A 68,960-nucleotide genomic window follows, 5' to 3' on the forward strand; every position below is an offset into this window, starting at 1 on the left:
TACCTTATAATAGACAAATATGCAAATTGACCGCACCTTCGCTACGCCCAAGCCACGCCCACCAACCAAGCCACGCCCACCAACCACGCCCACCAGGAAACCGTTGCAGGGACATTGGGGTGTGGCAGAGCCCAAGGCTGGGAAAGCCTCGGGGCGAAGGCTTTCCCAGCCTTGGGCACCAGCGGGGAGCCTGCACCGATCACAGGAAACCACTGGGGTTTGGCTCCTGCCATCAGTAGCAGGGACGCTGGGTGCAGCGAGCCCAAGGCCAGGAAAGCCTGGGGCGGAGGCTTTCCGGGCCTTGGGCACCAGCGGGGAGCCTGCACCGATCGCAGGAAACCACTGGGGGTCGGCTCCTTCGATCCTTAGCAGGGATGTTGGGTGCAGCCGAGCCCAAGGCCACTGCCCGGGGCCAAGCCCCGACCCTGAAAAAGGCAGAAGGCGGTGGCCACAGCCAAGGCCTGGGTCCCCGGTGCAGGCAGAAAACTGGTGCAGGCAGCCAGGTGAATGAAGGTCTATTGCACGAATCTTCGTGCAAACGGGCTACTAGTTACTAAATAAAGACACAATGACAAAGCACAGGAAACAAACACTCCCGATATGTGTTGAGATCCACCCTGGATCCTGAACTCGGCTTGGGCTGTAGAGAGGCTTCTCTGGCATTTTTGTTTATCCCCAAAGCGCTGGCCTTTGTTTTCTCTCTTATCTCCAGGGATGCTTTCCGCCTCTCGAGATGCAGTCATCAATCAACATTTGCTCTCCAGATACTGCCCTGTGCCAGGCACCACAGGATGCGCTTTATCAGCCTCTTAATTTAGTTTACGTTTCAGGTAGAAGCCAGACAAGAAAGGCTCCCCCTATCCATCAATTCCTGCTTCTGCTTCTTTTTGGAAAAACAACTCTCAATTCGAAAAAAAATGTATCTGAGGATCATTTTCTTGGAGGTGGAAGGATACTGAGAAATGAGCTGGCCCGCGGAAAATGGTCATGATGACAAAAGGGGACAATTTGTACAAGAAGACATCAATTTCAGATGTAGACGATATATTCGGAATAAAAAGGGAAGCATTGTGGTAATTTTTATTTTCTCAGTCTTCTGGAGCTTGCAAAATTTCTATAGTGAATATAGAAAATATACACTTAAACCAGGAAACAAAATTTAGAAAAAAAACAAGAAATGCTCTTTCTTAAGTTGGATGGCAGGCACACATAGGTGTGCATTTTGTTACTTTTTATCATTTATTTATAGGTGGTATATATGTTTTGTATAAAGTATTTTAACACTATTTTTTTTCAGTCGTAGGACCTCTTGTTTAATAAAATTTAATCTGGAAGCAGTCTTAATTGAAGCAGGGGTTCCCTGAAGGCTAGCCTCATTTATAATGTCCTCTTGACTCTTTTTTTAAAAAAAATATTTTATTGATTTTTTACAGAGAGGAAGAGAGAGGGATAGAGATTTAGAAACATTGATGAGAGAGAAACATCGATCAGCTGCCTCTTGCACACCCCCTACTGGGGATGTGCCCACAACCAAGGTACATGCCCTTGACCGGAATCGAACCTGGGACCCTTGAGTCCGCAGGCCGACGCTCTATCCACTGAGCCAAACCGGTTTTGGCATCCTCCTCTTGACTCTTGCTACTACTGTTGGCATAAACTCTATTTTGTCTGATATGAGTATAGCTACCCCCGATTTCTTTTGGTTTCCCCTTGCATGGAATATCTTTTTCCATCCTTTACTTTGAGCCTATGTGTGTCCTGAAAGAATTTCTTGTAGGCAGCATGTAGTTGGGTCTTGTATTTTTATCCAGCAGCCAGTCTGTTCCTTATGATTGGAGAATTCAATCCATTTACATTTAGAGTAAGTATTGCTATGTAAGGACTTAAAAATGCCATCTTATTAATTGCTTCCTGGCTGTTTTCTATTTTTCATCCCCCCCTCTCTCTTTCTGCTTATCTTTGTGAATATGCTGTCATTCCCCTCTCTTTATCTTTTGTGAACATACTATAGTGTTTTTGCCTTGTGGTTACCATGGGGCTTTTATAAAACATCTTATAGACAAAGCAGTCCATTTTAAGCTGATAGCAACTCAACTCTGGTCACATACAAAAGCTTTACCCTTTTGCTTCACCCTTTTTATGGATTTGATGTCACATTTTACCTGCTATATTGTGTATTTGTTAAAAAACAGTAGTTATAGTTATTTTTAATACTCCTTTCTTTTAACATTTATACTATAGGTAATGGTTAACTCACCATCATATTGAAGAATTAGGGTTTTCTAAACCTAACTATATATTTACATTTACCAGTATATTATATATTTTGCATATTTTCATGCTGTTAATTAGCATATTTTCATTTCAGCTTGAAGTATTCCTTTCAGCTGAAAGTGGTGTTGAACTGCCTCAGCTTTTTTTTTTTTTTTTGGTCTGATAATATCTTTATTTCTCTCTCATTTCTGAAAGATAACTTTGCCAGATAGAGTAGTCTTGGTTAGCAATTTTTTTTCTTTAAACATGTTGAATATACTATCCTACTTTCTCCTGATCTGTAGAGTTTCTGCTGAAGAATCCACTGATAACTTAATGGGCGTTCCTTTGTAGTTTACACTATTTCCTCCCCTCTCCCTGCTTTTAGAGTTCTCACTCTGTCTTCAAATTTTGACAGTTTTATTATAGTTTGTCTTGGAGAAGGTCATTTCACATTGAGATAATGATGATCTATTAGCTTCTGGAAATTGAATGTACAAGTCTCTCTCCCCAGGTTTGGGAAGTTCTCAGCTATTATTTCTTTCAATAAACGTTGCCCTCTTCTCCCTCTCTTCTCCTTCTGCAATTGCAATTATTCTGATATTTGTACTTCAGATGGTGTCCTATAGATCATGTTGGCTTTCTTTGCTCCCCCCCCCTTCTTTTTTATTTGATCTCCTCTGACCAGATTATGTTAAAGTTCCTATCCTCTAGCTCACTGATTCTATCTTCTGTTTGGTCTATTCTGCTACTGGTGCTCTTTATAACATTAAAAAAATTATTCACTTAATTCTTCAGTCCCATAATTTCTATCTGGTTTCTTTTTATGATTTCTATTTCTTTATTAAATTTCTCATCTTGTTCATGTATAGTTTACCTGATTTTGTTAAATTGTCTTTTTGTGTGTTTTTTTGTTTGAGTCCTCAAAACATTTATTTTGAATTCTTTATCAGGTAGATTGCAGAGTTTTATGTCTTTGAGTTTATTTACCAGAAGATTATTAATAGTTTTGTGTGTGTGTGTGTGTGTGTGTGTGAGATATCCTGGTTCTTTGATTCTTCATGTTCCTGGCATATTGCATTTTGTTTTTGCATTTGAAGTAGAAGTCACCTCTTCCAATATTTATTAATTGGCTTAGGTAGGAGATATTTTTCATTGGTTTTATCTATATCTGGAACTTTCTCCAATTTTGTATGAATATATCTGCTTTTTGCTCCCTCTCTTGGCAGAATTCTTAAGCTTGTATATTTTCTCTCTACCTTACAATTTACTATGCTGGCTGTTGGGAACCTCTTTTGTTTTCCAGAAGGTGGTGCTATAGCTCAAGTCTGTGGTTTTCCTTTCCACAGAGCCTGGCCTGTTTCCTGAGCACACTCCTTCCCTGTCTACCAGACTGTATATTGCCACCACACTCAACAGGTGCACAAGGATTTGGCTGCAGAGTTGGGGGAGGTGTAGGCTCAGCATGGGCCATTGCGGGTGGCCAGATTGGAGGATCCTTGGATGAAGTTATCCTGTGAGCTCATGAGTGAGTTTCTTGCTGGAGTTTTGAATGCAGTTTCTTTAATGCCCTTTGATATTCTTATCGGCCTTGTTCCAGTTGTGGAGGTCTGCCTCAATATTCTGGTGGCTGCAGAAGGAAACCAGGTTTCTCCAGCAGTGTCCCCCAGAGCTGGTGAAGCTGGACACTCACTCACTACTCTCTCTTTTCTCCTCAAAAGAGGTTGCAACCGGCTAGTTCAGCCCTACTCTGTGCTACCTTGGGCGAATGGTAGTACTAGCTAAGTTTCATTTACCCTCTGCCGTGTATCTAAACAGTTCCAATGATCTCTTAGTCTAGTCTCGCCTGTAGATTTAGGGGAACAACACACTCTTTAACTTGCAACCTCTTAACCAATGACCACAGGAAGCCTTGAGCTGCCTTTGTGCCTGCATCTCCCCATTGTTTACACCCCTCAGTTTTCTGGGACACTCACTCTCATGCATGTATGAGCTCACATCGAAACGTCTGTGGAATCTAGGAACTGAAACTGCAGGCAGGTTAGCAGGAAGTGTGCAATGCTGGGCAGTTTCTAAGAGTTATTGCTCGTGTGGTTCTTCATGACTGACTCCTAGTTAGAAGCTTGTATTCATCTTGCTGACCAGTGGACTGTGCATGTGAACATAAGTGGGAATGTGTGAAAGCTCTTTGTATTCGAATGTGAGCATTTTATGTGTTCTGCTATGGGGTTCACCAACTGGAAAAGCAGGATCTGCAGGGGCTGCTCACACATGTGCCCAGAGATATCTGGAACTGCGGTGGCTCAGATGTTTTCCCCGGGAGAGCCTGTGGGCCTAAACCTTTGCCTGGGGTTTAGTTTTTGGCCACATTGGGCTTGTGAGGAGCTGCAGGAGTCCGCCAGAAACCAGAATGTGGGAATGTGCCACATTGCAGCATTGCTGGCTTCCTCTTCTGCTGGGCTCCTCTGGGGAGAAATCAAGTCGTGGGGGTGGGGAAAGAGGCCAGTGTCCAGGTTCCAAGTTGTCCAGGGATATCCTGATGGAAGCAGAGGTGGAGGAAGGAGTAGCAACACTTTCCAGTACAAACCTCCACAAGGTGGGTCCAGGTGGGGTCCAGGCTGGAACATCAGGGGATGGAGGGACCAGGCCAAATGACCCCTGTAATCCTGACACAGAACATGTCCTAAGTGTGGGACAAGGCTGTGGGGCCTGAGGAGCTGAAGTGGCCTTTGGAAATTAAGATTTCCAGTGACACCCAGCGGTCGTGGCTCAGTGGTTGAGCATCGATCTATGAACCAGGAGGTCACGGTTCAATTCCCGGTCAGGATACATGCTTGGGTTGCTGGCTCGATCCCCAGCGTGGGGCCTGCAGGAGGCAGCCGATCAATGATTCTCTTTCATCATTGATGTTTCTAGCTCTCTCTTCCCTCTCCCTTCCTCTCTGAAATCAATAAAAAAATATATGTATATTTTAAAAAATCTCTAGCGACATCCTCCTGCTGCACCCGAAGGCCAACCTTCCCTTCTTTCTCATTTGCCATTGTTGGCTGCTCCCTTTGGAAAACTTCGCCATATCGTGTCCCTTGGTTCTTTTGTTTTTCTGAAATTAACTTCTTGTTTTTCTTCATTGACTCCTCTTCCTCAGCCAACTCCTTAAATGTCAGGTCCTCCAACATTCCTGTCTTCTTCTTGGTCTGCAGTACAGATTCTCTGAGCAGTACATACACTTAAGTTGGAGAACATTCCTTTCACCACTGTTTCATCCATTCTACTGGTCTTACTAAGCCCCCCCTTGTCAAACTCTCCAATTAGTGTGTCGACCTTCCACCTCTCTCTTGGACCTTGACCTGGAGATCTTTTCATGACCATTCCTGAAGCTCCTCCAACTCATTTCCTTCCCAGCCTGTTCCCCCCCGGCTTCCCTCACTCAGTTCATGGTGTCCCTAGCCCCAAAGCTAGATGTTCTAGATTATTTTTGGCTCCTTATTCTTCACCTCCAAGGGATAAAAAAATCTTGCCAATTCTACCTTTATTTCGTAGCTCTCACATTTTCCTTGTTTTGCCAATTCTCATAGCCACTCTCAAGATGTGGAATTTTCTTACTAGACCCCCCTCTTTCCAGTTCATCCCACATACCCCTGCAGAAGCCGCTTTCCAAACCTCATTTTAAGAGAGGAGAAGGGGGTGGCGTAGGTAAATGCCTGAACTCACCACCTCCCACAACCACATCAAAATTACAACTAACATACAGAACAACCATCATTCAGAACTGCCTGAAAGCTGGCTGAATGGGAGGGAGATCACCTCTGCGGAGGTCGCCCAGGGGGAGCAAAGGGTCCCAGTCCCATACCAGACCCCAGCCCAGGCTCCCAGAGCTGGGAAGAAAAGTCCCCTAGCTGTAAAAACTAGCGGGGATTGGGGCTCAGGGACAGGGAGGCTGCTAGAGACCCAGGTGGTCCTTAGAAAGGACTGGCGCACATCCTCAATTTACAAAGATCCCACTTCCTCTGAGCTCCAGCGCCAGGGCGAGGCTCTGGGGAACCCAGACACATACCGGAAGGAACTGGATTGTCTGGCATCGGGGCAAGAACTCCGGGCGGCTTTCTCCCAAATGGAGGTGCTTGCAGGGGTCATTGTTCCTGTGCTGGGACCGCCCTGGTCCCAGGGCTGACTGGCAGCCACCTCTGTTTGCTCTGCCCTGGTGATTCCCTGAGACCCCGCCCCATCCAATTTATAGCCCCATCTGATTGGAAGCCTCACCCAACCTGTTTGCAGCAGCTTTTGCATATAAATAGCCTGTCCTTGCTCCGGCTTCAGACTGCTAAAATCTCTAAACAAGCTGCAGCTGGGCCAGCGTGCCCCAAGCCTATCAGTAAAAGGCCCAAGACCCCACACTAGCACGAGCCTGCCTTGCTTCCCAGCTGGGCCTCGTCTGGGCACCTCCAAGCCCAATACAAATGCTCCTGCAGGGTGGCCCCAGGCAGTGGCTGACTGCACCTCCCTGGAGGCCCTAGAGCCAGTGCACCCCGTGGACAGCTTCAGACCATAGCAGATTACAACTCTACACATCCTTGAGTGACACACTCAACAGGCAGACTCAGTGAGCACCAAAGCTTCACTGAAGCAAGTCCTGCTCCATAGGAGTGTTTCCTACATACAAGAAATCTAATGAACAAAATAAACTGGTGAATAAAATAGAATCAGAAGCATGGAAGCATGGTTCAGACTGATGAATCTCAGAGGGAAGTGGGGAGGGGTATATGGGAAGAGATTAACCAATGATCTTACCTATGCACACAGACAGTAGGGTGGTGAAATCCTGGGGCGGGTTGGGAACGGGGTGGAAGGGAGCAATAAGGGGGAGAAGAGGGGAGCATCTGTAATACTCTCAACAGTAAAGATAAAAAAGTAAAGTTTACATGTTAAAGTTTAACTAGTTTTTTCCACTATTATTGCCTGTATACCACATCTTCCTCAAATGTAAATTCTTTGGGTTGATTCTCAGTTGGGTGGAGTACTATGAGTAATTTTAGTTAATTCTCACTGGAGGATGTTTTTCCCCCACTGATTTTTAGAGACAATGGAAGCAGGATGGGGGTGGGGGTGGGGGGAGAGATAGAGAGAGAAACATCTATGTGAGAGAGACATCGATTCATTGCCTCCTGCATGCGCCCCGTACGTATGTATGTGCTCTTGACTGGAAATTGAACCTGTGACTGTTTGGTGTGTGGACTGGTGCTCTAACCATTGAACACAATGGCAAGGGCTATGAGTCATTTTTAAGAAAAGACAGTATACATGGAGGGTGTACCTTTGGAGTAGTTGCATTTTTAAAATGTCTCTTTTTCTCTATGAGATATAACATTCTTGGGCATTGATTCTTTTCTTTCAAAATACCATAGACATTACTCCATTGCGTATATGTGTCTACTTAATTGCATATAGTATATAAGGTACACACATGTATGCATTTAATTGTAAAATATATCATTCCTAGAGAAGGCAGCATATAACACACATGTATAGTTTGCTGAACAATTCTGAAGCCGTGTTTATATAACTACCAATGAGGTCAAGAAATAGAATGCTGTCAGTACCCACGTGCTTTGTTGTTGGGTCGAGGGCTCAACCTATGTACCATCTTTCACCAGATATGGTGAAAGAGGGAAGGTAAGAAGCCATGCCTTAGAGCAGAAGTTAGAAATGACAGATGAATGGGCAGAGAGTTATAAAAGAGAGTGAAGTTTAAGGCCATAAATATCGATCTCTGAGGAAATAGAGGGAAAAGTAGAAGCTGCTGACGGGGCTCATCACTGGATTATATTTTCAGGCACCTGTGTCCTAGAGAAAGATGCACTTCCGATCTGTAAGCTGGACTGGAGGGAATGTACAACTGGCCGAGAGACCAGATGAGAAGCTATTTTCATGTTCACGACTATTCCAAAGACATTTAGCATTTGCCGAGCAGTTACTAGGTTCCAGGCTCTGTGCCAAGCACTTGACTTGTGTTCATTCATGTACTCCTATGAGATAAGAATGATTACTATTATTCTATTTTATAGCTGAAGAAACTGAGGATGAGCACGATTTAGCAACATGCCCAAGGGCACATGATTAATAAAGGATGGAGATGGGATTTGAGTCTGTGCTCAAATCTATGTTCTTAACCAACACCCTTATACTGAACTAGAGGCCCGGTGCACGAATTTGTGCACCAGTGGGGTCCCTCAGCCTGGCCTGCGGGATCGAGCTGAAACCGGCTCTCTGACATCGCCCGAGGGGTCCAGGATTGTGAGAGGCTGCAGGCCAGGCCGAGGGACCAGGGACCGGGTGCAGGATCAGGGCCAGGGAGAGATTCGGGAAGCTGGCCAGCCAGGGAGGGACCTCGGGAGGGCTCCAGGGCGTGTCTGACCCACCTCACTCAGTCCCAATCGGCCGGACACCAACAGCAAGCTAACCTACAGGTTGGAGCATCTGCCCCCTGGTGGCCAGTGCACGTCATAGCGAGCGGTTGAGCGGCCTTAGCATATCATTAGCATATTACGCTTTGATTGGTTGAATGGTTGACTGGACACTTAGCATATTAAGCTTTTATTATATAGGATTAGACTAATAGTGTACAACCAGGAGGAGTGGCCCCTTGGGAAGAAGGAAAATTGGGTCTGGAGCCCAGGAAGGAGGTTAGGTTTGCGGAAGAGGTATGAGGTCATCTGCTTGGAGGTGGTCTCTAAATGGATGTTTTATGACGCAGAAGTAGGCAGCCAGAGAGAAGGGGTAGCTGACTAGGCCAAGGAAGAGTCCCAGACAGGAAGAGAGAGTCAGGGGGACACAGGATCTCCTCTGTGGGAGGTTTCACATAATTGGGATTGACTTTCATGAAGGCGCAGGGTGTGGCCCAAACATTATACTGCCACTAAGCAGGGGAAAAAGTGAGCAGATTTTCCTTGTTGCGCTTAGTCCATTCTCCGGCGTGTCTCTTGCCCCTCCTCCCGTTTTTCTAAGTAAGGCTTCAAATTAGGAAGTAGCTTAGAGATTGAAAAGGAAGCAGATGACACAGAGACACATAGGACACTTGAAGGAGGAGAGGGTGGATGAGCCACGCTCGGTTGCAAACATCTGGATTCCAGCTGGGACTTGGAATTGCAGGGGACACCATCCAGGGATATAGGACCATGTGGCTGCCTCCAGCTCTGCTTCTTCTCTGCCTCCCAGGTGAGCGGGGCTGGGGGTTGGGGAGCCTGCTATTACAGGAGGCAGGACAGGAGGTAGAAGGTGTGCCCTGGGTTCAAGCCAGAAGCAAAGCAAAAGCAGAAATGGGAAGGACACATCCATCCATTCACCTGAATATTCTGCTATGCATTTAAACATTCATCCACAGACCCTACATATACTTATTGAGTACCAACTGAGTGCCAGGACTGTAATTAAGAACACTTTCTGCACTCAGGGGCGCATGGTTGAATGAGGAAGTCAAGTAGTTCCAAAACAACGTGGAACTCGTTATAGAAGAGACCCCTAACTCTCCTGTTGGAAGGACACTAGTCTTTGCCAAGGCCTCACAGGACGTTGGTCTTAAAGGATGAGTGGAAAGGGGACTAGGTTACGTCAAATGTGGCGCTAGAGAGATCGTGGAAGGTTCAGAAATTGGCAGTGGTTCTGTTTTGTCGGAGTCCAGTTGAAAGGAGTTGGAAAGATTTGCTAGAAAGGCTTAATGAGGGGTCTAAAATGCCATTTTCAGCATTTACCTTAAATTTTCTTTCAGAGTCAAGGTGTGATGTAAGCAAGTAAATGAAATTGTCCATCTCAGGCTGGACTTTCAGAAGAGCAACTCTTAGAAAAGACATTGCAAATGCCTGAGGGCACATTTCCCCCCCTCTGTGGGAAGTAAGTTTAGGATAAAAATGAGAGGGTAGTTTTCATGTTTGTAGAATAATTTTATGGTTGGGTTTCCTTACGAAGCATAGAACCTGCCCAACACAATGACAGACTCTTTCAGAAACTGGGTGGGAAGGCAGAGATTTCAAAGAAGAAACCAGCTGGGTGACACTGACCTTGTGTAGTTTCCTAATAAGTGGAATGAATGAGTGGACTGGCTGACCTTTGAGGTGTCCTGAGGCCCTCATAATCCAAGTCTTAGACGTAGAACAACATTTCAAAGAGATGTATTTCCGTACACCTGGGAGGTGCTCGAAATGTCTGAAAAGATGATAGACAATGATGATCATGGATAGACATTTTGTGAATCACCATCGTGGACAGGATGGGCACGCAGAGCAGTGTTGGCTGGAGCCAGCTTGCACGGGCTCATGAGAGTCGATGATGAACGTGTTTTCCCAACTTCACATTCAGTGACAGCATGTGGTTAGCTTGAAATCAGTCATAGTGAGAGTATTTACACCAGGGAAATGGGCAAATGCTTCAAATCAGGCCTTCTTTCCCTCCCTACCATCCCTGCAGAGAGCTGGTTATCAGCTTTGTCACTGCTTGTTTTAATCTACTTGCTTCAATGAGATAAAATTACCCAAGTGCCCTAGCCTGGGTGCAGTGAAATGGATGACGGAAAGCACGTCCCACCCCTTCGCGCGCAGCTGGCTGACCTCCGCAGCCCCACAGGCTCACCTTTCCCTCCAGGGCCCTTTGCAGCTGGGGCTCAAATGAAAACTTCCAAGTCACTTGGACAGACTTACATGTCCAGTCTCCTTTCTCATCCCCGCTCCTGTCTTTCCAGGCCCTGGGGACCCTGATTTTGGGTGACCAGCTCACGCCCCAAACCTGTGTCAGGAAGCCTAATAGGGCCCCCTGGGGACCCGCCCCTTCTCAGCGACCAGGGCTGTGACAGACAGAGTGTGTTGATCCTCCCTAGAGAGTCCCGGGGAGCCAGAGACTTAGTTTTCCTCCCTCGAGGACACACGGAGAGCGGAGTAAACAGACGTGGACTCTTAAAGGCAGGTCCGAGTTGCAGGAAGCCCAGCTTGCAGAGGCCTCACTCCAAAGGGAAGTTTGGGTAATGACCAAATCTCCCCCCTCCCCCTGCCCCCCAGCAGAGGCTGTAGGCTATGCACAGGGCAGGACAGCCAGCTCTCTCTGCTCCCACCTCCAGCTGTGGTGCGACTCTGCCTGTCCCCAAGGGACAGCGTCCCATGTGGTTACTCCATGTCTCTGGGCATCCAGAGAACAGGTTTCTCCTCCTGTTGACTGCCGTCCCCAGACCCTCTGGCTTTGGTCTAAGCTCAGGTGTCCTCCCAGGTCGCCATTCCTGAGCCCAGGACCGTCCACACCTCCCTGGCACCTTCCCCCTGGGGCTTTCGGGCTGCTGCTGCTGTTACTGGGGCCATCGGGATGGAGTCCTGGGATGTGGTTTGTGTTTTTCAGGCTGCTTGTCCCTGGTGGGCCCCAGATCTGTGACCGGCACCACGGGGGACTCCCTGACCATACGGTGTCAGTATGAGGAGGGTTACAAGGGGTATAATAAATACTGGTGCCGAGGACAGTATGACACCGACTGTGACAAGATTGTGGAGACCCACGGAACAGAGAGAGAAGAGAGAAAGGGCCGTGTGTCCATCAGAGACGACGCTGATGACCTCACCCTCACAGTGACCATGAAGAGCCTCCACGCGGCCGACGCCGGATCCTACTGGTGTAAAATTCAGACAGTGTGGATCCTGGACGAGTGGTCACGTGACCCCTCGTTCCAGGTTCAGGTGTCTGTTTCCCCAGGTAAGAGCTCCCCTTGCTCCAACCGTAGACCTCATGGGATATCAGACTCACTCTCTCGATCTCTTTCCTCCTCACCTGCAAACTTCCGCGCAGCCTAATCCATTCTTCCCTCTTTCTCTTTGAGGTTGAGGGTAAAGTTTTCTCCTCCAGTTCAAGAGCAATAATCCTGTGGCTGGCTTCTCACCCCATGGCTCATTGCCTCCCATCCCCGTGGGCCAAATCCCCTCTTTGCTCACCCGTAGCCTTTCTCCATCCAGTATCCACACCCTCCCCTATCCTCAGCCTCTTCCTCATCACTGCTCTTCGCCTCGGCCTATCACATGTGCATGTCAGATGGTAATCCTGCGGCCTCCTCCACCTGCCACTGTTTCTCCTTTCTGCTGGCCTGGAAGGTGGATGAGGTACGCTCCCTCCTCGGTGCACCAGCTGTACCTGGTGGGGTCCCACCCCAGTGTCCACACTTTCCATTAATGTGAGTCAATTAATCTGTTTAGGTGTCTCTGCCTCTCTGTAAGGGCAGGGATGGTGCCACATCCATCAGCAAGTCCCCAACAGCAATGACCTCAAAGGCTGTGGTTGGGTAAACCTGAGCCTGTATTGGGTGCTCTGTGAAGGGCTGAGCCCCAGATGACTGCTTTTTAGGGGACATCAAGCGGCTAGGATGGAGTGGAGGTGGGGCTGTAAATTATGCCAATAGTCTGAACACCCGAAGTCCTTGGGAGAAACTGGGTGACACCTATCCCCACCCAGCTTTAGGTTAAAGTGGCTTTAGTTTCCATATAAATGGCGCTCTGAGCCCCTCCCACAGTCTCTATGAGGCTCTGAGCCATCTTCATCCAGAATCCTCCCTCCGAGGCTCTCATCAGGCTGGGGAACCCCCGAGGGACCCCTGCCCTCACCCCAGGTAGAATCCGACTTGGGATGAAAGGAACAACCTGGCACTTACTAGAGGTGACTCTTGGCTGGATCTGAGGGGCTCCACCCAGGATGTGGCCTGGGTTTGGCTTCAGGCTATCTCTTGAACCCCCACTCCACCCCCACCGCACCCCCAGATTCAAACAGCTGTGTGGTACATGGCTGGGGAGACAGCGATGCCTGATGTGTGATTTTACCTCCAGCACCTCGTACGACCACAAGACGAACCACACATCCAGCCACACCTGCCACGTTCCCGGCGGTGACCGCTGGGCAGAATTTCAGCACCAACCACTGCCCAGGGTAAGGGCCCAAGCCCCGGAGGCCATGGAGGAGGAGGGTCAGCAGCCTTATGGGACCCTGTGGTGGGGGCTGAAAACACACTATGTTTTTTTCCCCCTCACTGTCTGTGGGGTTTCCCTCCAACTCAGGTCCTGATTTTCACATGGGGATTCTGAGTGGAAAATGCCACTGGTTCTGTGCATACTGACCCCGCGGGGCAGTTTCGGGGACACAGGAGGAGGCTGGTTCAGGTGGCAGTGCAGTCCCTTCTCCCAGCCCCACCTTTCCCCTCCTCCTTCCCCACTCTGTGCTGGACTCGGAGTCCTGGTTTTGGTCCCTAACCTGGGCTCGCTCCAATTTCTCTACTGGAGATCCTGCTCCTCCCACGAGCTGCTTGTGGGTTTGTGGGGAGACGGGCTGGCTCCAGGCTGGAGTTTGGGCCCATTAGCCTCCCAAAGATATTAAAGAAGGGCTGGGATGCTGCTGCCTGCCCCTGAAGGAAGGGACAAGGGCTTAAAGTGTGAGCTTCAATACGTCATTGATAAAGGGGAAGCTGAGAGGCAAAGGGACTGAGAGAGAGAAAGCGGGGAGCACGCTCAGAAATCGGGCGCAGCCTGGTTCCTCTTCTCCTTTTCTCCATCGTCTTCTTCTCCTTTTCTCCATCGTCCTCTTCTCTCTTTTCTCCATCGACCCCTTGGGAGAGTCCCCAGGGCAGCTCTGGATCAAGGGGGGAGAGATGGCAGGGGCCCTAGAGAGGGGCCCTGGAGTGGGTCCCTTCTAAATTGGATTCTGAGTGATTTGGGCTTCAGAGCCAGGGCACAGGGAGAAGCAGGGACAAAAGGGTCCCGGGGCCTCCCCCTGAGGGGCATTTCATTTCCCATCACCGTGTCCCTCACAGGGTTCCGCTCAGCACTGTCCACTTCCTGTTCCTGATCTTCCTGAAGCTGCCCCTGTTCCTGGGCGTGCTCGCTGCTCTCCTCTGGGTGAGCAGGTGTCAGAAGGGCTCCGGAGGCGGACAGTGTCGGCCTGACCAGGAGACTCCACCGTGCCGTCCACCAGCTCCGGGAAAGCCCTGTCCGGGAATACAGACCTTCCGACTGGACCAGAGAGACCTGCGGGCTCTGCACTCCAGGGCAGGGAGGCAGCAGTGCCTGGACTCTGCATGGACCTAAGCCTTTGGAGGGTATTGTTCCTGTGCCTCCAGGAGGGTCCTGGATCTCAGAGGACACCCGCTCTGGTCCTCAAGGGGGAGAAAGATGAATCTCCGGGCCCCTGTGTTGGGTCCTCCTCTCTTCGTCCCAGATCCTCACGTATTCTCTGGAAGTTGCATGCTCAGAAGCCTGGCTCTTTATTCTTCTCTGTGGCACAAAAGCTTAGCTCAGTGTCCCCCAGGGCAATAACCACCTCCTCCCTGTGGACAGGAGGCTCCTGGAAGACACGCCCCTCACAACTTCGGTCCTTGAGCTCTCCGTGCTCCATTGTCCCCTCTTCTTGGGGTCTTAAACCTAGACTACCACAAGAATGGGGTGTCGTTTACAGACACAGGAAAGGCAGGCACAGGCTTGAGTGATGCATAGCTTAGATTTCTCTGTGTGACCAAGCAGAGAAACCTAACAGGAAGCCAGAGATGTGGGTTAGCAGAGCACTGATGCTGGAGAGAAGTCGGATGGAGAGGTGAAATCTTCAAGGGAAAAGTTCAGAACCAAGGACAGAGCATTTGAAGACCCTACAGTTAAGAGCCAGGTGTTTTGGATTCTGTATTTTCTCCCAGGGATCTGTGTGTCTGTCCCTCCTCTCATGTCACATTTCTTGATTACCGTGGCCACAACAGTAAGCCAACATCAGGTGAAGTGACTCCTTAGCAAGAGTAGAGAGTACAGGCAGAGAATTCCTCCCTCTTTATTCTTTTCCAAAATTGTCTTAGTTATTCTAGTTCCTTTGCCTTTCTGCATACATTTTAAAGTAAGCTTGTCTTTAGCTACCAAAAAAACCTTGCTGTGGCTTTTGTAGGAATTGTGTTAAAGTTATCCTATATAATAAAAGGCTAATATGCAAATTGTACTCTTGATCGGGAGTTCAACCAGGAGTTTCACCAGGGGGCGGGGCTGGCCCTCCAACAGTCTGAGGCCCCTTGCCCCGGCTGGCCAGGCCCAATCAATCCCGATCAGGGTGGGCTGGCCGGACCCCACCCATGCACGAATTCATGCACTGGGCCTCTAGTAGATTAATATTGTGAAATGGGTATCTTTATGATGTTGAGTGTTCTCATCCACAAACATGGTGCAGCTCTCAATTTATTTAAATGTTCTTTGACTTCCACCATCAGCATTTTGTAAATTTTTAGCATAAAGTGCTGTTCATGTTCTGGTCGATTTATACCTGGGTAGGGTACTTCTTCTTTTGAGGGGAGCAATTGTCAATAGTACTGTGTTTTTCATTTCGGTTTCTACATGCTTTGTTGGTAGTATATAGAAATATAGAAATACTAGAGGCCTGTTGCACAAAGATTCATGCAATAGGCCTTCCTTCCCCTGGCTGTCAGCACCGGTTTTCCTCTGGCACCCGGGACCCAGGCCTTTGCTCTGACCGCCGCCTTCCGTCTTCACTCTGGCCAGAGTCTTTGCTCCAGCTGCTGGAGCCTTCAGTGTTCACTCCAGCCAGAGCCTTCAGTCTTCTCTGCACCGGCCGGAGCACTGCTCCTGTAGCTCCCTCCTCCCCCTCCCCTCCCCCTCATAGCAGGTGTCCTGCCCAGCCACTCTGTGCCTGTGTATGCAAATTAACCTTCCAGCTTCGTTGGGTTAATTTGCATGATCACACCTGATTGGCTGGTGGGCACTGCAGAGTTACAGTCAATTTGCATATTTATCTTTTATTAGTGTAGATAATTTGTGTGTGTCTCAATCTTGTCCCTGTGACCTTGTAAACTCATCAATCAGTTCTAGCAGTCTTTTGGTAGATTGCTTGGGATCTTCTTCAGAGACAATCACGCCATGTGCAAGAAAGACACTTTTATTTCTTCTTTTCTAGTGGGTATGCTTTAATGGAGTCCTGGAGGCCCCAGGGAGCCCCTGAGAGCTTTTAAGCACCCGGATGGCTGTCGGGAGCACGTGGCATCGGAAATTCATGGTTTTCAGACATTTAAACTTTTAAATGAGAAGCCCGAAGTGAAATTCCTCCTGTCTGGCATCAAGCTCCATTAAAAATATTGTGATCAAAATGGAACAGGCTTGCGAGTCCCTGCAAGTCGTGGGTGCAGGATGTAACCTCTGAGTGAAGTGGAGAAATTGTGGAGCATTGTTGTGTCTGCCCAGCACTTATGCCTGGGACCATATGGGGCCCTCAGCAGGCTTGGGAACTGACCTTTCTCCATGCACAGATGGACCAGCGGGGACCACGTGCAGGCCCGCCTTGGGCTGGCTCAGGCCAGGTCCAACTCTGCCCCCTGGGGAGTAGGGGCTTCACCCTTCAGGTCTTCTTGTTCTCACATGTGACATGAAGATGCTGGGTTAAGACTTGCACGGAGGCAGTTTTAAAACATGGATGAGCCTGACCAGCATAGCCCAGTAGTTGAGCGTCGACCTATGACCCAGGAGGTCGAGATTTGATTTCCTGGTCAGGGCACATGCCCAGGTTGTAGGTTTGATCCCTGGTTGGGGGCATGCAGGAGGCAGCCAATCAATGACTTTCTCTCATCATTGATGTTTCTATCTCTCTCTCCCTCTCCCTTTCTCTCTGAAATAAATAAAAATATATTGTAAAAAAATGGATGAAAACTCCTTAAACCTCCTCCTCCTACAAGTTGGGTTGCTGTCCCCTCCCCTGAAGTGTGTGGGTGGTGGCTGCTTCAACCAGGACACACAGCAGCATTTCTCTATGCTTTTCCCATCATCCTCTTTCTAAGGAACCTGTTTAGATACTTTCTTTTTCTGAAACTCTCCCCCATCCCCCCAAATTTTAACAAAAAAGATATGCTTTTGACCAAACTAGTCATCTCTCCACCACCTCTATTAGTATCTTGGCTGAGATGACAATAACCTAGGTGTTTACCCTTAAAAGAACTTATTAAACCATAAACTTAGCGTGAGAAGGCTTTGTAATTTTTGAGATATAAATACACCTTAATAATTACTTTTAAAAATATAGAAAATAACATTTTAAAATTTATCTTAAAAAGTCCCCATGGCTCTAGCAAGTTTTGCTCAGTGGATAGAGCGTTGGCCTGCAGACTGACGGGTCCTGGGTTCGATTCCAGTCAAGGGCAAATACCTCGGTTGCAGGCTCCAGCCCCAGCCCTGATGGGACACATGCGGGAGGCAACCAATCCATATGTCTCTCTCACATCCATGTTTCTCTCTGTGTGTCTCCCCCTCCCTTCCACTCTCTCTAAAAAAATCAAAGGAAAAATATCCTCGGGATTAACAAAAACAAACAAACAAACAAACAAACAAACAAACAAACAAACGTCCCCATGCTTCCTTTATTCACTCCTAGCCTCCAGTTACAGTTTGCATCTACACAAGAGGGTCCTGGTTGCAACCTCTCTGAGGGACAGAAAGATATCTGCCAGGCTCCTCCCCTCTCCCCTCTCCCAGCTCACAGGCACATCCTGTGCGACACACCTGACCCTGGTGCTTGATTCAGGGCCCCTTCACGCCCTCTCGAATGTATGGAAACAGTGCAGCAACCCATATAATCCAAAGAGCCCAGGAAATCCATCCGTGTGATGGGAAACACACAGGAGACACGTTGGTGGGAGCTGGGCGATGGTCCAGCCCTATCTTTCATCGTCTGTGCTCAGGTGATTCTCCAGAAGGTTCCAATGCAACAGGAGGTGCGGTCAGCAGCCCTCTGACACCTCCTGTGGTGGTGGCGGCGGTGGTGGTAGCGGTGGTGGCGGTGGTGGTGGTGGTGGTGGTGGTGGCGGCGGTGGTGGTAGCGGTGGTGGCGGTGGCGGCGGCGGTGGTGGTGGTGGTAGCAGTGGTGGCGGTGGTGGTGGTGGTGGCGGTGGTGGTGCTGGGGTCTATGCCCTTACAGACACACTCTGAGCTTTTGGGTTTAATTCAGGTTTTGTACCTATCGGTTGTTCTGGACTCTTGCTTCCATTATTGGCCGGAGCCCCAGACAGTGTCGTGGTCCATGACCTTGGGCAGAGCCACAGTAGAGTCACAAGGAAATGAGGCATCCACACAGGTATGACTGCAGGTGCTCCGAGGACCCAGGGTGTGAGGGAGCACCCCGCTTTTCCTGTCTCTGCTCCTTCGGTGGAGACTAGGGTCCGGAGCTGTGCCGAGACGGGCAGCCGACTATTCCCGAGGCCAGGATGAGGGGGTCCTCGGGGCAGCAGGACCCTCCTCTCTCCTGGAACTGCAGCCACTGCCCACCCCCTGATAAGACGGCAGGGGGTTCTGCTAGTCCCAGGCGAGGGTCTTGATGGCGTGGGGACTGCGGTCTCCTGCGAAGACGGACTTATTTCCCCTTGGGGTCCCCTGGCTCCTGCTCCGCCACATCAGGGTGCACAGCAGGCCCCCAAGCAGGGGCACCTTGATGACGGTCAGGAGCACCACGTGCAGGTTGCAGAGCAGGAACCTGTGCAGGGACCGTGGCCACAGGGGTGAGACTCTTCTGGGGCAGCCCCCGTCCCCCTCAAGCACCCCCACCTCCCACAGCTCAGACTGGGGTGACAGGCAAGCCCCGGCCTCTGTCCTGGCCAGGAAGGCCCCTCTGAGGGGCTCAGTCCTGCTGCCCAAGGGCTAAGCTGCAGGGGCCGCCCTGCTGGCTCAGGCTGGGGTCCAGCACCCTTAGTCTGTTTCCCTCCTGCCTTTTGGCTCATCTCCCACAATTCATTGCAGCTCATCCACAGTCCAGCCAAGCTTTATTCTACTCTTCTCTCCACCCCCACCTCCCTTGGTACATCCTGCCCATCTTTGAAGGTCTGGGCTTTGAAGCAGAGGAAGGTCCCCCTATCCCGTAAGCAGGGCTTTCTCTGTGGGGCGCTCCTGGGAGGGTGCTCTCGCGGCTCTGACCCCCCCCCCCCTAAGGGCACAGGTGAGGTGCACTTGATCATGTATCTCTCTTGGTGGACACTGGCCCAGTTAGACGATTGGGCCCTGGGTTCAGAACCTCTGGGTATAAGAATCGGATCCCCTCGCCCTACGCCTCATCCCCTGTCCCTCAGCCTGCCCTGAGCAGGGTGAGTCATGCTGATGTCACTGACGGTTTCCTGGAGGGAGGGAGGGTGTCACACATCCTAAAAATATCCACTGCGCTCTCTTCACAAGTCCTGCTCCCTGCGGCACCCATCGCTCCCCCACCGTTTCCTCCTGTGCTTCTCCAGCCTTGATAAAAGCCCTGCCTTCTGCACCCTCCACTCGACAGAACAGCCGCTCTCCAAACAGGACAAAGCCGGGTCCTGAAGCAGGTCCCCCCAGAGCCTCGCCCCATTCAGACTCAGCACTGAACAAATTGTCCAGCGGGCTCCGGCCCCCAGGAATAGGACCCTCGAGGAAGGAAGGGGATGGGCTGGAGCAGGACAGTGAGCGGATGGAGGGCGATCCTGAGAGGCTGGACCCCGGGCGAGAAGGGAGCCTGACCCTGGATTTCAGGGAGCCCACCAGGCTGTGATGGGATAGATGGGAGCTGGGGGGTGTTTGCCCTTTGATGGAAGAACTCATTGATTGCCCTTTGGGAGCCCCTCAAGGGCGTGGACTTCAGGTTGATGCCCTCAGCTTCCCACCCCTTCCTCTCATCGCCCCAGCATTTGGGGAGAGAAGGGCTGGAGCAATGAAGCATGTATCTACCCGTGACTGTGGCAGAATAATGATCCCCAAAGACGCCCTAACCCCCAGAACCTCTGAATGCGTTATGCTACATGGCAAAGGGGCATTCAGGCTGCAGATGGACTTAAATCACTAATTAGCTGACTGAGAGGTGGGGAGATTATCCTGGGTTATCTGGGTGGATCCCAAGTAATCACCAGGCTCTTTACAGGTGAGCGATGGGGCCACAAGCCAAGGAATGTGGGTGGTCCCTAAAAGCTGGAAAAGTCAGGGGAATGATCCTTCCCTGGGCTCTCCAGAGGAACTCAGCCCTGTCAGCACCTTGATGTCAGCGCAATGAGCCTCACTTCAGACCTCTGACCTCCAGAACTATAGGACAACCACGGTCTTGTTGTTTTAAGCCACTGAGTTAGCAGTCATTTGTTACAGCAGCCACAAGACACTAATACAGCGTACCTTCCTTCTAGCCCACTTGAGGCTGAACCCCACTACACTTCCTTTTGCTTCCTGGGGGGTGGGGAACGAGAGGGAGCCAGAGCCTGTAGCCCCGCTGAGGGCTTTGTTTAGGTTCCATGTGGGGAGTGGGGGGCTCTTTAAGCATGCAGAGGTCAAAGGTTGCCCTGGAGGTGCAGTGCAGGCTCTGCTGTTTCTCCCCTGCACGGGGCACATCAGAGTGGCGCCGTGGGGGTCCCTGACAGAGCGTCCCTAGGGGAGCGGTCACGGGGGCAGCGGGGAAGGTCTGCAGGGGCCCGGCTCTGCTCACCTGGTGAGGGATCTGGTGAGAGCTATGCTGCTGTTGCTGCTCTGGGCGATTGGAGGCGAGGCAGCCAGACTGACCGATGCGGTTGCTGTCACAGATACAGCCGGGTATGGTGACGTCAGTTCAGTCATATCTGTTGTCTCAAGTTCAGCCAGGTGTGTTGTCACAGGTAGAGCTGCATGTGTTAACATAAGTTCAGCCATGTTTGTTGACACAGGTCTAGCTGTGTTGGTGACACAGGTACAGTCGAGTTTGCTGTCTGCGCGTATATTTAGTGGGAACAAAGAGAGGGTGGTTTCCCAGATTCCCAAAGTGGAGATGAGACCGAGGGCTCAGGAAGCGGACCTGGGGGCGGGGCTACCACCTGACTCTCCTTCCGGGTCACTGACGCCAGGGAAGCTCAGGTACTTCCGGGGCAGGTGCGGCTGAGCCCAGAGGCCCCGTCAAGGCTCAGAGGCAGCCAGGGGAGGCCTGTGGGAGCCCCTGCCCCATGGTGAACCCTCCCTTCTGCCACTAATGAGTTCAGAGTCCCTCGCCCCCTCCTTTGCTCTTAATATGTTTTTAAAAATTGATTTTAGAGAGAGGGGAAGAGAGAGAAAAAGAAAAGAGAGAGAGAGATATCAATTGTCTGCCTCCCACATAGTCTCCCACCAAGGATCAAACCTGAAACCTGCCCTAGCTGGATTGGCTCAGTGAATAGAGCATTAGCCTGCAGACTGAAGGGTCCCGGGTTCAATTCAGGTCAAGGGCATGTGCCCGTGTTGTGGGCTTGATCCCCAGTAAGGGGTGTGCAGGAGGCAGCCAATCAATGATTCTCTGTCATCATTGATGTTTCTCTCTCTGTCCCTCTCCCTTTCTCTCTGAAATCAATAAAAATATATTAAAAAACAAACAAACAAACAAACAAACAAAAAACCTGAAACCTAGGTATGTGTCCTGACCAGGAATTGAACCAGTGACCTTATGGTGCATGGGACGACGCTCAACCAACTGAACCACACTGGCCAGGGCTCCTTTGCTCTTATGGAGCCAGAGGAGGGAGAGGAGGGGGGGGGCAGGGAGAGGGCCACTTGTCCAGTGGCTGAGACAATCGGATAAGGGCTTTCCAACACCCCGCTTCTCCCTGCACAGCCCACAAGGCCCCGGTCGGTCGGGCTGGGGCTGCCCTGAGGGTAGAGCAAAGCCCGAAAGGCCTGGAAAAGAGGAACCCCCTCCCTGGACAAGCCTGCCCAAGTCCAGTGGGCCCTTCTCTGCCCCCTGGTGACACTAGATGGAGGCGCGCAGACATGCTGAGGCTTGCTCTTTCTTTCCGTCTCCCCAGACTCTTGGCGTACCCCCCTTAGCACGTGCATACACGTATGTGCCCACATGGACACACGGGTGCAAACACACATGAGGTCTCCAGCCTCCTCCCCACCTGTCAGTGCAGACAGAGGGAGCGTTCTGCCTGCTCCATGGTCAGTCCCAGGCTCCGAGGACAGGAGGGGCAGGTCTTACCTGGACCAACATACACGCGCACTTGGTGCCCCATGTCGGTTCCTGACTTCTCGATCCCGCACCAGTAGACGTCCTGGTCGCTTGCCCGGAGCTCCTCGATGGTCACGGTGAACATGTGCCTCCAGTGATTGTCCTGGATGGACATGCGGCCACTCCTCACCATCCAATCGGACCCGGTGGTTTTAAGGAGGGTGTCGCAGGAACCCCAGGCCTCTCCGCGGCACCACCACTTAGAGTAGCTTTCCCAGCCTGGGTCATAGTGACACTGAATGGTCGCCGAACCCCCTCTGGGGCCGCTCACTGACCACGGACCAGTCATGGAGAAGCAGCCTACAAAACGGAAGCCCAGCTCGCACCTCCTGCCTGCAGCCCCAGGGCTGGCGGGCTTCCGGCCCCGCCCCGGGCCACCAGCAGCCTCCAGGTCCTCGCATCCCCACCTCCTGCTTGTTCCTTAGTCCCCGGCAAGGTTCCTTTTGCTGTCACCTCTCGGGCGAAGGTCCCCTTTGGGATCTGAATGCCCAATACAGGGCCTCTGCCCACTCCCCCTGCCCCGTTTCGGGGCTTCTCCCATCCTGCACTCCTCCTTCCCCATCAGCCCACAGGCCGCAGGTTTATTTCTCCTCCTTGTCTTTAATCCTCACCCGAGGATATCTTTCCATTGGTTTTTAGAGAGTGGAAGAGGGAAGGAAAGACAGAGAGAAACATCGATGTGAGAGAAAGATCGGCAGGCTGCCTCCTGCATGCGCCCCGACCAGGGCCTGGGCCAGGGAGGAGCCCGCAACCGAGGTACCTGCCCTTGACCGGAATCAAACCCGGGACCCTTTGGTCCGCAGGCCAACGCTCTATCCACTGAGCCACACCGGCTCGGGCCACAGGTTTATTTCTGAGTCCTAGAGCGATGAGGTTACATCTGGGCCTCCTCCGTCCCCTACACCTAAAGCCCTCACCCTCTGACTCTGCACAGGGGATAGAGTTACAGGAACTAAGCACACACTCATGCACACACAGCACACACTCACACACACACTCACACACTCACAGCACACACTCACACACGCACACACACACTCACACACGCACACACTCACAGCACAGACAGCACACACTTACACACACTCACACACTCACACACACACATACTCACACACGCACACACTCACAGCACACACAGCACACACTCACACACTCACACACTCACAGCACACACAGCACACACTCACACACACTCACACACTCACACACTCACAGCACACATAGCACACACTCACACACACGCACACACTCACAGCACACACTCACACACAGCACACACTCACACACACACTCTCACACACACACACTCACACACATTCACACACACACACTCACACACACGCACACACTCACAGCACACACACACACACACACTCACGCACAGCACACACACACTCTCACACACACGCACACACTCACAGCACGCACACACACACACACACACACTCTCACACACACTTTTTTCCTTTTTACCTTGAAAACCATGCTCTTTGTGTCTCCAGGCCTTGGCACAGCTGTTCCCTCCCACCGAAGGTTCTCATCCCTCGGCCTGAAGGAATAAAAACTTACACCCACCGCTCCAGGCTCAGCTCATGTATCATCTCTCCTAAAGTTCCCAGATTCTGAGGCCAACACAGCCCTCCCGATGCCGCTGGACAACTTTGTCCTTGTCTCCGTCACTGCACTGACCACAGTGGATGACAGTGTGGCCTTTGGTTCCACCGGAGCAGAAACTCGGGCAGCGGATGAGTGGCTGGACCCACCGTCCAGAGCTCCTGCCCACCCTGGCCTCGCTGCCCGTCCCTCCCTGGACCTGAGCGCTTTCCTGGAGGCTTCCCAGCTCCAGCTGCAAGCCCCACCAGCTGCCAGGCTTTGGAACAACCCAGACCCCGAGCCCCGCGTGACGGGGTGGGTCTGGGCTGGAGCCCGAGCGTCTGTGCTCCTGAAAGCCCCCAGAAGGATTCGCCACGATCTGTCCATCTGCGTCCCCAGCGCAGCCCGGCTGAGAGACACCGGTGGGGGAGGGGGGGTACTTGTGTTCGCTGGGCTTTCTGTTTCTTTCCTGCACCTACAGAGACCCTGTGAGGTAGCAGCACCTTGGTTTCCATTTAACCAAAAGGTGCCTGGATGCTGAGAGGGCCCTGCATTAGCCCTGACGTGTCCTGTCCCCCGGGACAGACCCTCTGGTTTCCTGCCCAGCCTCGGTCACCCCAGATCCTGAAACCCCGGCCTCACTCACCTGGGACGATGAGGAGGAGCAGGGTTGGGAGCACCCACATGGTCCTGCCTGCCGGCTCTCTCCCTGGTCGCCGTCAAATGCCAGTGCCCTCCGGGGACTTGAGCGGAGCCCAGGCGCACACTGCCCTCGATTTGTCTAAATCATAACATTTTGTTTCTCTCATCGACTTCCCTTAAATTTCTGTCTTCCGTCACTTCCTCCTTTCATTAGGTAGGAGACAGGCAGTGTCATCATTTAAGCGTACATGGCTGCTGTGTCTCCAATGGTTTGGGGGAAGCAAAGCGTCCCGGCCTGGCCAGGGTTCCATCTCGAGTGTGTGTGTGTGAGGAGCTGAGAAGGTGGCTGCCGGCAAAGCTGCAGGGCGAGCAGCGGCCGGGGAAGAGCTCGGGGCGAGGGAGTGACCGACTCGAGCTGGGTGCAGCGCTCAGGGCTGATTCCCAGCCTGGCCGAAGGGATAGCCCCATCCTAGCCCCACTCCAGGCAGCACCACCACAGGCCACCTCAGACCCCCTTCCTGCCCTGGGCCATTGCCCCTCCCTGAGCCGGGCCCCCTCACCCCCTTTCTGCTCCATCCCCCCCTCTCTCCCCCCAGGACAGCTTCCTCCCAGGTCCTGAGTCACTCTCAAGCAGAGACCGCCTTGGGGACATAAGGAAGGAGAAGTGGCTTTCTGTCTTCCATGCCTTTCCCCCTACATCTTTGAGATTCCGCTGGCTGTGGGCTCTTGGCAAACTCACTGTGTGGACACGGCTTATGCTGATGAGCCTCTCCCCTCCTCCTCCAGAAGCCCCCCCCCCTCCTTCTCTCTCACCTGTCCTTTCCCTCTCCTGCTCCTCGCCCCCTACAATCTCCTGGAGTCTGTCCTAGAATCTTGTCTCAGGGAGTGTCCCTTCCTGACTGTGTAACATCACCTCTGAGCACAGGACCTTCACAAACACACCCTCCTGCCACCCCATCTCCTGGATCGGTTCTCGGCTGTCACTGGCAATGCCGAGAGCCCACAGCCAGTGACACATGCAAGGGTGTGGGGGACAGCATCCAGGACAAAATGAGGCTGAAGCCAAAGACCACTTCTTCCTCATAATGTCCCCAAGGCCCTGAGCGCTGCATCTTCCTGGGCCGCTGCTCGCCCTGCAGCTTTGCCGGCAGCCACCTTCTCAGCTCCTCACACACACACACTCTACATGGAACCCTGGCCAGGCCTGGATGCTTTGCTTCCCCCAAATCATTGAGACACAGCAGCCATGTACTCGTAAATGATGACACTGCCTGTCTCCTCCTACCTCAGGAAAGGAGGAAGTAAGGGAAGACAGAAATGTAAGGGAAGCAGGTGAGAGAAACAAACACAATGACTTAGACAAATCGAGGGCAGTGAGTGCCTGGGCTCCGCTCAAGTCCCGGAGGGCACTGGCATTTGACGGCGACCAGGGAGAGAGCCGGCAGGCAGGACCATGTGGGTGCTCCCACCCCTGCTCCTCTTCATCGTCCCAGGTGAGTGGGGCTGGGGTTTCAGGAACTGGGGTGACCGAGGCTAGGCAGGAAACCAGAGGGTCTGTCCCGGGGGACAGGACAGGTCAAGGCTAATGCAGGGCCCTTTCAGCATCCAGGCACCTTTTGGTTAAATGGAAACCAAGGTGCTGCCACCTACAGGGTCTCTGTAGGTGCAGGAAAGAAACAGAAACCCCAGCAAACACAAGTACCCCCCCACACCCTCCCTCTGGCCAGTGTCTCTCAGCCGGGCTGCGCTGGGGACGCAGATGGACGGATCGTGGTGAATCCTTCTCGGGGGCTTTCAGGAGCACAGATACTCGGGCTCCAGCCCAGACCCACCCCATCATGGCGGGGCTCGGGGTCTGGGTTGTTCCAAAGCCTGGCAGCTGGTGGGGCTTGCAGCTGGAGCTGGGAAGCCTCCAGGAAAGCGCTCAGGTCCAGGGAGGGACGGGCAGCGAGGCCAGGGTGGGCAGGCGCTCTGGACGGTGGGTCCAGCCACTCATCCGCTGCCCGAGTTTCTGCTCCGGTGGAACCAAAGGCCACACGGTCATCCAGTGTGGCCAGTGCAATGACCGAGACGCATGGAGTCGTATCACGGGGAGGGAGACCAGGAGTCTAATTCTGGGCTGAATGTTAAGTCCTTGGGTAGAGCTGGCGCTGGTGCTCAGAGAGGACAGGGTCTAGGGAGGCGGGGCCATTGGGCTGCCCAGCTCTGCTGCTTCTCATCCTCCCAGGTGAGCAACCGGGGAAGCAGATCCACAGCCTCATGAGGGCTCAGGAGCTTGTCCCTTTTCTCACCTTTTAACTCTTCCTTGAATCCTTTCTAGTAGGTTTAAGAAAGATACACGAGGCTGTAGCTTCAATGCTTTTATCTTATAAGATCACTTGTTCTAGAAAGTCTGAAACTGAAGTCTATGGCAAGTCAACAGAGAACATGGGATCAGTGTGATATGGACTCCGTAGTTGGCGTTACTGCTTTGGTCAAGGTCAAAGGCCCTGCAGCCGGGGTGCTTGCTATGGAACCACTAGACCCACTAGGAGCAGCCTCTGCCCAGCCAGGGGAGCGGGTGCAGCAGCTGGACCTCCTGAGGCCATCAGCGCAGGTCAGGAGCAAGCACACTCGTGTGGAAATGGGTCCGCTGGTGCTTCCTCCATGAGACCAGCTTAACCCAGAGATGCTGCAAAAGGACAAAGATTTACGGGCCACGGGGAGCGGGAGGGAGTGAATTATAGGAGGTAATTATTGCTCAGAGTCAATGCCTTTGTTTCCTTGAGCTCTGCAGTGGCGCTGTGAGGTGATTTTGAGGTGGTTCTGAGCCAGTGGCACTTTGAAGGACAAAGGTCTGTGTTGTGGCAGGTGAATTCCTTCCTTGACTCTGTCCCACTCATCAGGCCTTGGACTTGTTGGAGCTGCTCACAGTGCAGGCGGCTGTGGCCCTGGTCTCAGGGTGGGGACATGGGGATAAGGTGACAGGTACATGGATTTGTGTTTTCCAGGCTCATCAGATGACATCACGGGTCCAGATGAAGTGAGAGGTCTGGAGCGGGGCGTCTTGACCGTGCAGTGTCGCTATGCCCCAGGGTGGTGTCGAGGGGCTGATTTTGTAAGCTGCAAGATCCTTGTTCAAACCAATGAATCAGCGTTTGGGGTGAAGGAGCGTGTGTCCATGAGGGACTATCAGACAAACCACACGTTCACTGTGACCATGAAGGAGCTCAGGCGAGAAGATACAGACACTTACTGGTGTGGGATTGAGAGAACTGGAGCTGACCCTGGGATCCCTGTTAAAGTGACCATTGACCCAGGTAAGAGTACGTGCCTGTGTGGCTGTGTCTCTTCAGGGCCTGCTCTGTCCTGGTCCCTGAGGTCCCTCTCCAGTGACTGAACTCACTCAGATGAACTGCCACAGAGGGGGTTGGTCCTGAGGTCTCAGGGAACCCCGGCTGCTCACTTGGGTTGAGAGGCTCAGGGTTTCTCTTAGACGCTCTTGGGGCTCCCAGGACCTCCCCATATGGGATCAAGCCTTTCTGGGCACATTTTTTCTCTGCACAGCTCATCGCCTGAGTCTGTTGCCTATAGAGAACACTGTGATGGCCCCAATTTTACCTCATGGGCTGAAGGAACCTTCTACCATGAATCCCGGAGATTCCATTCCTGCCAAGGTTTCCCTGGCACCTCTGTGCCCAGGTGTCCCTGCTCCTCCTGAAATCCCATCATGTACCATTGATGCATCTGTGCTCAGAGACGCTCTCTTCCTAAGACCTTCTAGAATAGACTCTCCTAGGAGCATCCGGGTGTGAATAAGTGTATCTGTTGGGCTCTGCTCCTGCTGATCCTCGGACAGCAGCACCAGCTCACAGCGCACTTATGGCCGGGAGGGAACACACTCAGAGCACCCCCACCACACCTGGAACCCGGGAGGCCTGGATAGCTGCCAAGTGCAGCACCTTCCTTGTCTCATGGGACCTCGAGAAGGATCCTGAGAAGGAGCTACCCATGACAGAAACCTAAAAACTTGTCCAAAGCTGCCCCCCAGCTGCCCTGGACCTGAGGCAGTCCTGGGCCCCTTCACCCTTCCAGGGCCCACAGCCAGTGACACATGCAAGGGTGTGGGGGACAGCATCCAGGACAAAATGAGGCTGAAGCCAAAGACCACTTCTTCCTCATAACGTCCCCAAGGACCTGAGTGCTGCGTCCTCCCCAAGGGCACACCCAGCCTGAGTGGATCACTCCCTGGCCCCGAGCTCTGAGCTCTTCCCAGGCCCGCTGCTTGCCCTGCAGCTTTGCCGGCAGCCACCTTCTCAGCTCCTCACACACACACTCTAGAGTGGAACCCTGGCCAGGGCTGGACGCTTTGCTTCCCCCAAATCATTGGGGACACAGCAGCCATGTACGCGTAAATGACAACACTGCTTGTCTCCTACCTAATGAAATGAGGAAGTAACTGAAGATAAAAATTTAAGGGAAGTAGGTGAGAGAAACAAACATAATGACTTAGACAAATCGAGGGCAGTGAGTGTCTGGGCTCCGCGCAAGTCCCCGGAGGGCACTGGCATTTGACGGTGACCAGGGAGAGAGCCAGCAGGCAGGACCATGTGGGTGCTCCCAACCCTGCTCCTCCTCATCGTCCCAGGTGAGTGGGGCCGGGGTTTCAGGAACTGGGGTGACCGAGGCTGGACAGGAAACCAGAGTCTGTCCGGGGGAAGGGACACGTCAGGGCTAATGCAGGGCCCTTTCAGCATCCAGGCACCTTTTGGTTAAATGGAAACCAAGGTGCTGCTACCTCACAGGGTCTCTGTAGGTGCAGGAAAGAAACAGAAACCCCAGTAAACACAAGTACCCCCTCTGGCCAGTGTTTCTCAGCTGGGCTGCGCTGCAGACGCAGATGGACGGACGGATCGTGGTGAATCCTTCTCGAGGGGGGGGCTTTCAGGAACACATGATGCTCAGGCTCCAGCCCAGACCTACCCCGTCACAACTGGGCTCGGGGTCTGGGTTGTTCCAAAGCCTGGCAGCTGGTGGGGCTTGCAGCTGGAGCTGGGAAGCCTCCAGGAAAGCACTCAGGTCCAGGGAGGGATGGGCAGTGAGGCCAGGGTGGTCAGGCGCTCTGGACGGTGGGTCCAGCCACTCATCCACCTGCCCGAGTTTCTGCTCCGGTGGAACCAAAGGCCAGACAGTCGTCCAGTGTGGCCAGTGCAGTGACGGAGACGCGTGGAGTCGTACCATGGGAGGGAGACCAGGAGTCTAATTCTGGGCTGAATGTTAAGTCCTTGGGTAGAGCTGGCGCTGGTGCTCAGAGAGGACAGGGTCTAGGGAGGCGGGGCCATTGGGCTGCCCAGCTCTGCTGCTTCTCATCCTCCCAGGTGAGCAACCGGTGAAGCAGATCCACAGCCTCATGAGGGCTCAGGAGCTTGTTCCTCTTCTCACTTTTTAGCTCTTGCTTGAATCCTTTCTAGTAGGTTTAAGAAAGACACACGAGGCTGTAGCTTCAATGCTTGATCTTATAAGATCACTTGTTCTAGAAAGTCTGGAACTGAAATGGATGGCGAGTCAATGGAGAACATGGGATCAGTGTGATATGGATTCCATAGTTGGCGTCACTGCTTTGGTCAAGGTCAAAGGCCCTGCAGCCGGGGTGCTTGCTATGGAACCACTAGACCCACTAGGAGCAGCCTCTGCCCAGCCAGGGGAGCGGGTGCAGCAGCTGGACCTCCTGAGGCCATCAGCGCAGGTCAGGAGCAAGCACACTCGTGTGGAAATGGGTCCCCTGGTACTTCCTCCATGAGACCAGCTTAACACAGAGATGCTGCAAAAGGACAAAGATTTACGGGCCACGGGGAGCGGGAGGGAGTGAATTATAGGAGGTAATTATTGCTCAGAGTCAATGCCTTTGTTTCCTTGAGCTCTGCAGTGGCGCTGTGAGGTGATTTTGAGGTGGCTCTGAGCCAGTGGCACTTTGAAGGACAAAGGTCTGTGTTGTGGCAGGTGAATTCCTTCCTTGACTCAGTCCCACTCATCAGGCCTTGGACTTGTTGGAGCTGCTCACAGTGAGGCGGCTGTGGCCCTGGTCTCGGGGTGGGGACGTGGGGGTAAGGTGACAGGTACATGGATTTGTGTTTTCCAGGCTCATCAGTTGACATCACGGGTCCAGAAGAAGTGAGAGGTCTGGAGCGGGGCGTCTTGACCGTGCAGTGTCGCTATGCCCCAGCGTGGGAGACCTACCTGAAGTGGTGGTGTCGAGGGGCTGATTTGCGAAGCTGCAAGATCCTTGTTAAAACCAATGGATCAGCGTTTGGGGTGAAGGAGCGTGTGTCCATCAGGGACGATCAGACAAACCACATGTTCACTGTGACCATGAAGGAGCTCAGGCGAGAAGATACAGACACTTACTGGTGTGGGATTGAGAGAACTGGATCTGACCCTGGGGTCCCTGTTAAAGTGACCATTGACCCAGGTAAGAGTACGTGCCTGTGTGGCTGTGTCCTTTTAGGGTCTGCTCTGCCCTGGTCCCTGAGGTCCCTCTCCAGTGACTGAACTCACTCAGATGAACTGCCACAGAGCGGGGTAGGTCCTGAGGTCTCAGGGAACCCCGGCTGCTCACTTGGGTTGAGAGGCTCAGGGTGTCTCTTAGATGCTCTTGGGGCTCAAGATGGGATCAAGCCTTTCTGGGAACATTATTTCCTCTGCACAGCTCATTGCCTGAGACTATTGCCCGTAGAGACCACGGTGATGGCCCCAGTTTTAGCTCATGGGCGGAAGGAAGCCTCTTCTGTGGGAGCCAATTCCTGCCAAGGCTTCCCTGGCACCTCTGGTGCCCTGTGTCCCTGCTCTTCCTGAAGGTTGGGGCCCGGGCTCATAGCTGCTGTTCCCACCCCTTGTCCATATCTGGTCTCAGGGGGAAGGAGGCCCAGCACAGGTGGGGTGCTGTGGTTCACTTCCGAGGCCTGGAAAGGCTTCCACAGCCAAACAGTTGCATTCTGGGCGCCTGAAATCCCATCATGAGCCATTGATGCATCTGGGCTCAGGGACATGCTCTTCCTAAGACCTTCTAGAATAGACACTCCTGGGAGCATCCGGGTGTGAACAAGTGTATCTGTGGGGTTCTGCTCCTGCCAATCCTCGGACAGCCAGCACCAGCTCACAGCGCACTTAAGGCCGGGAGGGGACACACTCAGAGCGCCCCCACCACACCTGGAACCCGGGAGGCCTGGATAGCTGCCAAGTGCAGCACGTTCCTTGTCTCACGGGATCTCGAGAAGGATCCTGAGAAGGAGCTACCCATCACAGAAACTTGAAAACTTGTCCAAAGCTGCCCCCCAGCTGCCCTGGACCTGAGGCAGTCCTGGGCCCCTTCACCCTTCCAGGGCCCACAACCAGTGACACATGCAAGGGTGTGGGGGACAGCATCCAGGACAAAATGAGGCTGAAGCCAAAGACCACTTCTTCCTCATAACGTCCCCAAGGCCCTGAGTGCTGCGTCCTCCCCAAGGGCACACCCAGCCTGAGTGGGTCACTACCTAGCTCCGAGCGCTGCCCTCTTTGCCAGCAGCCACCTTCTCAGCTCCTCACACACACACACTCGAGATGGAACCCTGGCCAGGGCTGGACGCTTTGCTTCCTCCAAATCATTGGAGACACAGCAGCCATGTACTCGTAAATGATAACACTGCCTGTCTCCTACCTAATGAAAGGAGGAAGTAACTGAAGATAAAAATTTAAGGGAAGTAGGTGAGAGAAACAAACATAATGACTTAGACAAATCGAGGGCACTGACATTTGACGGTGACCAGGGAGAGAGCCAGGCAGGCAGGACCATATGGCTGCTCCCACCCCTGCTCTTCTCATCGTCCCAGGTGAGTGGGGCCGGGGTTTCAGGAACTGGGGTGACCGAGGCTGGACAGGAAACCAGAGGGTCTGTCCCGGGGGACGGGACACGTCAGGGCTAATGCAGGGCCCTCTCAGCATCCAGGCACCTTTTGGTTAAGTGGAAATTAAGGTGCTGCTACCTCACGGGGTCTCTGTAGGTGCAGGAAAGAAACAGGAAACCCCAGCCAAAACAAGTACCCCCCAAACCTCCCCAACACCCCCCCCCCACCCCCGGTCAGTGTCTTTCAGCCGGGCTGCGCTGGGGACGCAGATGGACAGATCATGGCGAATTCTTCTCGGGGGCTTTCAGGAGCACAGATGCCCAGGCTCCAGCCCAGACCTACCCTGTCACAACTGGGCTCGGGGTCTGGGTTGTTCCAAAACCTTGCAGCTGGTGGGGCTTGCAGCTGGAGCTGGGAAGCCTCCAGGAAAGCGCTCAGGTCCAGGGAGGGACGGGCAGTGAGGCCAGGGTGGGCAGGCGCTCTGGACCGTGGGTCCAGCCACTCATCCGCTGCCTGAGTTTCTGCTCCAGTAGAACCACAGGCCACACGGTCATCCAGTGTGGTCAGTGCAGTGACGGAGACGCGTGGAGTCGTATCATGGGGAGGGAGACCAGGAGTCTAATTCTGGGCTGAATGTTAAGTCCTTGGGTAGAGCTGGCGCTGGTGCTCAGAGAGGACAGGGTCTAGGGAGGCGGGGCCATTGGGCTGCCCAGCTCTGCTGCTTCTCATCCTCCCAGGTGAGCAACCAGGGAAGCGGATCCACAGCCTCGGGGCGGGGTTGCCCTGGGTCCTCCTGGCTCACCCCGGAGAACCTCCCATCTCTAGGTCTGCACCCATGAGGGCTCAGGAGCTTGTTCCTCTTCTCACTTTTTAGCTCTTGCTTGAATCCTTTCTAGTAGGTTTAAGAAAGACACACGAGGCTGTAGCTTCAATGCTTTTTTCTTATAAGATCACTTGTTCTAGAAAGTCTGGAACTGAAATGGATGGCGAGTCAATGGAGAACATGGGATCAGTGTGATATGGACTCCGTAGTTGGCATCACTGCTTTGGTCAAGGTCAAAAGCCCTGTAGCCGGGGTGCTTGCTATGGAACCACTAGACCCACTAGGAGCGGTCTCTGCACAGCCAGGGGAGCGGGTGCAGCAGCTGGACCCCCTGAGGCCATCAGCGCAGGTCAGGAGCAAGCACACTCCTGTGGAAATGGGTCCACTGGTACTTCCTCCATGAGACCAGCTTAACACAGAGATGCTGCAAAAGGACAAAGATTTACGGGCCACGGGGAGCGGGAGGGAGTGAATTATAGGAGGTAATTATTGCTCAGAGTCAATGCCTTTGTTTCCTTGAGCTCTGCAGTGGCGCTGTGAGGTGATTTTTGAGGTGGCTCTGAGCCAGTGGCACTTTGAAGGACAAAGGTCTGTGTTGTGGAAGGTGAATTCCTTCCTTGACTCTGTCCCACTCACCAGGCCTTGGACTTGTTGGAGAAGCTCACAGTGCAGAAGGCTGTGGCCCTTGTCTCGGGGTGGGGACGTGGGGGTAAGGTGACAGGTACATGGATTTGTGTTTTCCAGGCTCATCGGTTGACATCACGGGTCCAGAAGAAGTGAGAGGTCTGGAGCGGGGTGTCTTGACCGTGCAGTGTCGCTATGCCCCAGGGTGGGATACCTTCCTGAAGTGGTGGTGTCGAGGGGCTGATTTAGGAAGCTGCAAGATCCTTGTTAAAACCAATGGATCAGCGTTTGGGGTGATGGAGCGTGTGTCCATCAGGGACGATCAGACAAACCACACGTTCACTGTGACCATGAAGGAGCTCAGGCGAGAAGATACAGACACTTACTGGTGTGGGATTGAGAGAACTGGACGTGATCCTCGGTTCCCTGTTAAAGTGACCATTGACCCAGGTAAGAGTACGTGCCTGTGTGGCTGTGTCCTTTTAGGGTCTGCTCTGCCCTGGTCCCTGAGGTCCCTCTCCAGTGACTGAACTCACTCAGATGAACTGCCACAGAGCGGGGTAGGTCCTGAGGTCTCAGGGAACCCCGGATGCTCACTTGGGTTGAGAGGCTCAGGGTGTCTCTTAGCTGCTCTTGGGGCTCAAGATGGGATCAAGCCTTTCTGGGAACATTATTTCCTCTGCACAGCTCATTGCCTGAGTCTATTGCCCATAGAGACCACGGTGATGGCCCCAGTTTTAGCTCATGGGCGGAAGGAAGCCTCTTCTGTGGGAGCCAATTCCTGCCAAGCTTTCCCTGGCCCCTCTGGTGCCCTGTGTCCCTGCTCTTCCTGAAGGTTGAGGCCCGGGCTCATAGCTGCTGTTCCCACCCCTTGTCCATATCTGGTCTCAGGGGGAAGGAGGCCCAGCACAGGTGGGGTGCTATGGTTCACTCCCGAGGCCTGGAAAGGCTTCCACAGCCAAACAGTTGCATTCTGGGCGCCTGAAATCCCATCATGAGCCATTGATGCATCTGGGCTCAGGGACATGCTCTTCCTAAGACCTTCTAGAATAGACGCTCCTAGGAGCATTGGGTGTGAACAAGTGTATCTGTGGGGCTCTGCTCCTGCCGATCCTCGGACAGCAGCACCAGCTCACAGCGCACTTATGGCCGGGAGGGGACACACTCAGAGCGCCCCCACCACACCTGAAACCCGGGAGGCCTGGATAGCTGCCAAGTGCAGCACCTTCCTTGTCTCATGGGACCTCGAGAAGGATCCTGAGAAGGAGCTACCACATCACAGAAACTTAAAAACTTGTCCAAAGCTGCCCCCCAGCTGCCCTGGACCTGAGGCAGTCCTGGGCCCCTTCACCCTTCCAGGGCCTGCTCAATGTCCTCTTGGACCTGTGCCCAGACTCGACGGCCTCTGAGGCTCTGAGTCTCCCAGAAGCCAAGGAGGTATGAGTGGTCCAGCTGGAGGCCCCCTTCCAGGCCCCACAGGCCAGGGCAGCCCACATTCCTCCCTGGCTCCGAGCTACGTGCAGGGCTTGGGGGTGGGGGGGTTAGCAGGAGAGTGGAATGTAACCTGTTCTGTATGACAAGCAACAACTACAGTGCTGACCCCCCACCCCCACCCTCACCTCCACTGCCAACACATTCACAGACACCCCAGAAGACACCACTGGCTCCCCGACTGTGACCAGCCACCACTCCGATGGCAGGTAAGTCATTGCTGCTGTTCCTTCTGGCCCACTTGTCCCCAACTTCTCTCACACAGACATGGGGCGTCCCCCACGGAGCTCAGAGTGTGGGAGATGGACGAGCAGGCATTCAGGGCAGAGGGCATGGCCAGGATGCGTGGGCACAGGCATCATGGGGCCACAAGGCCCTTTGGTCCAAATTCTGGGAGAACAGGAAGGGCCTGGGGAAGTCCTGTTTCCCTAGTTACTGTTATGGCAACAACAGTGATCCTGATAGGCCCTCGTGTCTCTCGAGCCCCTGGCAGTTCACGGGGGACTTTCCTGTGTGTTATTCTGTTCATGTGTTGACCTTGCTGGTGACCACCTCAGGGCGGTGGGGAGGGGAGGGGGCAACAGGCAGATGGACATGCATGTTTCCATTTTCTGAGGAAGAAACTGAGCCGGGCTCATGTTTCCCAGCTCCACAGTCACGGGAGCTTTCTGGAAGCAGAGAGGCCTCTTTTGTTTCTCCCCTTCATCCTCCTTGGCCCTCTTCACTTTGCCTTTAGATCTGCTGTATCTTCTACTGCTGGGCCTTCCCACAGTCTCTATGGGACATCCCGTCTTTCCAACCCAGGGAGGCCTTTGCCCCTCTCCCATTTGCTCTCTGTTTTGAGAGTTGCTTTCTACCGAACTACTTACTTACTTTTTAAAATATGTTCTTATTGACTTTAGAGAGAGAGGAAGGGAGAAGGAGAGAGAGATAGAAACATCAGTGATGAGAGGGAATCACTGATGGGCTGCCTCCTGCATGCTCCCTTCTGGGGATCGAGCCCGCAACTTGGATATGTGCTCTGGCTGGGAATCAAATCAGCAACCTTTTGGTATTTGGAATGACACTCAACCAATTGAGCCACACTGACCTGGGCCGAACTGCTTTTAATAAGACTAGCAAGCAGTTTTTAAATGCAAGAATCAAAGCCAGATGTAAGTGCCGATTAGGGCTTTTGCTCACATTATGGATAACTCACTCATTTATTCAACAAAGAACTATTGAACCCCCCTCCTGTCTAACACCGATTTAGGGAACACAGGGGGATAGGAGGATGAACAGAGCAATCAAGCTGTCTGTCTGCCCTCCAGGCACTTACAATCGAGAGATAGTTAATGTAGCAAATAGAGCTAAATAATTAATTGATGGATTTATTTTACGACTTCCTGTGAATTGGGATGAGTAAGAGATAATCCTTGTGTTCGTCAGCTCAGGCTGCCATCACAAAGCACCACCGGCTTAGATAACAGACATTTATTTCCTCAAGTTCTGGAGGCCACAAGTCTGCGTCAAGGTGTTGCAGGGTTGGTTCCACCCGAGGCCTCGGTCCTTGACTTGTAGACGGCCATCTTCTCCTTGTGTCTTCCCATGGTTTCCCCTCGTGTGTGTGTCTGTGTCCCAGTCTCTTCTTCTTCTTCTTATAAGAACCCCAGCCACTTCCTCCCAAAGAACAAGCCAAGGTGAGAAGAGTAAGGAATCAGAAGAGAGAGTGTGGGAGCCAGTGGAGGCCACTGTCAGCCTGGGGTCCTGGTTATTGGAACCCACAGTCTGGGCACCTGATGCACAGGGAAGATGAGTCCTGGGCGGTAGCTCACTTCTGTCACTCTCTCCCTCCCGCAGGTCCCTGCTCAGCAGCACCCACTTCCTGCTCCTGGTCTTCCTGAAGGTGCCCTTGCTCCTGGGCATGCTCGGTGCTGTCCTGTGGGTGAACCGACCTCAACGGGTCTCGGGGGAGAGGCAGAGTCAGCTCCGCTCTGAGAACCAGTAACCAGTAACCAGTAACCAGTAACCAGTAGCTCCCATGTTCATCGATGTCCTGTCTGCAAGTAAGAAACTCAAATGGAAGAAAGATTGTTTTATTGTGAAATGACGGTGGACAGCAGGGACCGTGGCTCTAGAGGCAGCCTGGGCCCTGCCTCAGGGACAGGGCCCTAATCCCTGGGAACCCACAGCAGTGAGGCCTGGGCCTCTGCGGCCCCCCTCTGTGCACAACCCCTGGTCTCCCCTTGTCCTGAGGCCCCCACAGAGCAGGAAATACAAACAGAAGTGCAGGAAGAGGCCTTTCGCCGGGGGCCCAAGTCCTTGCGGGCCATTTCCGACCTCAAGCCCGTGAGCCACCTTCCAGGGCCCTGGACTGATTTCTGCGTCCCCTGTCCCCTGAGGTTTAGGGCTCCCGCCAATCCCGGGTTTCACAATTCTTGACTCGTGAATAGAGCAACTGAACCGTGCACTGACGACATGCCAGCCGTGAGTGAAGACCTGATGCACGGGGAACAGAAGCGTCTGGAGTCCTTGCCCTGCTGCGTGTTTGTCACGTGTGGGAAGGAAGCTCTGGTGCCAGCTCCAGCCCTTGCCTCCTGCACGTCTGACGCTGAACTTGGCATCACAGCCTCTCATTGTCCCCATCACCCTTCCTGGTAGGATATGTAAACGTTCTCACTTCTTTTGAGAGCATCCAGTGTGGCTGCCAGGCTCATTCTGGCATCACAGGGAGATGCCCACGTATTTTGGGGACTGTGACGGAACCCATCGGTCTGACTGTGGAGCCTGGACCAGCCTAGTGGCTGGGAGCTAGGGCAGCTGGGGAGGGAGGAGCCTGGAGCGGCTCCTCATCCTTTCAAGAGCCGGACCCTGATCGCTCCCATCAGGATCTGAGCCTTCCTGGCAGTCAGTTGTGGAGGAGGTACGAGGACACCAGGATGCTGCTGCTTCGGAAAGACAAAAAGATTCTTCCTCTCTGGCTCCTCCCTGGACTTGAACTTCTGGCAGCTTCAAGATTGAAAGGGTTAGGCCACTAGCGCAAAGGGCAGAAGAAACAGCATGAGCCCAGGCCAGGAGGGACGGTGTAGGACAGGGCCAGGGGAGGTCTCGTCCGCAAGGGACCCTGCTCATCCCGCTGGGGCCAGCTTGCTCTCACCAGGTTGCCCTCTGCACCACTGTGCTTGGACCCTGAGACCCGCCATGAGCATCTTTTTTTTTTTTTTTAATCCTCACTCAAGGATATTTTTCTATTGAGTTTTAGAGAGAGTGAGAGAGGGAAAGACAGACAGAAACATCAATGTGAGAGAAGCACATCGACTGGTTGCCTCCTACACGAGTCCCGACCAGGGCCCAGGCTGGGGAGGAGCCTGCGATCAAGGTACGTGCCCTTTGACAGGAATCGAACCTGGGACCGTTTGGTCCACAGGCCGATGCTCTATCCACTGAGCCAAACTGGCTAGGGCATGAGCATCTTGTTTTTAACAGCAATTCAAGCTCCTGATGGACTGTGCTGTACAAGGTGAGGACTTTGGCATCTTACCCTTTTCCCACCCTCCCCTTCCCAGAACTGATTTTGCCGGTGTCGTGCTTTTTGCATGGATGGTATTTATATTCCCTTCTGTAAATATTGCCCATGGTAGTTTCGTCTTTTTTCCTGTTTTTAAATATATTCCCTGTTTACCGTAGCTTCTTCTTTTTTTTTTTCTCATTATTTGCTTTATTTCTCGGTAGGCACAATTTCATCACGATGTTGTTTTTCTATTTTCCAAGGGCTCGCGGGAGCTGTATTTCATAAGTTCTTGTGCGTGTGAGAGTGTTGGTTGCCAAAAGCAACGATCCTGGGTAGAGAATTCCCAGAGGACCCTGTCTTTTCTGGGAACGTGTAGATTTTCCCTCACATCCCCTGGGATGTCGTGCTGTGGTGACATCGGAGACCAGCCTCTTCCCTTCATATTCGCAACTTACTCCCTCTGAGCCGGGTCTTCTCTGATCGGAGCCCATGCGATTCTCTCTTTGTCCTGGAAGCTCTGTAACTTCAGAAGGTTCTAGGTGTGGGTCATTAGGAAACCCCTCCCCCCTCCACTGGGACACTGTGTGGATTTTCAGTTGCAGATGGAAGGGTTTCTTTATTTCAGGATCATTTTAAATTCAATTCGATCATTTTTACTTGTGGCTTCTTTTTCTCCTCCTTAGGGAGCATTTGTGGAATGTCCTTCCTCTGTCTCCTGTCCCTGTGTCCGCCTCTCCAAACATTTTTATATCGTGTGTACTTAAACGTCACTGTTGGGCCCTGGCAGGTGTGGCTCCGTGGGTTGGACATCGCCCCGTGCACCGAAAGGTTGCTGGTTCGATGCACAGACAATGCACAGACCTGTAACCCAGCTGTTTCACATACAGGAATTTATCCCACAGGCATATTCATGAATGAGTATCAAGCCACACGTACAAAGACATTGATTAAGGAATTGCATGTAGTTACAAAGAGCTGAAAACAACTCAAGTGCCCATCAAGAGGGAAAGAATGAAACAAATTGCAATATGCAGACAGCATGCAATACTATGCAGCCATTGAAAGCAAAGGTCTACAGGCAGCCCCAGCTGGTGTTGCTCAGTGGATAGAGCATGGGCCTGCGGACTGAAGGGTCCTGGGTTTAATTCCAGTCAAGGGCACATGCTGAATTGTGGGTTTGATCCCCAGTAGGGGACGTGCAGGAGGCAGCTGATCAATGATTCTCATCATTGATGTTTCTCTCTCTCTCTCTCCCTTTCCCTTCCTCTCTGAAATCAATAAAAATATATATATTTTTAAAAGTCTATAGGTATTGATATGGGGTGATTTTGAAAATACAGTAAGTTAAAATAGGCAAGCTGCAGACAACACCCTGAGGAGGGGAAAGACCACACACACACACACACACACACACACACACACACACAAATAGAATTTCTTCAAAAGACACACAGACACACAGAGTAAACTACCGCCAACTGCACCCAGACCGGGTGAGCTGGGAAGGAGGGAGTGAGTCTGAATCCTGAATTGAGAGCAATCACGTGACTCACGGAGGGTCACAGCTGAAAACTTTCAGCGGCACCTCACAAATCACTTTTGGGGCATCCTTTTCTTTTAAGGTCACGCTGAAAAGAGAGTAAGCTTACATAAGATGTTACAAAAAGTGGTGAAAAAAATGACAGAATATGGCCTGGGCCCTTGCAGTTGGCTGGGTGTCACCCCGTGCACCAAAAGGTTGCTGGTTCGATTCCCGGTCAGGGTACGTGCCCGGGATGCAGGTTTGCTCCCCGGTTGGGGCACATACGGAGGCAGCCGATCGATGTTTCTCTCTCCCCCTTTCTCTCTCACAGTCAATGAAAAAACAACAACACAAAATATGGATGTGAATTTTTGCATCTTTTCATGTTCTGAAGCCCTAAGGTTTACATTGGGGCGGGGGGGGGCGGGGTGCAGTCCACATAAGTAGACAGAAGCCAGTGGCCTGAGAAGCCTCTGCTTCCAGCACACGGCCTTCCCCCTGGCTCTGCAGCAGAGTGAGATTGCTCAACACGTGCGGGAAGCCACCCCACACGGGAGGGGCGGGTGCGCGTGCACACACTCAGCACACACAAAACCACGGAAAATATGAAGCTTCCTCAGCAGAAAAAAAAAATATGAACGAGCAAGGATTTTTATTTTTACTGCGACGCCCCATTAAGAGAAGCTGTTTGACAATGGAATCCCCGAATTGCAGAGTGCTCTCCGTACATGAACCTAAGCTCTTGGACAGAGCATTGCCCACCTGCGTCTGCCTTTACACGTCCCCGTGGCTGCCTCACGGAATTGGGTGTCTTCCTGGCCAGGTACACCGGGGCTACCCTCCCATTTACGGAAACATCTCTACCCAGGAGACGCTTCGCCTCCCATTCAACCACACGGGTTCAAGGGGAGGCCTGAGGATGGTTTCTCAAGTTCTCCTTGAAGCCAGAGCAATGGGGACCAGTCAGGAGCATGTGACCAAGACGAAACCACTCAAGGCTTCTGGGTCTGAGGAGGGCAGACAAGAGCTGGGGGCTCAGAAGAGCAAAGCCCCCACGTGGACCCCGCCTCACCATCTGACCCGCCCAGAGGCAGGGCCGGCTTTCTGGGGGCACAGCGCCATGCACCCCGGGCCCTGCACGTAGAGGGACCTCGCGCTCGGTGTAACTCTTGTAGCCGCCCTTCGAAATTCGTAATATTCTGGAACAAGGGCGTGCCCATTTGCATGGGGCCCTGTACGTAGCTGGCCTTGTCCAGACGAGGCCCAGTCACGCCTGTACCGCACGAGACTGCTCGTCTGGGCCACAGGAAATGAGCCAGCCCTCCGGGCAGGGCAGGGCTTGCTTGGGAAATGGGGATGGACATGGACCCGGCTGCTGGGGCGGGCCTGCGGGCTGGGGCTGAGTGATGGGAGGGGTGCTCTCCTGTTCGGGGAGAGAAACGGGAACTGCAGGTTCAGATTCAGCCCCGAGTTTCTCCGTCCATGCGACGCCCCCGCTCCCTCCGCTGCTACATTGTCTGACCTGCTCTGAGAACAGAAACAAGCAGAGACGGGCGGAGAGAAGCAGAGGAGGGGACGGGGGAGCAGACCCTGGGCGAGGAGCCTTCCCAGCCCGAGGTCAGCCCGAGGGATGGGGCCATGTGGCTGCCACGGGCTCTGCTGCTTCTCTGTGTCCCAGGTGAGCGGGGCTGGGCCCGGACTCGGGAAATCTGCTCTGGCAGGTCAGGGTGAGCAAAGGGTGGTGATGGGCAGGGAATGCAACAAAAACACAAGCCAAAGGGATGAGGTGTGATTATAAAGACCCCAGTGCACCCCAGTTCCTCCCTGAGATAGGATGAGGATTAAGTGGGAAATGCTCTCCACACTGTGAGCACAGACGGAGCCCCAAGGAAGTCTAGCCATTTTATTTTATTTATTTATTTTTTTAATATTTTATTGATTTTTTAACAGAGAGGAAGGGAGAGGGATAGAGAGTTAGAAACATCGATGAGAGAGAAACATCGATCAGCTGCCTCCTGCACCCCTCCTACTGGGGATGTGCCCGCAACCCAGGTACATGCCCTTGACAGGAATCGAACCTGGGACCTTTCAGTCCGCAGGCCGATGCTCTATCCACTGAGCCAAACCGGTCAGGGCAAGTCTAGCCATTTGAATCATTAGTACCGTCATTGTTAAGGTCAGGAAGATGCCAGAGAGGAGAGGGAGGGGGACGGAGAGCGAGGACTTTTGGGCTGATTGTGTGTTACCTGTCAAGGGCAGAGCGAACAGCAGTGTTCCTTGCAGTGAGAGGACCTCTCAGGTGTCTAGAGCTCGTGTGACTCTCCAGGCAGGAAGCAGAGATTGGTGGGGCCTGGGTCCTCATCACTCGGAACTGGGGCTTTCAGAGAGACCGGAGAAGGAAGGGCAATGCCGAAGTCTTAGAGGTGGCAAAGGACCTGAAGCTAAGGCCCAGGGCACGGCAAGGCTGGCGGGGGCTGCTGAGGAGTAGGGGAGGGAAGGAACCACCGGTGGGTCATCCATGTGGAGCAGAGTCCCTAAAGATATTCAGTGATGGCAAGTGTTGCTGCAGGCGTCTGTCCCAGGAGGGGAGTCAAAGTCTTAATGTCCTTGAATCGTGGTCAAGAAGAGCCCCTTCTTATATGGCCTCCTTATACCCTGGCCAGCGCTCATCTCCTGTGTGACTCAGACCTATGAGCAGGAGGTCCTACCTGTACAAGCAGGGATTATGAACTCGGGGTCCACAGTGAGCCCGGGGAACAGGGACGCAGCCAGAAGCTGAAGGCTTCCTCTTAGTTCCCAACACTGGGCTTTATCTAATTTTTCCTGGTTCCCATTCTTATTTTCTGTTTTCTAGTTCATCTGTCCATCCGTCCATCCATCCATCCATCCATCCATCCCTTTATTCAGATCATGCTTAGTAGCTTTATTCAATTCTAAGTAATGGATGGGACCCAGAACCTGTCTAGGACCACCAAAGTCTTCCTCTCCCCATCACGTTGTGAGTTGGTTGAACTCACACAGGCTGGTCATGGCTTCTTGAGTCTCAGAATCCCACAGCAGGTGTCTCCTGAGATCTCCTCCTGTGTCTGCCTATACCTTGCTGGTGCCTGCCCCCTCCTTCAGGCCGCGGGGTGACTTCCAAAAGACCTGACGCCCAGGGCCCCTCTGGCCCAGGCTCTTCCAGGGGAAGACAAGATGGATTGTGTTTTCCAGGCTCTTTGTCTCTGAGCGGCCCCAATAATGTGACGGGCACCGTGGGTGGATCCCTGAGCGTGCCGTGTCGGTACAAGAAGGAGTATGAGGCCTTTAACAAGTACTGGTGCAGACAGCCGTGCTTGCCACTGTTCTCCGAGACTGTGACGCTCAGCGCCTCCAGGAGAGAGGTGAGGAGAGGCCGAGTGTCCATCCTGGACCATCCTGGCAACCTCACCTTCACAGTGACCTTGAAGAACCTCTCTGCAAACGATGCAGGAAAATACAGGTGTGGGATTTCCACGCTACTGATGGAAGAGGGGCTTCCTGGCTTCTTGCCTGAACCCTTTTTCCAGGTTCAAGTGTTTGTTTCCCCAGGTGAGGCCCTCCTTCCTCTGGTACCAGCGACGAAGGGGTCTGAGCGAATCTCTGCAGAGCATCCCAGGAAACTTCAACTCAGGAGAGGGAATGGGGCCTGGTGTTTGTGCACCAGAGATTCAGGACCAAGTGCGTTGTGTGCATGTGACTGTGTGTGAGTGTGTGTGACTGTGTGAAAGCGTGAGGGTGTGCGTGAGGAAAATGTGTAAAAAGTGGGTCAGTCGGAGTACCAGTGTGTGTGTCAGGCGTGTGAGAGTGTGAGCGTGGGTGCGTCACATCCAAGTTTCCTGCCACCACCCCAGGTCCTGACAATGTCTGTGGGTTGAGGTGAGAGGGCCCTGTGTCGTCGGATCCATCAGGACTGAAGGCCTCATCCTGCCTTCCTGACTTCACAGGGTGGAGTGTGTGTATAGGGTGGAGGTCACTCCAAAGGGACCCCCTTCACACTGTCCGTTGGCTTGAGCTCTCAGGATTAAGAGCTCTCTACAACCCCAGGGCCCAGGGCCTCGCCCAGGGTCCGGACAGGAACCTTGAGATGGTCTAAGATCAGGGATGGCCCAGACTGCCAACCTCATTCCTCTGACTGAGGACCCCTGCTCCAGAAATCCAAGGCCAGCCCCAACTCTCACCCTGGCCTCTCTAGCACCCAGCTTCTGGGCCTTTCTTCAGCCTCTGGTATGTGTGCTGGCCCCAGGGAAAGCCCATTTTCTGGAGGCCCTGGCCTCTGGGCTCCAGGTCAACTTGGTTCGTTGGTGGCTGTGAGGAAGGAGGGAGCCCTCAACCCTCTGTCTGGTCTTCGTCTGTCTGGCACCCTCCCCCAGTTTCTGCATCTTCTTCCTCCGACTCACTTGACCAGGCAGGAGAGAGCCCAGTAAACCCCTGGGCCTGACGGGGCAGAAGAGAGATGGGGCACCTCTAACATATGTTTCTGTTCAAATTGTTTCTTGATCTTTTAATAAGTCATTTCACCTCTCTCTCTCTCTCTCTCTCTCTCTCTCTCTCTCTCTCTCTCTCTCTCTCTCTCTCTCTCTCTTTCCTTCTTTTTCTTCTTTCCTGAGAGTGGCATCTTCCCTTATCAATGTAAGGGTGTGTTCTTTTTCTTCTGCTTCCTGCATTGTCTCAGCTTCTTCTGACACTTTTTCCGCATTGTGTTGGTTTCTCTCTTTCATGTTGGAGGCTTTCCTCTGAAGGTTTTGTCCATTTGTGGGGGCTGGAGGAGGAGCCTCAGCTTTAGGTGACTGCGCAGAGATTCAGCTCTTTTCCTCCGGGTCCCTAAGTGTCTGAATCTGGAGGTTCTTCCTCCGAGTTGGTCCACGGAGCCAGTGAGAACCTCCAGTCTCCCGCCTGAGGGAGTACAGGCGAGGCTGCCAATGTCTGAGGAGCTGGGTTGGCTGAGGGGGCTGGGGGGGTCCCACTTTCCAGAGTACAGATTCCATGTCTTTGGGGCTGGTAGCATTTTCCAGCCATCAGCTGTGTGAGGTATCCCCACTTTCAATCTTCCCTGAATCAACCTCTATAGTCTTCTGCCAAGGGGTGGGGGGTTGATAAGTGGGTGCACTGGCTGGGGGTATGTGGAACCTGAGGTCTAACTCTTGACCTGACCTTCAAGCACTCCTGTTTTCAGGGAGACAAGGAACGCCTAACTGCTTAATGGCAGAAGGCGATGCATCTCTCGTCCTGTTTATAGTGTTCACCTGGCTAAGAGCACGTTGGGATGGGGTTGGAGAGGGATACTCCTCTACGCTGCTCAGGCCTGGGTCTGACTATGGTGAGAGGATGGTCTGAGAACATCTGTTCAGCCCCTTCCCTGAGTTCCCTCTGCTTTGTGAAGTTAGGACGGTGCAGGGGAGAGGTACCTAGGTGGGGAGAGTCCTGGGCGGGGCCCTGGGCCCTGTCCCTCACCCTCCACCTCCCCCACAGCCTCCAGCAGCAAGAGCTCTGCAAGGACGCCTGGACCTCCCAGCCGAGACCCAGGGTAAGGCGCGTGTGTCCCTGTGTCTGCTACCATCTGCACGGCATCTTCCCGAGGGTAGGGCTTCCCAGACACAGGTCTCCTCAATAGGCCACTCACTCAGCAAATATTTCATTTACGTCTTATGTGCCAGGAACTGATGCAAATGCTGGGGATATGGCAGTGAACAGGCAAGGCCGTGCTCTCAAGGAAGTTTTTTTCAAATGGGCAGATTTAAACAATGACCAAATGGATGAGATAGATAGATAGATAGATAGATAGATAGATAGATAGATAGATAGATAGACACATAGAGCAAATGTTACTAATGATCATTACTCTGGAGAAAAATTAAGCAGGTAGGTATTAAAGGACAGGGTGATGGGATGTATGTGGGGAAGATGATCGGGCATGATGAGATGCTCAATGAAAACAAATAACAAAGAGAGTTAGATTGGGTTTCCTCACAATCGGATCCCGAGACAAGAATGTAGGTGTAGTGAGTTTACAGAGAGGTGATCCCAGGAGGTCTAGTGAGGGAGCGGGAAGGAGGGAAAGACAAATGAGGTGCCCATTGATGAGAGAGATTCCATTGGAGCAACCGGGCTCACTCCCCTGGGCTCCCTCAGAGAGGCTGTGCAGGACATTCCTCAGAGCCGGCCCACGGAGCAGTGAGGAAGCCGGGGTGGGGATCCACACACGTCTGTCCCCCTGGCGGGGCCAGATGGCCGGTTTGCTAGTTGTATACAGAGTGATGATCAACTAGTGACATCTGAGCCGAGACCTGAAGGAAGTGGGAGAGTCAACCAAGAAAGCATCTGGAGTAGGACTGGTCCAGGCAGAGGGTCACTCCTGGGGCCTGAATCCTGGGGATTTATGGCCTGCTCTACCCAGCAAGCCATGCCCACTCCTATGGCCACAGAGAATCCTCAGGCAAGAAGGGGCAGCGGCTTGAGGTGAGAAGACATTGGCGGGTCCAAAACTGCCCACAGCTACCAGAAGCTCAAGTGGGCACACAGAGGGTACCAACAGGGGTTGCTACATTTGTGAGGAGCTGGAATGGGCAGTGTACTGGGACCCAGGAGGTGAGGGGATGGGCAAAGTCACTCCTTGGGGGAGAGGTCGTTGGGTGGTTTAAGCAGACTATCTGCTCCCATGATTGGATTCAAGGGTGAGCCAGGACTTGCATTTGCGTGTGGAGTGGTGATAAGGGGACATTCATTCTTAAAGTTGGTCCCAGCAATAGCTGGGGTCCTGTGAGTGTTGATGGCTGAGGGCTTTCTGGGCACGAGGGTCTGGCCAGAATCCCGTATCTGTCTTCCCTCCTCTTCTCATACCACGTCCTCGCGCACCTGCTGTGTCCTGACCTCCAAGTTCATTCCTGAATTAAATGAAGGACAGGTTTCTGTGGTCCTCAGCACGAGCTGTCTGGCCCTGGCACCACCCAGGTCTGACACTGATACTGAGTTTTGAGGCCACAGGACCTGAGCTCAAAGGAAGGTGGGGGAGAGGCGGAGCCTGGGCCTCCCACTGACTGCTGGCCACTGTCCCTCTCACAGGTCCCTGTTCAGCAGTGTCCACTTCCTGCTCCTCATATTCCTGAAGATACCCCTGTTTCTGAGCATGCTCAGTGCTGTCCTCTGGGTGAACAGGCCTCAGCGGGCAACTTGTGAGGAAACACAGTTTGGCTAAGACAACCTGCCACTGTCCCCGCCCAGCGATGTCCTGTCCAGAGACACAGCCACTCGGACTAGAGAAGACGGAACCTCATTCCTGAACCTTACATCCCTTTTCAGCTTATCGCCAGAGACTTCAAAAAAACATTTTAATGAATATATCACCTACACAAACGTGTGTATAGGAACAGTTGAAGGACTAAAAATAGACATCTCTATACCTGCCATTCAGCCTAAGAAATCAAACATCATTGAGACATTTAAAGCCCCCACCTACTTCTCCCTGCCCTCAAGCCCCTCCTTCTCCTGCTGCCAGAGTCAACCACTCTCTGGATTAGTTTGTGCCAATCATTTCTATTCCCCACCTCATGAGTAAGAAGGAAGAGCACGCTTGTGGCAGTTCTTAAAGCCACCAAGAGATGGCGCCAGAGGCAATTTGCAGAGCTTCATTATGGACCTCTCCATGGACTTAGAAATAATTCTTCTCCAACAGAATTGCTTCTTAGCCGCTGGATCCCTTCCGGCTGATCCCCAAATCCAGACCCATTGTATCCTGCTGGCCTTTCCCCCAGGCTGGGTCCACTCCCCGCCCCATCCTGCTCAGCAGCCTGGGCTATCTGAGTAGGGACCCCCTTGTCTCCATTGGGGCCAACCAGATGTGGACTCAGGCATCCAGGGGGCCAGGGGCCAGGGCTCAAGGAACAAGCAGGGGTCTGGAGCCCAGTGGGCAGCTCAGACTGGAGTAGACTAGACCTAGGGGAGGGGATGGAGCCAGGCAGGAGAGATTGAAACACACTCGATTCCAGTCCAAGGCTTCAGATCTCTTGAGAAGCAGCACCACGTGGCTCTTCTGATTTCTCACTCCCTGGGAGAGGCAGAGACCCAGGCCCTCAGGGAACGCGTTCCGCTAGCTTGGAACTTCAGGTGGTGGCAGTGTCACCACTTCCTATTCCCCAGGAACAAGGGAACTTGTGTCTAAAGGACTAACCATGACCAGTGCCAGGAAGCATCTAAGAAAGGGCCGCTGTGGGGATGAGAAAGAAGGAGACAGGGGTGCAGGGGCGAAGAGAGATGGGTGGGAAGTCGGGAGGGGTGGAGGGGTCCATCTTGCAGTGTCCTGGGAGAGTCTAATGTTTGGCCCTGGCCTGGCATCCCATGAACAGCCTTAAAATTAGTCTGTAACATGATCACTACATTGAATGATCTATACAACCACAGGCAGTAATGGTAGACGTGTTTATGCTATGTATTTATACATGTGTTTTATTCCTACTGAGCCCCAGAAAGTTAACATTTTAAGGCAACCCTTATCTTCTCATTGCCTGATGGATTAGTCTTTGTGGTCATTGGTGTATCAAAAGTTGATTTGTGAATGTGACACATTTAAAATATGCCACCATTTTGGTAACCCTATTTTGATACCTTTTTTTGTTTGTTTGTTTCAAGATGCCCAGAGCTTCAAAAATAAAAGTGAACTATATGTAGTGATTCAGGTGGGAATAGACTTATCGGGGTGGTCAGTTTGTAAGGTCTATAAGGGTCCAGGGACTATGTGGGTCCCTGAAACTGAGGCCTGGAGAGGGATGGACACTGTGACTAAAACATAGGGTGACTAAGGGGCAGGGGCAGTGAGACCCTTGTCAGGTCCACGCGGGTCGAGTTGGCCAAGCAAGGAGAGTGTGTCTTATTGGAAGAGCTTGTGGCAAGGAGTGACACTGACTGCTATTGATTTCTGTGACTCTTTGCTGATGAGTAGAGAAGAGAGAGAAAGGTCAACAGGGGGACTAGGAAAAGAGGGATGTCACCGTAGTGGTGAGAGGGCAGAGGACGCATAAGGTCAGAGAAAAAGGAGGGGAAGGGACAGATAGGAGAGCCTTGGAGTGAGGATGGCTGGGGAGTGAGGAGAGAAGAAGCCCATGTTACAGGAGTTGGGTTGCAGCCACTCTGGGGTTATTATTGCCTTTGGTCGTGGTAAGCTGGTGTAGAAGAGGAACACATCTGGGAAGAGAGAGTTTGTCGGAAACGGAGAGACCTGGGTTGTGCATGACAAGGTTGAGAAACCAGCGTAGCCCAGGAGACACCTTAAAATAGGCCCCACCTCTTGAGTGGCCCCCTACCATTTCCAGGGCAAATTGGCCCTGGAGCCATCATGTTCTCAGACTACCAAGCTTGTCAGAAGTAGGACAGACCTGCCTCCCCATCTCTTGGGAAGGACGATCCCCATCTCTGTCCCTTGAAGAGGCCCCTGGTCCCTGTGAACCCCAAAGAAACACCAGCGTCCAGTGCCGTTGGGAAGACCGCCCTCTCTGTGCCATTGGAAGGAGAGGAAAGGCTCCGTCTCGGCTGCGCAGGGTCCCCCACTTTCCATCCTCTGAGCTCTGAGCTCCCCTTGTCCACTGTCAGACCTCTGTGCTGAGTCTCACCGTGGAGTAGACTTTCAGAAGAAGAAAGAGTAAAAAGTGAAGTCCTTAGAGGGTTGGTGAACAGGGAAACCCACAGGAGAGAGGACTCAGCCTTGGATGGGACCCCACAACCAAGATGGGACCTTTGAAGGCATCTGAAGTCGTAGAAGAGTTGGGGGCCCACAGGGTCAGAGCTCCCCTTGGGGCCTGCAGCTACATGTTGGGGGTCATAACACCTCTGTGGTCACCACCAAGGCCCGAGAGGTTGAAAAGGTCTGGCCTTCAGCCCAGGAATCTTGTTCTTGACTACAAGGAAGTGACACATGGCAGAGGGTGGGGACACCCATCAAGGAGGAAATGTCCCAGCGTGGCTCTGCTGTGCGGAGACATGAGTGGCCGTCAGAGGAGCAGCCGTGTGCTCTGAGAAGGGGCAGCACCCTCACTGAGGCCACGGGCCTGTCCTGTCATTGGGGCTGAGAGCAGAAGCCCAGGGCGCCACGAGCCGGGGTCTGCAGCAGCCTGTGCAGCTCCTGACCCTAAGCTTCCTGCACCCTGACCATCCAGCATCGGACTCAAAACTGGGCTGCACACGGAAGCAGAGAGGCCTAGAAAAGCGGAAGTGGGCCCAGGCCAATCGAACCCTCAGCAAGGAGGCTTGACCGTGTCCGCACGTAGGGCCTGGCGCTGCTGCAGGCTGGGTCTGTGCGGAGAAATGACCCCGAGGAGGGGGGCCACATGGCTGCTTCCAGCTCTGTTCCTTCTCCAGGTCCCAGGTGAGCGGGGCTGGGATGTGCGGGGAGCTGGGTCCCAAGTGGGAATGAGAAGGACTGGGAGGGGGAGTGGAGGGGGAGGAGCAGCCCAGCAGGAGGGAGGGAGGACATGGGGGAGGGGAAGGAGAGGCAGAGAAGTTTCTGGGAGCGGCCAGCACCTGCCTCAGCAACAACCACAAGGATTCAGTGCACAAAGCAGGTGAGTCTCAACCACTGAGCTGACAGAGCTGCGCTGGGAGGCAGGGCCTGTGCTCACCACCTCATTGTCATAACCAGGGATGTGGGCCTGTTTGGGGGTTCAGTGGTTAGAGCGTCGGCCCAACGCAGGTTTGATTCTGGGTCAAAGGCATGTACCTGGGCTCATGCATGTCTCTTTCACATCAATGTTTCTCTTTCTTCCTCTGCCTCCCTACCTCCCTTCCACTCTCTCTAAAAAGCAATGGGAAAATATCCTTAAGTGATTTTAAAAAATCAGACATGTGGTCTTGGTGCATTAAATACTCTTATACACACACATACCCATGTGCACGCACACACACACATACACACACGTGCACACATACATATGCACACATATATACATATGCACAACTCCATTTCACACCCACACACACATGCACACACTCTGCTTCTCACGCACACACACACACACTCCGTTTCACACCCACACACACATGCACACACTTCGCTTCACACACACACACACACACACACATGTGCACACACTCCGTTTTTCCCATGTGGCCCTTCTTGTCTCCACGGACACCCTCTCCCTGTGTCACCACTGGGAGGAGGGAGCTATGGCCCCTCGTCCCCTCGCCTGGTCTGAGGGAAGGCATGGCCTCCAGACCCTGAGGGCTCTTGAGGGACCTGCACCCCAGGGCGCCCCTGGCCCATCTGGAAAGAACTCGGGACTGGGCTGTGTCTTCCAGGCTGTTGGTCTCTGAGCGGCCCCAGGCGCGTGACGGGCACCGTGGGGGGATCGCTGAGTGTGCAGTGTCGGTACGAGGAGGAGTTCAAGGAAAATAACAAATACTGGTGCAGAGAGCCATGTGTGGCATTGCTGAGGACGAAGATTGTGGAGACCACAGAGTCAGAGAGAGAAGTGAGGCGCGGCCGCGTGTCCATCAGGGACCATCCAGCAAACCTCACCTTCACAGTGACCTTGGAGAGCCTCACAGAGGGCGATGAAGGCAGATACAGATGTGGGATCGATAGACCATGGACAGAAGGCATTATAGACCTCACCTTCCAGGTTGTGGTGTCTGTGTCCCCAGGTGAGCTGCACACACACTCCCCTTGCCCCAGTTTCAGCTGCCTGATCTGTACCTGGTCACCTGCTGGTCAGGGCAGACATGGAATTAAAGAGTTGGGTGAAGTTGGGGGTCAGTGATCAGTACACAGCGTGTGTGGGTGTTGTGTTATCTGGACACACGTGTACTCTACACACACACACACACACACACACACACACACACGCACACACATGCACACACACAGTCTATTCCAGACCCCTTTGGGGCCCAGGCCCTGACGCAGTCTCAGGCCTGGATGGCTCCTGAGGCACCAGCCTCACAGCGTGGTTTTGGGGGCCTGCAGCAGCCATGAGACAGGCCCAGAGGTGCCCCAGGTCCCTGAGTGGAGCCCCTGTGATGTTTTGGGGGGCCACGCTTCCCTTCAGGCTGACCCTGTCCCTCCCCGTTTTTCTCTGATGCCTTGTGGCCACAGGAGGGATCCCAGAGACACCCCTGAAAATACCTCCCTCAGGAAAGGAGAGGAAGGATGATCACGTGGCTCTCAGGTGCTATGGCCCCCCCCTCCTTGCCTGCTCTCAGAACAATTCTCTGCAACAGGTCACTGCGCTTGTCTCCCAAGCGCTGAGTGAAGGTCACCCACCTAAGCCCACAGCTCTGCCTGCTGCTCCTGCCAACCTTGGCTTTGGCTCCTTACTTCCTCCTTGTAGTTCTGGGTTTCCCACTCTCACAGGGAGGTTCCCTCACTGGCCTTGGTGTCTTCCACCAAGAGTGAGAAACTGGAAATCCCCAGAACCTCTGGCTGGGGAGGGAGAGGGGTTTGTCCCCGTGCCTTTGGGACAGGCCATGTTCTTTGGGGTCCACCTGGTGTGTCTCTCTCTAGATTAGGGGTTAGGTATGTCCCGCCCGAGGGCTGTATAAGGCTCACAAAATCATTGGGTCTGGCCCTGCCAAGGCATTAGGGGTGAGGGAATGAAATGCTTGGCCAATCATAGCAGGCTAATGTTTAAGTTGATGATTTTGTATGGCCCGAGAATGATGTAGTAAATATCCAAATGGCCCTTGGCAGGAAAAAGGTCCCCCACCCCTGCTCTAGGTCTTTCTTTCTGCTCATTTCTTCCCCCAGAGAGGACTGCCCAGTGGGCCAAAGGCCTGGTTGACAGTGTGGGGGACTGGTAGCTTAGAAACAGCTGGAAGCCCAAGATCAGGAGGCCAGCACATGGGCGAGGCCCTCCTCTGGGTGCAGACTTTCGTTGTATCCTCAGGGGTGGAGGGGCCTGGCTCATCAGGGCACTAATCCCATGGATGAGGGCTCCACCCTCATGACCCAATCACCTCCAAATGCCTGACCTGCTAATACCACCCCCTGGGCATGGGGCTTTCAACAAAAGAATTTGGAGACATGAGCATTCAGACCATGATGGCATGTCTAAGGGACTGTGGGGTCCCGCCATCCAGTGCAGACTCTGAGGCACGTTTGTTTCCTGGGTCTCACTGGAGCCATCAGCCACGCCTGAGGGCCCTGGCCACCCATCACTCTAGTCGAGGCTGCAGAATAAGTGTCACCCCGCCCCGTGCTGGTGGGACGAGGGTAGAAGGGTGTGGCTGTGTTTGGGGTGAGGCCAGAGCCAGGTGCTCTTCCCACAAACTCTCAGATCCTCTGCTGAGCAGGAAGACTCTGCATCCCTACGTGCCCACTGGCCATGGACTTCCTGGAGAGGGGCCCAGGGAGGGGGCCCAAGTCTGGCCTGCCTATGACCATGGAGGGGATGGCCTGAGTGACCTTGACCTTGTGTCAGAGCCACACAGCTGACAGAGTGGAAGACCCAGGGCCTGACATGTGTTTCTCCCTCAGCCCCCACCCTGAAGATCGTCACAAGCACCCTGGGTCCTCCAAGCACCCTGGGCCCTCCAAGCACCCTGGATCCTCCAAGAACCCTGGGTCCTCCAAGCACCCTGGGCCCTCCAAGCACCCTGGTTCCTCCAAGTACCATGGACCCTCCAAGCACCCTGGGCCCTCCAAGCACCCTGGGTCCTCCAAGCACTCTGGGTCCTCCAAGCACTCTGGGCCCTCCAAGCACCCTGGGCCCTCCAAGCACCCTGGGTCCTCCAAGCACCCTGGATCCTCCAAGCACCATGGTTCCTCCAAGCACCATGGACCCTCCAAGCACCCTGGGCCCTCCAAGCACCCTGGGTCCTCCAAGCACCCTGGGTCCTCCAAGCACCACGGATCCTCCAAGCACCCTGGGTCCTCCAAGCACCCTGGGCCTTTCCTCCTCCCTGCCAACGAACACCGGGCCCAATGTGACCAGCCAGGAGACGCCTGATGCCAGCCAACACCCTCGGTAAGGGGCCCAAATCCCAGGACTTTGACACCTGGTGGATTCTCCTTTAGATGGGGGGGCGGGGTAGTGAAGATGTGACTCACTGTGTATCATCATCACCGTGTCCCCCACAGGTCCCTGCTCAGCAGTGTCCACTTCCTGCTCCTGGTCTTCCTGAAGGTGCCCCTGCTCCTGAGCATGCTCAGTGCTGTCCTGTGGGTGAACTGGCCTCAAGGGAGCTCTGGGGGGAGGCGGAGTCAGCCCTGCTCTGAGAACCAGTGACACTTGCTCCATCGATGCCCCTCCCAAGAGCACAGCCCCGCTGTGGAAGAGAAGGACCTTCTGACCAACCAATCCAGTGTCATTGTCCATGATTCTGTCAGAATAGTCTGTGAACTGATTAGAGAGTTTTTCTTGCAATGTATCCGATACACACAAAAGATTCCTAATAAATGCATACTCATTAAGCCACTCGTGTGCCCACCTTGTAGCTTAAGTAACAAACACCATGAATACTTCTGTAGTCCTAAGCATCTCACCGAGGGAACTAACTCTGAGTTTACATTCATCATCTCCTTATTTTCTTAATGGTTTTGCCACATATATATTAGAGGCCTGGTTCACAAAATTCGTGCACTCAGGGGGGGCGGTCCCTCAGCCCAGCCTGAGCCCTCTTGCAGTCTGAGAGCCTTCAGGGGATGTTCGACTGATGGCTTAGGCCCGTGGGGAGCAGGTGTAAGCCATCAGTTGAACATCCTTAGCACTGCTGCAGAGACGGGAGAAGCTCCCGCCACCTCAGCTGTGCTCGCCAGCCATGAGCCCAGCTTCTGGCTGAGCAGCGCTCCCCCTGTAGGAACGCACTGACCACCAGGGGCAGTTCCTGCATTGAGTGTCTGCCCCCTGGTGGTCAGTGCGCGTCATAGCGACCGGTCATTATGCTGTTCAGTTGATTTGCATATTAGCCTTTTATTATATAGGAGGATATTTAAATATATTTTTATTGATTTTAGAGAGGAATAGAGAGGGAGAGAGAGATAGAAACATCAATGATGAGAGAGAATCACTGATTGGCTGACTCCTGCACACCCCCCTCTGAGGATTGAGCCTGAAACCCAGGCATATGCCCTTGACTGGAATTGAACCCAGAACCCTTCAGTCCACAGGCTGACACTCTATCCACTGAGCCAAACCAGCTAGGGCTAGACATATATTTTTTAACACTCCCCTAGGTCACTTTATTTTTTCCAGCTTTACTTAGATATAACTGACCCATAGCACTGTGTAATTTTAAGTGTACAGTATTTTTATTTAGAACACTGATTGATTGTACATGCAAAATGATGAGCACTATAGGGTGAGCTAACATCTCCGTCACATCACAGAATTGCTCTTTCTTTCTTTCTTTCTTTCTTTCTTTCTTTCTTTCTTTCTTTCTTTCTTTCTTTCTTTCTTTTTTGTGGTGAAAACATTGAAGCTCTGTTCTCTTGGCGACTCTCAGGTGTATAACAGTGTTAGTCGCTCCAGTCCCCCAGCTGCACATCAGATCCCCGGAGCTTAGCTTATAACTGGAAGTCAGTGCCCTTTGACCAGCATCCCCCATTGCTCCTACCCCGCCTGCACTTACACACCTGGCTGTACCCCCTGAACAAGTGCATCTCCAGGATGCCTGCATGCTCACCTCACTCCTGTCTTGGGGGGCGGGGGGGGGGGGGAGCCCGCTGCTGGGAAGAGCCATTTCTGGAGTTGGCATGCGCCCCTGGAGCCGGGGCCCGATGGGCCAGATGCCCCCTCCTTGACCTTCCTGCAGACATGCCTCCCCTGGCCCTCCTCACCCCGCACAGCGCCTGGCTTCCTCTTTCCTACCTAGAGGGGACTCTAGTGTCCTTTGAGTCAGGCTTACTAAGAAGCGACAGTCCTTTTGCTGAATAACGAAAAGCAGGAAATGCTCTACAAAAGGAAGTAAACGCATCAGAGAAACACAAAGGCGGTTTGGACAGGCAGAAGGTGCAAGCGGGGCCCAGGCAGAGCTCCGGGTCCAGCCAGCATCGCGCGCTCGCCGGTGTCGGTCGGTCGGAGGGCTGAGGAGCCGGGGAGCAGGACCATGTGGCTGCCCCCAGCTCTGCTCCTTCTCAGCCTCCCAGGTGAGTGCAGCTGGGGCCTCGGGAACTTAGAACTGCAGGGGCAGGAGGGGGCGCCGAGAGCAGCTGTCCCGGGTACAAGGGGAGGAGGAGGGGGCGTCATGTCTGGGAAAACGAGAGGTGGCTTTGTTAGTGCATTGAGCAAAAGCGCACCGGGGTCCTGCTTCGAGCCAGGCATGTGTCAGACCCTGAGGACGCGAAGGGAAAAGAGACACAGGACTGATCGTTAAAGAGGGGACCCCAGAGGGCTCAGTGGGCGAGGCATACAGACTAACAACCACCGTGGCAGGACAGAGTCAGGCATGATGGAGGTGTGCTCAGGGGACACCGAGGGACACGAGCGCTCACACACGCCTGCACAGTCACACACATAACACGCATCTCCCTCATACGCACCCTCCCACACCAACACTTCTCCCCCAGACGAAGGCCGAGGCCCACCATGGCTGACCTGTGGCTTGGGGACGGGACTGCGAGTTACCTTGGAAAGGGGGTGCCGTTAGGCAAGGATGAAAGAAAAGCCGCCCCCCGAGTTCTCACCTACAGACTGCCACTGGCCTCCGTGGGGCTACTTCTGTGAAATACAGGAGGGGAACGTGGGTGAGGTCAGAACGCCCCAACTTCTGCTAGGACGCTGTCTTATCTGCTTGGTTGCATAAGCCCCGACGCGCCCCCCCTCCCCCCCCCCCAGGCGAAGGCAGGGCTCTGGGTAGAGCGGTGCTAAGTGTCTGCAGGCGGAAACCAAGCCCCCTTCTCCCCATAAGGGAAGTGGGGCCAGACGGCCAGGAGCGGGGACCTGTGCCCCAGAAGTGACTTCAGTGCTTGGGCTGGCAGGACCGCTCGGGGATGTCAGCTGAGACGCCTTGCCCAAGAGTGGCCACGGGACAAGCGGCCGCGCAGTCTCGCACCCCATGCGCCGTGGGCGTCTCCGCGCTGAGCTCCCAGTGGCTGCCTTGGCCTTGGTTTGGGTGTCGTTTGTCACCTGCTACCGGCCCAGCCACGAGCTCAGCCGTTTCTCAATGTTGGGACGAGACTGTTCCCACGAGGATTTCGCACATGGAGCAAATTTTCCCGAGCGACGGACGCAGGAGGGAGTTTCCATCCCAGATTCACGGAAATGAACAATTGAAACGCGCACGGCCGGATGCCTTGAAACCCGCCGGCCCTGTTCCCCGGCGCCCTGCTCCTGGCCGGCGGCTGTCCTGTCCTCTCCCCCTCTCTCCCTCCGGACACACGCGAGAGTTCACGCAGACCTCATGGACCCTCCCACCCATCAGAAGCTGCGTTTATGAGAACTTCCCACGTGTTTGTAAAAACATGAGCCCAATCCTGCTGGGAGTGACTTACATGAGCCCCACCTCCAATTCGCGTCTGGTTCCCACTTTTACTATCACATGAACTCTGCAATCAGCCTCCTTAGATTGGCTGCCCGGTGAGGTGGAAATTATAGTTAATCTTAGAATCAAAACGATTCTGTCCAAGATCTTTTCAAAAACAATCATAAACTGGATTGGTACCTATGCGGATCCTGACCCAGTGCAAGACAGAGGGAGGGACTGGGGGTGGGAAGAGAGAGCGATCCTTGACCTTCTGGACGGAGCATCCCAGCAGGGGAGACAGACAGAGATGATCAAATCCCACCGACCGACCAGCGCTCAGCTTCCTGTAAAGGCCTCGGGCAGAAGCGATTGGGAAGGGGAATAAGACTTTGCAAAGAGGGCGTCGCCAAGGATGACGGGCAGGGGTTAGACAAGGTTTCCAGGGGGAAGAGGGACCGGAGCAATGACCCAGCCGCCTGGGAGGACTCGGCAGAATCCGGGGAAAGCGGGGTGGGTCGTGGGGAAGAGTGGCGCTGGGCAGAGACCTGGGACCCCGGCTGCAGGAAGACGCGTGCCGAGCTCCAGCGTTTGAAATCGTTCTGAGACTGTGGGGAGCGGCTGTGTCCGGGACCCACATCCTTCCTACCCATCTGCCCATCGCTGGCACGGAGGCTGCTTGCTGAAGGGTGTTCACGTGCTGCCAGTGGCAGACGAGGACTAGGGAGGGACGGTTTCGGGGCATGGCTCCGACAGCCATACTGGGGGGAGGTTGGAGGAGGGGAGCAGCAGGAGGGGGAGACCCGCTCCAGGTGCTACCACCAGGATCCACGCACCAGATGAGCACCTGGGTCCCCCACCAGCACCCCCGGGGGAGGGGGTGGGGGTGGGGGGGCTGGAGCTGCTCACACGGGCGCACAAGGACCGGCTCCGAACAGCTCTTCCCAACTCTGTGCCCAGCCCCGGCACTGACCAGCCGCCACAGGAACTGGGAAGTGCTACAAACGGGAGATTTCCCCCACCCCCGGGGGGCTGGCTGTTCAATATTTACCGGCACCCAGTGGTGGTGCTGATTTAAAGAGAGAGGGAGGGAAGCCAGCGGGGGCCCCTGAGACAGAGTATTCAGAGATCAGGCAAGAACGGCATTGCGAGGACCGTTAGGGACGGGTCAGAGGTCAGAGTGAGCACCCCTAGGAGATGAGGCCCAAAGAAGCCAACGGGGAAGCTGGATGGGGGAGAAGGTAGATGCGAGGGGCCAGCTAAGGGGTGGCCGGGAAGGCCGCGGATGCTGGTCCAGGGCCTGGGCATCAGCCTGGAGCCCCCTGAGCCCAGGTCAGGCCTGGCTGGGGGTTGGGGACGGGGGAAGAGGGGCAGTATCTACATCCTGGGATTCTGTTTTCCAGGCTGCTTCTCCATCCAAGGCCCAAAGGTGACGAGAGGCCCGGAGGGGGGCTCGCTGACCGTGGAGTGTCGCTATACGCGAGGGTGGGAGACCAACAGGAAGTGGTGGTGCCGGGGAGCGGACTGGTATGATTGCCAGATCCTCATTCAAACCACGCCACGGCAGCAAACAGTGCAGGGACCCCGGCTGTCCATCAGCGACAACCAGAGAGACCGCGTGATCTCGGTGACCATGAGGGACCTCCGGCGCGATGACCAGGACACCTACTGGTGCGGGATCCGCAGGTTTGGCACGGACCGTGGGGCACCTATTCAAGTGATCGTTGTTGGCCCAGGTGAGAACTCGCTCATCGCTACTCCGAGGCCCTGGTGCTCGGGCTGCCAGAGCGGGGGCGTCTGCCCCTCCTTCCAGGGGCAGCAGGGAAATGGCCGAGTTCCTGAGAACCCGTGCGTAAGAGCAAGCGAGAGGCAGGCAGACGGACAGACAGACGGACGGGGAGGGAAGTGAGAGAAACTCAGGCCGAGTGGCCCACGGACTGTGAGGGCGGAGCCCGGGAAAGGCAGGGGCTGCCGCTGGGTGGAGAGGGGCCCGGAGAGGACCCACCAAGCCGAGCGCCCCCGGGCTGCCCGGGAGGGAAGCGAGATCGGGCGGGGGGTGGGGGGGTGGGGGGGGGACATAACGGGATTGACTGACATGTGAGCGGGGACTGGGCGGGCCGGCGTGTGCCCAGGCGGAGCTTTAGGGAGAACGGCGTTGAGGGGTCTCAGGCACCAGCCTGTGAGGCGACCGTGGCCTCAGCCAGGAGCCACCCACCGTGGCCAAAGGGGAGGCCTCACGGAGCAGAGTTTGCCAGGCCCGGGACTCAAAGGCAGGCACACCGGGGACGCCGGGGCCGGCTGGGCTCGGGAAGCCAAGACCACGCTGCTGGCCGGCAGCGTCTCCCAGGCTCAGAGAGAGGTGTCACTCCCCGTAGCCGCTGTTCACTACTGAACCCAAACGCACCCTCTTATTCACCAGCTTCAGGGTGCTCCCTGCCCTCGTCACCCCTGGAACTGGGAGCCCCATTTCCAGAACCGTCTGTCCCTGAGCCTGCTCAGGCCCTGCTTGAGCAAAAGGCCCAGGGCTTCCCTCCAAAACCAGCAGTCCCCCTGAGAGGGGCCGTGGGGGGGCCGGGAAGAGATGAGCTCTCTCCTCAGAATGAGCCCCAGAGCCTGCGCCCACGCAGCTGTGACTGCTTCTGGCCACACCTGGAAGCCATGAGGCGGTGACTGTGTGTTGGTTCAGCTGGTGCAACAGAGAGGACTGATGCTTCCTGATGGGGGGGGGGGGGAGCAGTGAGGGGGGCCGTGGGGGCTGGCAGGGCGAGGGGGGGCACTGTGAGCCACGCACTAGCCCGGGTCTGTGTCAATGACCCTCGGCCGACTTTGTTGTGTCTAGAAAACCTGCTATCCTGGACGACGGCCAACGGCACAGGGGTGTCCTCTGGCTCCCGCATCCGGTGAGCGGCTTGGGCCCCTTCTCCTGCCCCTACCTGGGGCCTCTCCAGTGGGGTGGCCGAGCCTGGGACCCCACTGCCCCTGGGCGGTCGCCCATCATGGCCCCGGCCCAGCCCTCACCCACCATGGCCCCGGCCCAGCCCTCACCCACCATGGCCCCGGCCCAGCCCTCACCCACCATGGCCCCGGCCCAGCACTCACCAGACCCTGCTGTGGGCTCCTCCGTAAGCATCATCACCCTGGTCATTTGTCAACAAAACGTGACCTGGTGGGGCCACGGGGCGATCAGACAGGAATCTCCACGACCCAAGGCTCAGGCCGCAGAGCAGGAGAGTCCGTGGAAGGAAGCTGGGCCTGGTGCAAAGCAGAACCAAGGAGCTGGGTTGCCTCCGAAGAGCCCTCTAGGTTGAGCCGCTGAGGAGGTTCATGGGGCCTTCAGCGTGGGGCAGCCGGGCCGGGGTCGCAGGCTTGGCTGGGCAGGCAGATACCCCCGCATCAGGGTCCTGGGGGCGACGGGGCCTGGAGGGCCGGCGCTGACCGCTGTCCCCGTGACAGGAACTACTACCTGCTCCTGGTGTTCGTGAAGGTGCCCCTCTTACTCGTCGTGGTCGGCGCCATCCTCTGGCTGAAGGGGCCCCCAAGGGTCCCCGAGGAGCAATGGGAACTGCCCGTCCACACCAACCTGTCCTACGATCTGGCCGGAGACGCCGCCCCTTAGACGGACGGACGGAGGAGAGACATTTTGGGCGCTGGACCCCGTTTCCAGAGGAGACCTGGGCTGGGAGGCACAATTCTGCGAGGATCCCCCAGTTCCCTGCTCGGCACAGCCCAGGGACACAGCTGGATTCCCTCTGACTCGTCAGCGCTGCCTGGAGGGACACACCTGTCCCCACTTCTCTGGGTAGAAAACAGCCGGGCCCGGCCCAGCCCGGCCTTCCAGCCCAGCAGGGTTGGGCTGAGGGTCAGCAGCTGTGGGATGGAGCCCACGTTGGGAGAGTCGTGTCCTCACTGGAGGACCTCGGCACAGAGCTGGGTAGCGAAGAGCAGAGAGAAGCGACAGGAATGTGCCAGAAGGAGAGACAGGGCCAATCCCCGGTTCCGGCTGGTCCTGAGGCCAGCTCAACACCGCTGTGCCCGTGCTTCTGATATAAGTCTAGGGGTTTAACCTTTTCCTTTAGCTAATCAAGTTGGGTTTTGATGGCTCTTTCCATAAGCACACTGACACACATACACACACACACACACACACACACACACACACACACACACACGGACAGGGAGTCTGCGGGGTTCCTGGTCTGGGGCCTGAGAGAGGGATGTCCCTGGGCCTGGGGAGGACACTGCTCCGAGTTCACGGGGCTGAGGAGGGTCGGAGAGCCCAGGGCTGGCCTTCCGTCCTCCTCCCCACCCTCCCCCCGCAGCCCGGCTCTTAGCACAGCTCCTTGGGCCTCCCTGGGCTGCAGCCTCAGAAGCTACCTCCGGCCAGGAGGGCGGCCATAAAGCCGAGGGGACGGGTCTCCGCAGGAAAGCTGTGTAATAAGCTCCATGAAAACCGTCGGAGGGCGCCCGACGCTGCCTCCCAGAAACCACCACCTCGGCTGTGCCACGTGGGTCGCCAGTCCTCACATCGAGGGTGCGTCTCTGCACACGGGAGGAGGAGGAAGTCCCACAGGGGGGTGCCCCCAGACAAACACGGGGTGCTGTTTGGAATCTGCCCCGTTGGCTCTTTCTTTGCCCAGCTTATTGAGGTGTGCTTGACATACAAATTACATGTATGTGAGGCGTAAATGCGATTTTTAAAAAGTGCAAAATATGGTGGTGAAGGCAGGGAGTGGGGGCGGGGTGGGCTAGAAGGAGTCAACGGGAGCAAAAAGGGGGACACGTAATACTTTCAACAATAAATATTTTTTAAAAATAAAACACAAAAAGTGCAAAGTAGGAAGATTTAATACGTGTTACGTCGTGAAATAATACCCACAGTCAGGCCGATACAACCGTCAGTTTGCTCAGTTGTCTTCTTGGCTTGTTTCGTGGGTGAGAAGGTTCAGATGGACCCGCCCAGCTCATCTGAAGTGTCCGCCCCAGGCTGCTGACCACAGCCCCAGCTGGGCATGGGACCCCGAATGTGTTCCTCGCCGACGGGGAGTGTGTGCCCTGACCAGCATGGCCCCGTTTCCCCATGCCCCCAGCCTGTGGTTCCCTGTAGAGCGTTGCCCTTTGAACTCCCACACAGGCATGTCCGCCCTGCCCTTGGCCCTCATAAGTGGGCCCGGTTCCTCGGCCTCCCCTCCAGGGCACAGGAAGATGCAGGGGATCTCCTGGCTCCATCACCGTGGCGTGGCGGGAGCCTTCCTCCCGCTGGGTGCTGCAGTCCCTTCTCTCCCTGCTCCTGTTGCTGACAAACCCTTTCCCACCTACGCCTGGTTAAGGGTCTGAGAACTCCATGGTGCCTGGCCAAAACAACGGTGGGCGTTGCTGGTGCAGGCCTGGGAGCAGGAAGACACAGAAATTCTGCAAGGCGCGGCTGTGGGCCCAGCCTGCCTGTGGTGGTGAGATCCAGTTGACCCTCTGACAGAGATGCCTAATTGAATCTCAGGGCATCACTGCTCACCCATTAGTGATCGCCCACTTAGACAGAGTGGCCAGGATGGCACAGATGCCCTCCGACACCTGACTCTCAAGTTTATGCAGAGATTGGGGGACTTTGGATGTGTCTTCCGGTGTCTCATTTGGTGGTAGGGCCCTCTGATCTCCCACCCACACCACCCAGCATGGGAACCCCTCCCCCCGTAGATGGTATTGCCAGGATAATAGAGAACTGAGGTCTGCTCTCCATCTTGGAGCTACAGACTCTTTCCTCAGCATGGGACCTGTCTCCACCACCCAGCGTATGACATCACTGTTCCAAAGATAAGATGAGCACTGATTAAATTGGCCCTGATACAGCACAGATGGGGAGGGAAGAAATCCAACACTAACATACCCTAATCATCAAACAGGAAAGGCAGGCAGAATCTTCACCTCGAAAACTTGACCACAAAGAGATAGAATGAGCCTCGGAGAGGAGGGAGCTGGGGCCGGGAGTCGGGAATGGGAGTGCGAGGTGGAGAATTGCCACATTCTATGGTTTCTACACCAGAACTTTGCCCGCCATTGGTTTATTACGTTTCCAAGATAAAGCTCATGGTCAAGTTTACCACCACTCTTTCAACCCAGCTCTGAAAGTCTCCTGTCATGATTTCCTCTTTGAACATTTCTGTCACCATTGCCTCTTCTAATCCTTGAAAGTAAGACACCGCTGGAGGAGGTGCGAGAAGGCAGGTGAAAGAGAAACACCAGGAGATCTGGGCTGGAGATGTGGGATTGGGTAGCCAGCATCCTGATCACTATGGTAACCACAAGCCACACTGGCTACTGCGCAACTGCACTGTGGCTGGTCTGCATTGAGGTGTGTGGTAAGTGTCACATGCACACGAGGTTGCCGGGAGCCAATTCCAGCATGTCATACTTACAAGAGTTTTATCAAAAGGTTGATGAAACTTGGGGGCTCACAACAAGGGCTGAGTCACATATGTAATTACCTGTTGGAATTGCTGGAAGGCACTTCCCCCAAACCTGAATAGGATGATTGTCTGCTGCCAGACAGCTCAGGGCATCTTAATCTACATGTTATTACCTCCCTTGTTGGCCAAACACCTGAACAGCTGTAGGCTATTCCCCAATCTGACAATGCTTCTATAAATCCTACCCTTTGAAGTGTATTATCTCCACCTTGCCTTAGGACAAATTGTGTTAATAAAAAGCAAGGGTCCTGAGTCAAGGGAAGATCTTTAGCTCTGACCCCCAATGCCTTTAAAATGATCTTTCATCGTTAGACTCTTATTGAATCTACGCACAACCTTTCTCCAGATTGCTGCACCCTTCTTAATGCTGGGACAAGAACCCAGGTGTTGAAAATTTAAAATATCTCCCATATCATTGGAATAATATTTTGAGTGTATTGGGTTAAATCAAATAGACGACTAAAATTAATTTCACAGGCAGGAGCTGGAGAGGGGCCTTCAGAGGCTGCCCCCCGACCCTGCTCCTTCTCAGCCTCCTGGAGCTGAAGGGCGGGGCGGAGGGGCCTGTCCTGTTCCCGTGTTGAGGGAAATCCAGTAACACACCCCTACGCAAACACATACCAGTGTCTCCTGTGTGCCAGGCACTGAGCTAGGTGCTGGGGATGCAAGAATGAACAAAATGTCACTCCTGTACTCAAAGAGCTCCCACCCACAAACCACCCCCCTCCAGAGACCAGGGCTGTCCAGGGGTGAGGCACCAGATACCAGTCAAGGCTTCACAGAGGGTGTCACATTTCCCCTGGGAAGGACAATAGGGGTCTCCCAGGTGGAGAAGGAAGAGCCCTCTCCCCACCCCCCACCGCCGACCCCCCCGACAGAGGGAGAGCATAAAGACACGAAAGAGCTTGGGGGCACGGATAGGAGCATTTCTCAGGATGTCAGGACGGGGGGTGGGGGAGTGGGGGAGAGACACGATGAGGCCAGAGGACAGGTTTGAGTCATCAGCTAAGAAGACGGAGAACATCTGCGAATAAAATCAGGATGGCTTTTCTAGTCTTCCCTCCCCTGGGTAACTCTCTTGAGTCCTTTAGACTTAAAAATAAACATTTTCAGACTAAAATAAAATTGAAAAAGAACAACCTTGGACTTGCCCCTCATTGGATAAGGCTGGTCCATCGGCACCGTGGGAAAACCCGGGGTTGACCACATGAGTCAGGCCCAATCCTGAACAATGGGAGCAAAGGGCACCAGAGTGGGATCGGGACTTGTGGATTCGGTCCTTGCATTGCTGTGGCCTTCCCTGTGGTTTCCCTGCTCCTGTGGTCCACACGGCCTGCGAACAGTGAGACCCTAGGCCTGAAGGACTTCATTTAAAATGCCTAGAGCGCTCGAGCCCTTGCTGCACGTTTACTGTTGTTGATGATGAGCAGAAGGAGGAAGAGGGAAGCCACGAAGCAGGAACCCTGCTTATCTTGTTGACGTCCCCATGCCCTGGAACTTAGTAGACAGTTTCCAAATAAGAGAATGAGGAAATGACAGAAAGTGGGGTGGCTGCGAGTGGGAGAGTGGGGGCCTACCTCTGCAAATGGAAGTTTAGAAAGACACAGGATATGTTTTCCAGACCCAGCGGGCCAATGTCATGACTTGGCTTTACCTTAAAAAGCCAAAGACACCCACAGGGACCCCTGGCAACCACTGAGACAAGTTTGATTGTCACAGTTGGTGTTTGTTTGGGGGTGGCATCTGCTAGGTAGAGGTCACGGATTCTGCTCAACACCCCACAATGCACAGGACAGCTCTCCACAACAAAGAATGATCTCAGAATGTCAATTACCCAAGATGTCAATAGCTAAAGAAAATCAAACATTGAGTCACCACACGAGCCTGCACTGGTACTTCTAGGGTACCCAAGAGAAATAAAAACGTATGTCTTGCCTGGCTGGCATGGTTCAGTGGTTGAGCATTGACCTATGAGCCAGGAGGTCATGGTTCGATTCCCGATGGAGGCACATGCCCGGGTTGCGGGCTCCATCTCCAGTGTGGGGCATGCAGGAAGCAGCCAATCAATGATTCTCTCTCATCATTGATGCTTCTGTCTTTCTCTCCCTCTTTCTTCCTCTCTTTTCTAAAAATAAAATAAATAAATAAAAACATATTTTTAAAAAATATGTAATAGTGCCAACATTGAGAAATTCTGTTCTGAACAAAGAATGTGATGCCGGAACACAGGAAAGCAGAGAGGCGAGGGGGGCTGCTGGGGGGGCTGCTGCTTCCTCTGACTCCATCCACCTCCAAAGCCCTTGGGGGCTTGGTCCAGACAGCTAACACCAGGCCCCATGGCCCACCCGAGGGGACCGGTACGTCCAAGCATTGGACCCGAACCCCCCTGCTGCTCACGCACATTCTCCTTTACTCTCCCTCGGTGTCACCCCTACATGACCTCACGGAGTTGCTGTGCTAAACCTAAAATTCACCAGAAAGAGAAAAGCAGGAGGTCAGAAAGAGCCAGCCGCACCGTGGACAGCACAGGCAGGTAGGGAAGGGAACTTACATCACGGTTGACAGTAACATTGTGTAACTTGCGCACACCCCTGCTTCCGCAATGCCCATCCCACCGTCCTTCCAGTGGCTCTGGATGGTGGGCAAGACCAGGCTCAAGCTCCCCTCCCGGGCGAAGGCATGCAGCCCAAGGCAGGTGCCGTGTCTATGCAGAGCCTGGTCCAGAATCCCAGCTCTGTGCAAGTGGCGTGGGCTTGGTGCATGCAGTCCCTTCCTCCCTGGGCCTCAGTTTTCCCATCTGTGACATGGAAGAGGCATGACCTCCTCAGGCTGATGCCTGACACCTGGTCCAGCTGGGCCAGGCCTCTCTCATCACGGACCAGACTGTGCTGCTTCTAACAGAGAATTCGAACTTGGAGGACTTGTTGCCTCGGATATCTGTAGGTAGAGTGGTTTCTTCTGAAGACAACCTCCTAACGCTCTGTCCCCAGGAAGAGAGACGCTGGCAATGACCGGCGTGGGGCAGGTGCGGTTCCCACAGCCAGAGCCCCGGGAAGGCAGGACGCCCTGCTGTGTGCACGCCGTCCGGGCCTGGTTTCGCAGGGAGCTCCGAGGTGTACCGGTGCTTTGTTACCTGGGGCATATGGGCTGTGCTGTACTCCGCATTGCTGCTCTGGTGGCATTGTCCTACAATGCCTGGAGTCCCGGGGAAAGCAGGAGTTCTGGGGTTAGAAGGTTCCGGGCTCTTGCCGCCTCCTTCTCTAGGTTCTGGGAGAATCCTGACTGCTGCCTGGACCCCTGTTCTCTCCCCCCGGAGACTTTTCCTCCACCCCCGACGCTGGCTGCATGGGAGTAGCGTGTGCCTGAGTGAGAAGCCATGTGCCCCGCCAAGAAGAAAGCCACCAAGAGCCACTGACGCCCAGGCGTGTCCCCACCCCACCCCCAGCTGATCCAGGGCCTCCTGTCACCCCGCATCCATATCCTTTGGATCAGCTGACGGCCCATGAGGTTGGTGATCTGACAAGTTTTACCTTTGACCCTCTCACCGACTGACCAACGTGTGAAATGCTCAGAAGGTCCCACGCTGGGAGGACAGTCCGCTTCTGGGGAAGTGAAGAGGCGTTTGGCCAGCTGATATCCCGCAGGTGACCTTGATCTTGAATTCCTTCATGGAGTGCTGGGTGGTCAGGCACCCTTGTCAGTCAAAGCTCCCTGCTCCTCTTCCGTAACCACCATCCCTTCGGTTCTCTCGCCTCCTACTCCATCCGCCACGCTCAGTGCCTAGAAGCCAGGGTCCTGCTCTGGCTATTAAGCAGTTAGTGTCTGTCTGTGATGGAAACTCGCCGTCGCAGCTTCATACACAGTGAGGTCATCGCAGCGACCTCCCCATCCGCACTCCCCCAGCCTGTGCCGCTGGGTTTGCTAGCAGAGGGTGGCTAGTTGTGCTCCCTCCAGGTCTGCCCTTGACCTGGGTGACCCGGGTGTTAGAAGCGTGTTGGGATTCATTCGCCACCAGTGGCCCAGATTTGAAGTAGAGGGGGCAGAGGGGGGAATCCCAAGGGTCAAATGCAAAGGACCTGGGAAGAGCAATAAGCCAGAGAGTTGGCAACAAAGAATTCAGAGGCAACAAAACGGCCTGAGGGCGGGTGGGATGGCGAGGGCCTTTATAAAGAACTTGCTTTTAGCCCGCCTATGTGGCTCAGTGGTTGAGCGTTGACCTGTGAATCAGAAGGTCACGGGTTCGATTCCCCGTCAGGGCACATGCCCAGGTTGTGGGCTCCATCTCTAATGTGGGACTTGCAGGAGGCAGCCAATCAATGATTCTCTCTCATCATGGATGTTCCTATCTCTCCTTTCCTCTCTGAAATCAATAATATATATATATATATATATATATATATATATATATATTTAAAAAAGAGCTTGCTTCTAATAGGACTTATCTCTGCAAGAATTTTCATTTGTGGTTTTCCTCTAGTAATAGGTTGACAGGTGTTAATAAACGTTTTAAAGAATTTTCCAGAAAATACGAGTTTGCTTCTGAGCCTGGGAAGGAGAAAGCATGGAAGGGCCACTGGCCACGGTTCGTCGAGGACGAGGACACGCCTCCGATGTCCTCCAAGGAGCCGGTGGGCAGCGGGAGTTTATGTGGGACCTGCCCTGTCTGAGCCCAGATCTGTTCCCCCAACCACAGGCGGTGGCTGTGCTGAAGTCAGGATGGGGAAATCCAGACGTTGGGAAGAGAAGTAGGTATGAAATAAGGGAACTCAAGGTTGGGGAGAAATTGAGTTTTTTTGGTGTGTTTTTTTCTTGGCAC

General features: G+C 54.0%; 5 protein-coding genes across 5 annotated transcripts; 4 read left to right on the forward strand and 1 right to left on the reverse strand.

Annotated features, from left to right (window-relative positions):
- Positions 1 to 9,425: 9,425 nt before the first annotated feature.
- LOC307115408 (polymeric immunoglobulin receptor-like) lies at positions 9,426 to 37,258 on the forward strand (the record flags this gene model as incomplete). Its single annotated transcript, XM_079798629.1, has 10 exons — positions 9,426 to 9,465; positions 11,626 to 11,973; positions 13,092 to 13,191; positions 14,069 to 14,153; positions 23,849 to 24,251; positions 27,462 to 27,770; positions 30,590 to 30,919; positions 33,901 to 34,230; positions 35,423 to 35,480; positions 37,111 to 37,258. 10 exons carry the CDS (start codon positions 9,426 to 9,428, stop codon positions 37,256 to 37,258), a joined length of 2,151 nt encoding a protein of 716 aa, XP_079654755.1.
- Positions 18,229 to 24,782, reverse strand: LOC307114500 (CMRF35-like molecule 5). The gene is made up of 4 exons (XM_079796998.1): positions 24,476 to 24,782; positions 22,204 to 22,533; positions 20,710 to 20,881; positions 18,229 to 18,756 (listed from the first exon to the last, which is right to left on the reverse strand). Exons 1-4 carry the CDS (start codon positions 24,513 to 24,515, stop codon positions 18,579 to 18,581), a joined length of 720 nt encoding a protein of 239 aa, XP_079653124.1. The 5' UTR covers positions 24,516 to 24,782; the 3' UTR covers positions 18,229 to 18,578.
- Positions 37,259 to 37,728: 470 nt separating the features above from the next.
- Positions 37,729 to 47,496, forward strand: LOC307115409 (protein CD300H-like; the record flags this gene model as incomplete). The annotated part of the gene is made up of 4 exons (XM_079798630.1): positions 37,729 to 37,807; positions 43,497 to 43,853; positions 45,774 to 45,828; positions 47,364 to 47,496. 4 exons carry the CDS (start codon positions 37,729 to 37,731, stop codon positions 47,494 to 47,496), a joined length of 624 nt encoding a protein of 207 aa, XP_079654756.1.
- A 2,802-nt stretch (positions 47,497 to 50,298) lies between these two features.
- On the forward strand, positions 50,299 to 54,690 carry LOC307114499 (CMRF35-like molecule 6). Its single transcript, XM_079796997.1, has 4 exons — positions 50,299 to 50,655; positions 51,585 to 51,929; positions 53,761 to 54,250; positions 54,364 to 54,690. Exons 1-4 carry the CDS (start codon positions 50,595 to 50,597, stop codon positions 54,509 to 54,511), a joined length of 1,044 nt encoding a protein of 347 aa, XP_079653123.1. The 5' UTR covers positions 50,299 to 50,594; the 3' UTR covers positions 54,512 to 54,690.
- Positions 54,691 to 56,245: 1,555 nt separating this feature from the next.
- Positions 56,246 to 61,531, forward strand: CD300LB (CD300 molecule like family member b). Its single transcript, XM_079796999.1, has 4 exons — positions 56,246 to 56,370; positions 59,087 to 59,419; positions 60,523 to 60,583; positions 61,137 to 61,531. The coding sequence occupies exons 1-4, from the start codon at positions 56,331 to 56,333 to the stop codon at positions 61,297 to 61,299; spliced, it is 597 nt and encodes a 198-aa protein (XP_079653125.1). The 5' UTR covers positions 56,246 to 56,330; the 3' UTR covers positions 61,300 to 61,531.
- Positions 61,532 to 68,960: the final 7,429 nt, after the last annotated feature.

Source organism: Cnephaeus nilssonii (assembly GCF_951640355.1).
Source record: "Cnephaeus nilssonii genome assembly, chromosome: 19".
Lineage (NCBI taxonomy): Eukaryota > Metazoa > Chordata > Mammalia > Chiroptera > Vespertilionidae > Cnephaeus > Cnephaeus nilssonii.

What these genes read in the sequence shown, in the direction of transcription:
- LOC307114500 (XM_079796998.1), bottom strand. Translation starts at nt 24,515, where the DNA reads ATGTGGGTGCTCCCAACCCTGCTCCTCCTCATCGTCCCAG. An exon ending in GCGCGTGTATGTTGGTCCAG is followed by an intron (nt 20,882 to 22,203) that starts GTAAGACCTGCC and finishes TAACACATGCAG; the next exon opens with CTCTACCTGTGACAACACAC. An exon ending in CTCACCAGATCCCTCACCAG is followed by an intron (nt 18,757 to 20,709) that starts GTGAGCAGAGCC and finishes GTCCCTGCACAG; the next exon opens with GTTCCTGCTCTGCAACCTGC.
- CD300LB (XM_079796999.1), top strand. Translation starts at nt 56,331, where the DNA reads ATGTGGCTGCCCCCAGCTCTGCTCCTTCTCAGCCTCCCAG. An exon ending in GCTCCTTCTCAGCCTCCCAG is followed by an intron (nt 56,371 to 59,086) that starts GTGAGTGCAGCT and finishes TCTGTTTTCCAG; the next exon opens with GCTGCTTCTCCATCCAAGGC. An exon ending in AGTGATCGTTGTTGGCCCAG is followed by an intron (nt 59,420 to 60,522) that starts GTGAGAACTCGC and finishes TGTTGTGTCTAG; the next exon opens with AAAACCTGCTATCCTGGACG.
- LOC307114499 (XM_079796997.1), top strand. Translation starts at nt 50,595, where the DNA reads ATGACCCCGAGGAGGGGGGCCACATGGCTGCTTCCAGCTCTGTTCCTT. An exon ending in GTTCCTTCTCCAGGTCCCAG is followed by an intron (nt 50,656 to 51,584) that starts GTGAGCGGGGCT and finishes TGTGTCTTCCAG; the next exon opens with GCTGTTGGTCTCTGAGCGGC. An exon ending in TGTGGTGTCTGTGTCCCCAG is followed by an intron (nt 51,930 to 53,760) that starts GTGAGCTGCACA and finishes TTTCTCCCTCAG; the next exon opens with CCCCCACCCTGAAGATCGTC.